Source organism: Sciurus vulgaris (assembly GCF_902686455.1).
Source record: "Sciurus vulgaris genome assembly, chromosome: 7".
In the NCBI taxonomy this organism is placed as follows: Eukaryota; Metazoa; Chordata; class Mammalia; order Rodentia; family Sciuridae; genus Sciurus; species Sciurus vulgaris.
Window position 1 is genome coordinate 157,235,712 of NC_136467.1, and position 72,089 is coordinate 157,307,800.

The 72,089-nt window shown below is 43.3% G+C and overlaps 2 protein-coding genes across 2 annotated transcripts; both read left to right on the forward strand.

Moving 5' to 3' along the window:
• Positions 1-14,131: 14,131 nt before the first annotated feature.
• Positions 14,132-15,420, forward strand: LOC306665817 (putative olfactory receptor 2W6; the record flags this gene model as incomplete). The annotated part of the gene is made up of 1 exon (XM_079147416.1): positions 14,132-15,420. One exon carries the CDS (start codon positions 14,132-14,134, stop codon positions 15,254-15,256), a length of 1,125 nt encoding a protein of 374 aa, XP_079003542.1. The 3' UTR covers positions 15,257-15,420.
• A 19,355-nt stretch (positions 15,421-34,775) lies between these two features.
• LOC306665818 (putative olfactory receptor 2W6) lies at positions 34,776-53,546 on the forward strand (the record flags this gene model as incomplete). The annotated part of the gene is made up of 3 exons (XM_079147417.1): positions 34,776-34,957; positions 35,047-35,186; positions 52,579-53,546. The coding sequence occupies 3 exons, from the start codon at positions 34,776-34,778 to the stop codon at positions 53,544-53,546; spliced, it is 1,290 nt and encodes a 429-aa protein (XP_079003543.1).
• Between the last annotated feature and the right edge of the window lie 18,543 nt (positions 53,547-72,089).

Genomic DNA, 72,089 nt, shown 5'->3' on the forward strand with positions numbered 1-72,089 from the left:
CAGACTCCAGTGGCATTCACCACCTGACTCCCGTTGCTTTGGGCTCTATGGGCAAATGGAGCTGAGAAGCATTCATGTGTGTAGTTACCCCTGGGGTTCGCTGTGCCATCCCTCAGAGGTCGTGAGTTGGAGCCTGGTCCCAGTGTGGTGGTCCAAACCCACCACAGCACCATGCAGCCTCAAGGCTCTGACTTGGAAGATGCCAGTGCAGATCCCGTGGGCCCCAGGTGGTTCTGCAGAAGGGTGCTGTGGGTAGGCCTTTCTGCATCTCTCTGACTTCCTGTCTGGCCTCCACTTCCAACATGGTGCATGAGATGCGCCCAGAGCCTCACTAGTCTCAGTACTGTGCCCTTGGGACTTTCAGCTGCCCAAACTGGAGCTAACTGCTTTTCCTTTATGTCCATCTGAAGGCACTTTGTTAGAGCATGAGAGTGAATACTCTCATGAACACACACCCGTACATTTTTATTCTCACATCTGTGTGTGGGAGTATGTAAGTGTGTATCCACAGTTCATACCGACACCTGCTGTAGGGATTTCAGGTCAGTCAATGTACAGAGGAGCAAAGATCCTTTGAGTCAGGCACGCTCCTCAGGATGAGAGACACTCTGTTTGAGTAGCTTAGAGATGCTCTGCAACTCCTCTGTCCTCGAGGCCTGGAGACATGATCTTGTTATAATAACCTTGGTAGTTGTGGACTTTGAGAAGCAAAGTTATGTGATCTGCACACATGCAAAGCTCTGTACTGTGTAACCTAGGTAACGTTTTATGACCCTGGAATAGATAATAAACTGGAATGGCTTTCCCACGGGAGCCGCTTCTTGCTTTTTGCCATCCTGTGTGCTTGCCTCTTTATTAACTCTCCCCTTAACCCTTATAGCTGGACCCCAATTAACCTTAACAGCTGGCACCCTGAGCAGGGACCCTTCTGGACATGTTGAGGGGAGAAGGGGATAGCTTATTGCCCCGGACAGGCTTTGACATGCATCACTCATTGGCTGGTACTGATCCCACTGGTAAGCTATGGGAAATTCCCTGTCTGATGCTCAACATCAACATTGAGCTGAACTTTCTTATTTACTTCCTAAGGTTAAACATACTGTAAGTGATGCTGATCTCGCTGCTTTGCAGTCTGAAATAGATTCTTGCTGTCCATGGTACCCAAAGAGTGGGTCCTTAAGACCCAAAGATTGTGAAGACATATGTCAAAAATTGCATGAGGAGCCGAGGACTCCTATACCTGTGTTACATGCTTGGTATTTGTGTCATTTGTGTGGAGACACTATCTCAAAAATAGCCTTGACAGAGCCACACACTTCTCCAGTAGTCTCTGAGACTGAAGTGTCTTCTCAGCCCTCTCTGCAGTCCTACTCCTTCCCCTCCTTTTCTCCACCCCCACCCCAGCCCAGTCTCCTTTATTTGAATGTCCCAGGCCAGCAGCTGCAGAGGGAGAAATAGACCTCAGCTGTCCGCCCCATTAGATTAAGCAATGCTAATCAGCCAGAATATGAATGGTTGCCTTTTGTTGTGTTAAAAAGTTAAGAAGGACAGTGTTGGAGAGTGGAATTAATAGTAATTTTATTCTTAGTATGATAGAGGGGCTGGGGATGGGTTATGCCTTGGTTCCTAGAGATTGGAAAGCATTGGTGAAAACAGTTACTTCTCCTGCTCAAAATACAGCGTTTTTACACGAATACTCTGATTTAGCCCCTGTTCAAGCCAAGGACAGTGCTCAAAGAATGTCAATATTAGTTATGATGACCTGTTTGGCGTGGGGCAAAGAGGGACATTACAACAACAAGGTAAGTTGCCCACGACCACCATTGCCCAGATTAGAACTTTAATTTGTAAAGCATGGAGGAGGATCCCAGACACTTGGGATCCTTCCAAGTACTTTGCTGTAATTTGAAAAAGCTAAGGGCAGTCTTTCATTTATTTTTTTAACCAATTGACTAAAGCTATTGAAAGACAAGTGGGCTTTTGAAAGTAGCTATTGAAAGACAATTTGGAGGCTGACCAAACAACTGGCTTATGAAAATGCCAACCAAGATTGTAAGGAAGTAATGAGATCTATTTACCATAGAGCTTTCTGATTTAATAAAGGCACATCAAAATGTTGATACTGTGACTTATAAAACTGCTTTACTGGCTGCTGCTCTAAAGCTCCCTGCTAAACTCTGTTACAATTGTAAAAAAACCTGGCCATCTTCAAAAGGACTGTAAGATTAAAAAAAAAAAGAAAAAGGGCCACAAAAATGGCCCAATCAGAAATGTTCAATCTATCATAAAGGATTTCGTGGGGCTGATCAATGCAGATTTAAAACAGACTTGTCGGGAAACCCAATTACGGGTCACCTCCCGACCCAGGGCCAAAGGAGGAGGAACCCTTTTCACCTGCAGACGCAGATGTCTCCTTTACTGATGTTTCCGGGTCAAACAGAAGCTCCTGCCACAAATCTCTTCTTGCCACTAGAGGGAGCGCGGGAATAGATTTGATTACTTCCGAGGGTGCTCACATACGTCTCCCCGGGGAAGTGTGTAAAATTGCTACCCAAATTCAAGGACCTCTACCTAAAGGTACCTTTGGTTTAATTTTGCCCCTCTCTCACAGTGCTAAAGAAGGAAAATTTATAACTCTGGAGTGATTGATTCTGATTATACTGTTGTAATATACAGTCGAGTTTGGTCTCATATGTCCTTAAATCTCCCCACAGGATCCTCCATAGCTCAATTAACGGTCATTCCTTATGTTACTGCCCATCAACCCCTGAATGAAAGAGGAAATGCAGGATTCGGTTCCACTATTATAGGAGCACGTTTACCTATTACTGAAAATAGACCAAAATTAACCCTTTGATTAAATGAACAGCCAACCACAGGGTTATTGGACACTGTGCTGATGTTACGGTTATACCTGTCTCAATGTGGCCTCGCACATGGCCCTTACAGAGGCCACCCCTGTGTGGGGCATGGGACGCAATAATGAGCAGGTGTCTAAAAACTCTCTATGGTTGCAATGCTCCACCCCTTCCAACCCACAACAAGTTATTATTCATATTCAACCATATATTATGGCAATTCCCTTTCCTGGATGGGGCAGAGACATCTTGCACAAATTACAAATGTCTATGGAGTCACCCTTTTATATAGGAGTCTCTGTAGAATTGACCACCTTACCATTAAAGTGGAAGGCCACCACTCCTGTCTGGGTAGAACAATGGCCATTGTCTAAGGAGAATGTGGCAGCCACAGAGGCCCTCATTCAAGAACAGTTATAATTGGGACATATTGAACCTTTTAACTGCTCATGGAATACACCCATTTTTATCATAAAAAAGAAATCAGGGAAATGGAGATTATTACAAGATTTGAGAGAAATTAATAACTGTATACAACCTATGGGTCCATTTCAATGTAGATTGCCTAATTTAATCCCTCAAGATTTTTCCTTATATGTAATGGACTTAACAGACTGTTTTTTTTTTTTTTTTTTTTTTTTTTTTTTTTACCATTTCTCTCTTTCCTGAAGACTGAGAAAAATTTGCCTTCACAGTTCCTGTTTTCAATCATCATAAGCCTGCTGATAGATATCAGTGGAAAGTTCTTCCTCAAGGTGTGCTAAATAGCCCCACATTATGTCAACATTTTGTGAAGAAGGCTCTTCAGCCTTTCGGACAGTTATTCCCACATACACTTGTTTATCATTACGTGGATGATCTTTTCATTGCTGGGCCAAACTTACAGAAGATGCTTTAACTAAATTACAACACATTCTCTTACAATCTGGCCTCCATGTGGCCACAGAAAAAATTCAACAACAACTCCATATTAACTAATTAGGACATAAGACACTCCAATGTTCTTCCATTCCTCATAATCCTAAATTGACTCTTCCTTCCAAATTTCCCTTAGTTCATTTGCAGCAATTTTTAGGACATTTAAATTGGGCCCAACCATGCATTTCTTTAACTACTGATATGTTATCACCTTTGTTTCAGCTGTTAAAAAAGCAACCTAGTCCCGCCAGTTTTTTCCAGTTAACTCCTGCACGGACTGCAGCTCTTCAGCGTGTTAATGAAGTGTTATCTACAGTTCTTATAGACAGACTCCCAATGCTCAATGTTCCTTTATCCCCAATAATCTTTACGGGAAAGCCTTATGCCTTTGCTGCAGTTGTTGCCATTCATAATCAAGATCATATAAAATAGAGTGGTTACATTCTCCTCACTTTTCAGGAAGAAATATTCTCCCTTATGCTGATATGTATGCTCAACTGATCTCAGAGGGTCGCAATCATATTTTATCTCTTACAGGAATGGACATTCATTTACTTTGTCTTACTTATAGAAAGACTTTACATTTACAGTATTTACAATTTTCTTGGTATTATCAAGCTGTCCTGACTGATATTTTAGCTCCTATTGCTTTGCATGCACCTTTGGATGAATGCCTCTCCTTGTTGTGTCAAGTATCTCATGCTCCTTCTCCTATAATCTCCTCCATTCCACTTTCCAGTGGAATTACTGTTTATACTGACAGAGGCAAACAACAGGGTGTGCTATCTATATTCACTTATAAAAAAATGGACTGATTATTACACATTGACTCAAGCTTCTCCTCAGCAGCAGAATTAGCTGCAATTATTTTGGCTCCTTGTATGTTTCCACTGCCTTAAACGTCATTACGAATTCTAAGTATATAGCCAAACTGATGCCTCATGTTTCCTCTGCGATTTTGTCACCTCATTTGGACTCTAATCTGCTATCCCTGTTTATCATTCTCCAATCTCTTTTACAGGGTCCTACAGCTCCAGCATTTCTTGCTCACATAGGCAGCCACACTAAGATTCCTGGACCGCTCACTGCAGGAAATCATGCTGATGCTGCTATAAAATTGCTTTATCCTCTCCTTCCAGATGGCATGGAATCACACAATTTTTTTCATCAAAATGCTCATTTCTTAATTAAAACCTTTTCTATTTCCTCTCAACAGACCTGTTTCATTGTTAATAATTGTTCTTATTTCACACCCTTTTGTTCCCCTACTTGGGAAACTGTAAACCCTGGAGGTTTACACTCTAGTGCCCTCTGGCAGATGGATGTAACTCTTTCCCTCCTTTTCATCCCTATTCCTTTTTACTTGTTACCATAGATATGTGCTCAGGCCTTACATGGGCCAGTGCACACCGTTCAAAGGAGGGCTCAGCCTGTGTCTCTTGTGTGCTCCTTTGCATTGCCACCATGAGTAAACCTCATCGTTTAAAAACTATGCCCCTGCTTATACTTCTAGTGCCTTCACTCAGTTTTGTAACCCATGGAATTTCTCACAATCCTACTGGACAGACCTTAGTTGAACGTGCACATCATACGCTTAAGACGTACCTTTTAAAACAAAAACAGAAAAGGGGACCTAGCCTTGTTCATGTTAATAATGCTCTCAATATTGCCTTGTTCACAGTAAACACTCTTAATGTACAGTATGAAGATAATACACATTGCTGGTCCTCTGCCTTGGACAGGCACTTTACCCTAAGGAACCACTACCAAAGATTTATGTAAAATATGGAGATCCAATTTGGCAGAACCCTGTACCTTTGATTATGTGGGGGAGGGGATATGCTGCTGTTCTTACTCCTACAGGTCCTGTATGGATTCCCGCCAGCTGTGTGAGACCCATCAATCATCATGAGTTGGCATTGAGGACTTCACAATCTGATTCTCAAATTCCATTGGACCCTGGATGAAGAGGACCCTGATTCAAAAAAGGAACCTCCAACAAAAACAAGAGGCCAAAGAAACCTTCTATCTTCTAATCATCTAGTGACTTTGGGGTAAATAAAGAGTTTAACAACATCTGCTCAACAATTGCTATCCCAGATGTGTTTAGAATGTACCCTCCAAAACTTGATTACAGCTCTGTTTGCCAGACTTACCCAAAGTTCTATAACTATGCTGACTATTATTGTGTTATTTCTCTGTTATTGTATCCCTGTTGGTGGTGCCTCCATACTTAGCAGAACTTGTTAATTCCTCTGAAATTTGTATCGTCAAGCTATTCTTGATAATAGGGCTTCTATTGATTATTTGCTGTTGTTACATCATAAGGGATGCCAAGAATTTAATAATATGTGTTGTTTCAATTTAACTGATAATAGTAACCCCATTCAAAGGGAATCGAATCATCTTAAGGACATTGTAAAAAAGGTACAACAAGATGATGCAGGTTGGGATTTATTAGATTGGTTAACCTCATGGTTACCAAATTCTACATGGATCAAATAGCTGTAAATTGGAGGATATTTACTGATACTTGCCTTATTGTGCTGTGCTTGTTTTTGCCAATGTTTGCCTTGCTTTCTCCCTCCAACTCCCTTGAACAGGAGACAAGTCGTGTCTATTGAAAAGGCCATACAAAACACAAAAGGGGAGTTGTAGGGATTTCAGGTCAGTCAATGTACAGAGGAGCGAAAATCCTTTGAATTGAGCACACTCCTTGGGATGAAAGGCGCTTTGTTTGAATGGCTCAGAGATGCTCTGCAACTCCGCTGTCCTCGAGGCCTGAAGACATTTTCTTGTTATCATAACCTTTGGTAGTAGTGGACTCTGAGAAGCAAGCAAGTTATGTGATCTGCACATGCACAAAACTAACTGAACTGTGTAACCTAGATAACTTTTTATGACCCTGGAATAAGGTGATAAACTGGACTGGCTTTCCCATGGGAGCCGCTTCTTGCTCTTTGCCATACTGTGTGCTTGTCTCTTATTAGCTCTCCCCTTAACCCTCATAACTGGACCCCAGTTAACATTTACTGCCTCCAAATCCATCTCTAGCATCATAGAGCTGGTTCTTACCTCCTTCCTGTGCTTACTGTTTCTTTCTCCAAGTAGGTGCATGTGTGTGCATGTGTGTGCATGTGTACATGTGTGTGTATGTGTGCATGCATGTGCATGCATGTCTTTAGCTCTATGCAGCTTTGTGCAGTGTGGATTTGTTACTCACTGCCACCATCCATGCATGACTGCTCCATCCCCACGCGTCTCGCTGGGGGTGCCTCTGCAGGTGTCTCCTTCCTTCTCAGCACCACCCCAATCTGGCAGCTGCTGACCTGCTCACTTGCTCTGGTTAGTCATTGTGAGTGTGTTCACAGGACACCGTGCAGAACACAAGCTCTCAAGGTTGATGCTTCCACGCAGCTGCATCCTTCAGCATCCACCCAAGCCTCTGACTTGTCCATCATTTGTTCCTTGATGTGATCCACTTGTGTCTCATGATATGGGCACAGCATCCCCACTGAAGGGCTTTGGGCAGTGCTGTGTCTGGAGTGGTAAACAAGACTTCCAGGCTGGTCTGTGAGCGTATGTCCTCACTCTTCTGGGTAAAGGCTTGGAGATGTGGTTATTTGGCAGGTGTGCTTACAATTCCATCAACAGATGTGAGATATCATTTCCCATTCTTTTTAGTAATTGGTATTATCAGTACTCTTAATTTAACCCTTCTCTTCATGGCATAGTGGTATTTCAATGTGATTGTGTGTGTGTGTGTGTGTGTGGTGCTGGGATGAACCCGCAACCTCCCACATGCTGGGCAGGCACTCTTCCACGCTCTGCACCCGTGGCTTCTTGTTGTACTTTTAATTTGCAGTTCCTAATGGTAATAATGGTGAACATATGTTCATGAACTTATTGCTGTCAATATGTTCTCTGTGATAAATATCAGTTCATGTTTTTGCCCATTTTCTAACTGAATTAATTGTATTTTTGCTGTTGAATTTTGAGAGCTCTTTATATATACAAGTTACAAGTCTTTTGCCAGATATATGGTTTGCAAATATTTTCTCCCAGTCCACAGCTGGTTTTTATGCTTTTAACTGAGCAACTACTATTTATTTATTTGTTTGTTTGTTTATTGGTACTAGGGATTGAACCTAAGGGCACTGTACACTACCTAAATCTCAGCCCTTTTTATTTTGAGACAGGGTCTTTTTGAGTTGCCCAGGCTGACCTAGAACTTGCTATCCTCCCACCTCACTCTCCCAGGCTACTGGGATTATAGGCTGCACCACCATGTTAGTCTTTGATTTTAAGTAAGGTCAATTTGTTGATTTTCTTTCCTTTTATGGACCATATTTTTAGTGTCATTTATCTTTCACAACCAGTGATTTTTTTCCTTCAAAGTGATTTTTCTCCCCAGGGATAGTAATGAGGATTTATAACCTTTATTTGTTTGTTTTTGTGTGTCTTGTTTCATTTTTGCTTTGAGGCAGGGTCTCATCATGTTGCCCAGGCTGGCCTGGAACTTGCCTTCCTCCTGCTTCAGCCTCCGGAGTAAGAGATGTTCTAATTCTTCTGCCTGAAGTGATTGTTTCTGGGCTGGTGTTGAAACCATTCTAATTATTTTCCAGAGATGATCAATGTTTCATTGTTAATAGAAACAGTTAGTAGTTTAAAGCATTGGGAGCATAAAATAATAAAAAATAAATAAATAAATAAGAGCTCTTTAGGTAGAGTTGGAAAATGTGCTGGTCCTGAACCAGAATCAGTATAAAAATGTCTGTGTGCTTCTCTGGGCAAAAGGGGCTTCCGCCTTGGGACTTTCTGAGTGGGCAAGATAGGACTTGCATTTTAGAAAGGATCCTTTTGCAGCAAGGTGAAAGATGATTAGGAGTAGTGAGACACAGTCATTTAATGGGCCTATAAAACCAGTGGGCAAGCTTTAATGGGGGAGCGGGCCAGGAGGAGAGAAAGGGAGATGGACCAAGTCAGAAAGCCAGAGACAGGAGGCAGACATGTTAGCCATTCACAAACTTAATGAGCACAAGTGTTCAGGGAGAGGTGACTCAAGAAAACTGGTGTTTTAAGACTTGGCGGCTGCACAAGTCACACAGATGAAAATCATGAAGAACAGGGTTAGGAAATAAAGTTAAAAGAAGTGGTGTATCTTTGACATAAAATATTATGAATATGAATACATAAAATATTATAAATCATTTCTTAATTTCTGCAAAAGCTGCAGTGATAGTAACTATCTCACATCGAAGTAGAAGCACATTCATTTAGATGTGATTGCAGTGGATGTGAAAGATGACCAAGGTGGACCCTCTTCTGCTGTCTGCCTGTGATGTCCTGTGGCACGTGAAGTCGGGGTGATGTGCAGGGAAGCCAGCCTGCCATCATCTGTAACCCTGGGCTGTGTTGTTTTGTCTCACAGAGAACGCTGTCTGCAGCTGTGACATTCCCATGAGCTACAGCTTTAAGCCTTTCTGATGAGTGGTGGGTGGGTGGGCCAAGCGTGAGCACAGGGGCAGAAGGAGAGGAAGTAAACTGAAGCCTGCCTCTGAGTGGCCTTCTTTGGCCAACAGGATCACGTCCTCATGGATTCAACCTCCTTGTGAGACTCACAACCTCAGGCAGGAAGCTGGAGAGAGCACCAAATTCTCCAGCGATTTCTACCAAGTTTCCATGTGAAAATGGTGGTCTAAGAAATGACAGGCAGGCCAATGCCTGAGGACAAGGGCCAGAGTCAGCTCTCCAGGAACCTGCACCCCACGGCGTCTAAAAGGAAGCCGAGAAACACAGTGCGTGCTGGTTGGTCTCAACGCTGGTCTTCTGTCTCATCACTGAGTCATCGTTATTTCTAGCGGATACAACCCATCCCGTATGACTCCCGGTGTCCGGGTTGTGTGAAAGGACTTTCAAGATGTTTAGAGGCAAACAGGTTTGACTGGTAATGGCCAGATATTTTGTTTTTACTTGACAAAATCACCCAGAAATGGTCACTGACTTTACCACAGAATATCATTAACAGCAATTGCTATGATTATAACTTAAGTGATATTTAAAATATACAAAGCACATTTATATGGTTTCTCATGTGTATCAATCAAGATCTCTAGCTGCAGAGATGAAATGTGCAATTTATCTCCCTTAGAAATCCTTGTCAGCTAAATTTAGAATATTTGCTTTTGATACATAGTTGTTTAGATACTGTTTGCCTTGTATTGAAGAACAGGTAGTAAAACGAACTGAAATAGCAATGCATATTGATGTATTTTTTAAATCCAAACTTGTTAATTTTTTCTAATGCTTAGCTAAAGTCATTCACCAGTCATATGGACTTTCTTAAGAAAATTTTAAAGATTTTACACCAAATTAGTCAAATTGATATGAAGTTATTTTAATATTTTGACCAATTTTTTGTATTAATTTAAAATACCAAAATCAATCTTTATCTTTTTAAATGCACCCTCCTTCTCTCTATATCTGTCTTAAATATTCAGTGTTCCAGCTAAGATTTATTGTAGATCTGCACAGGAAGCAATTTCAAGTGGCAAAGGTCAAGGAACATCAGCCCAGGTTGCCACTCAACAAGGCCACATTGGCTTCTTTCCATGACTTTGCCACTACGTGCCTTGGGACTTGCCCCTCACAGCCAAGGCTGAAGCCACTCTGTGAGGAAGACCTTGCCCTGTCCTCTCTGGAGTGAACCTGGAGAAGCTTGCTAGGAACAGACGTCTCCCCTGAGACTGCACCCTCTCCCAGTCCTTGTTAGCGATAATTAGTTAAGGGAATTTTTGAAAAGAAAAGAAAGTTTCTACTCCCTAGAGTGAGGCAGGGAAGGAAGCAGCCAGCCTAATCAGCTCTGGGCCACAGCAAGTTCTTCCTGTCAGCCTGAGTCCTCTGATCTGCCAGTGCCCCTGTGCTGCACAGATACAGGCATCCCTCTCTGGCTCCTGTACTGGGGCCGGGAGGGGGGCTCCTGCAGGCGCCCCAAGGCAGACCAGGTGGCTCAAGTGCCCTGTGCTGGTCCTGCACAGCCTGGTCTTTCCCCTCCTCCTAGATTTCCTAAATAACATCTTTCTCCTATCCTTTCCTGTACGCTGGTCATTCCACTTGGACTCTCAAGTGATTTCCTGAGAAAGAGAAGGAGCTGTGGACATGGTATTTCTGAAGGTGCAATCAAATGTGGTAAGTTAACTATGCTGGGAAGGGAGAAATGTGACCCAGGCCTCTCAACTTCCAGGTGATCTGACTTTTAAAACCTTGGACTTCAGTCTAGTCAATAATAAAATTGATTATGCCAATACTTTACACTCGAGATGTCTGAGCACTTTATTTCCATAGGTTTGATGGAATCTTAGAGATTGTGGTATAAGTTCTGTGAGGAAGATGGAGAGAGATTTTGAGCTCATTAATGGAGTTCTTCCCCCCAAAAATGAATTTAGAAATTAATGGAATCTACTGAACTGGAAAATCTTAACAATTAAAAATACTAATTATAATCCCATCAGAGCATATTAAATAATGAACTCTTAGTGATCATGAATGCTGAGTATTGTTGCGGTGATGCTAAAGTCCATTCGCAGAGAATCTGGGGCTCCTGGGCCTTCCAGTTGCATTATGTCCCCTGAGCAGATCTGAAGTGCCCACACCTGCCTTAATCTTGGGACTTGAGCAATAAATCCCCTGTATAGTTCCTTGCAAGCTAATAGATAATAGTCAATATTGGAGTATTACTTGATTCAGTTTTTAAAAAATCTTGTGAGATTTAAATTACCTGGTCAAGGATCCATAAGTCACAGAGCATGAACCAGTTCATCTTGTTTTTCATAACAATGGAGATCATTTAAATTCCAGAAGTGGTAAACAGCCTCACTACCATCTAATAGGTCACATGGTGGCCCTTGTGAAGAACTTGTCACGCCACTGTGTTTAGAAGTCACTCCTTTAGGCTCAAACAAGGATAGACACTTTCCCATACCATTTAAAATAATAATATTCTTGGCCCACAGAGAAATTGGCCACGGGTTTCTTAAAGCCTAGAAAGACAGAATGCAGATCTTGCAGAGGGAATCTTGGTAAAGGACCACAGAGGAGCAAGGTGGCAGAGTGGGTAGTCTACCTGCCAGAAAAACTGAGTCAGAATGAAAAACTCATGTCAACTAATTAGAACAAATTAAAACATTAAAAAAAAAAAAAAAAAAAAAAACCTCATGAGGACAATCCTAGTCAAATATTCTCAGTTGATTTGTGAACGGAGAAAGAAAAGAACTCAACTTCATTCTGCAGTGTTCCTGATGGTCGTTACTATACATATACACGTCACAGGAACACTCCAGAACAAGGTGGTCACTGTCAGTCAGTCCCCCTGCACCACCTCCTGTGAGTGATGTTCTGACAGACAGCACCCAGTGCACTCTGTATTAACACCATCCGGCAGGCAAATTTTGACCGCATTCCTCATTCTTGTGAGGAAGTGTGGTTTCCTGTCTGCCTCTGTGCCATGCCAGTTACCCTCCTACCTCATGCAACTTACAAGCAGTAAGACTCTTATTATATCTTGGGAACAAACCAAAAGACCGAGTTGCAGTCCCCAACCTGCTAGTTTCCTTCGTGCAGGTCTGGTATAACCCTCTGCTGCCCACCTTGACTTGGAGTGAGGTCACAGGCTGCAGCAGGCTCTGCCTGCCAGGTCTGCATCCTGGCAGCCTGGTTCAGCAGCACGATCAGCACAGCTGAAGGGTGAAACCGCCAGCCTCCTGTTGCGAGTGAGGGAAAAGCCAGGGGGACCATGACTGTACATAATTCATGAGAGGGACACAGTACTAGCCATGCTAACATTTACGTGGCTTGAAATTCACAGTTCTATTTTTCTTTCATATTTTCAAAACATATAGAAACGCACAAAGACTAATAGAAAAAAATGCATATACTCTGCCATTCAGAATCAACATGCTTCCTTCCAGCTACTTTTTAATTTTTTTATTTTTATTTTTATTTGTTTCCTTCAAGCTATTTTTTTAAAGCAAAGCAGTGTAAGTCCCAGGTTTTGATCCAGTTTCCTCTCCAGAGGCATGGCTGCTGTCAATTTGGCATCTGCCCTCGGGTTCCTTCGCACATACCCGTATGTTCCTTCTAAATTATCACATAATGCCATTCTTCTGGATTTCCTATTTACAGGAGTTGAAGGGAAAGCCCTTACTGACACACTGGCCAGACAATGTGTGTTAATTGTCAAATCAAAGGATTCTCTACCCACCTAGATATTGTGAAGCTGCCAATTCACCTGTCACCCCTGTAGAAGCTTGTTGCAGCCTCTGCAGGGATGACCTTGACAATCTTTCAATTTCCAGTAAGTGTCAAAGTTTCAATGAACAAGATCTTACAGCCATCGTGGGAAACACATGCCACATGATTTAATCATGGCAAAGTGTTCTTGGAGCAGTGGATTTGAACCCCATTTTGTGCCCCAATGTACCCAAGAGATACAAAACATTCCTTCTTAATAAAAGTTACAATAAAAGTAACCTAATCACTTTTTACTAACCACTTTGGAAAATACTAAAAAATATTAGTAGTTGGGGCTCTGCCTTTGGTTGACGGAGGTTACACTGTTCACTCACCTAAGACATGAAACTGCTGCCAAGTACCTGAAAGCATAAAGTGTCAGAGAAGCTACAAACCCTTTTTGTTCTCTGGGATCAGGGAAGATACACGAATGGTCAAGGCAGGACTCCTGGGAGTGGAGAATAAAGCATGATAAAGAGGGGCTGTCAGAAGATGGGAGCATCAGTTCCACTAGGTTGGCCCTGGAAATTGCTTTCTTTCCTCCCTGCAGGGAAGCAACCCCAGCTTCAGCAAACACCTCCATGTACGAAGCACAACTGACCACAGAGCTCTGGGGTAGGCTGGGGAGGGGGCCGTGGAGTCTGGTGTGAGCTGTGGGTTACCAGCTTGTCTGATGTAGGCACCAGGGTCCTGCTGCAGCAAGCGGGGTGGGTGGGATAAAATAACAATGAGGCAATACTCTTCTTCCCAAAATTGAATTTGGATCTGATGCCAGTCTTCCCAGGATGACACAGTATTTAGAATGAGATTCCACCCGATGGCAAATCTGGTTCTCTGATCCAGTGACACAAGCCAGTGTTCCTACCCAGGATTACAGATGACTAGGAGAATTTGATGCTTTATAACTAAAAAAAAAAAAAAAAAAAAAAAAAAAGTAGAAAAAATTGGGTGTTTAATTGTAAGATAATCACCTTCTTAAGGTAACTCTTTGCGACCTGACAAATTGAACAGAATGATGCAAAATGTTGGTTTGTGATCATAGAGAGGGGACCCCAAAACTCCCTGCAATGTGCCTTCAGACCAGGACGCGGTGCAGTTTGCGGAGCTCCTGGCCAAGCACCCAGCCCGCTGAGGGCGGTCCCGCGCCGCCCCAGGCCTTGCGTGGTGCGGAGGTCTTTCTCCCAGAAAGTCCGCAGCTCGGTCTTTCTCCCGACAGGCGGCGTGTGGTCGCGGGGGATGGGAGGCAGAACGCAAGTGCTCCTGAGGGCTTCATCCTGGAGGGCTTCATCCTGGTGGGCTTCTCCGACCGCCCGCAGCTGGAGCTGGCGCTCTTCGTGGTGGCGCTGGCCTTCTATCTGCTCACGCTCCTGGGCAACGTGGCCATCGTCCTGCTCTCCGCCCTGGACTCCCGGCTGCACACGCCCATGTACTTCTTCTTGGCTAACCTCTCCTTCCTGGACGTGTGCTTCACCACGGGCTCCGTCCCGCAGATGCTCCACAACCTCCGGGGCCCCGACAAGACCATCAGCTACGTGGGCTGCGCCGTCCAGCTCTTCTTCGTCCTGGCCCTGGGAGGGGTGGAGTGCGTGCTCCTGGCGGTCATGGCCTACGACCGCTACGCCGCGGTCTGCAGGCCTCTGCACTACACGCTCATCATGCACCCGCGCCTCTGCGGGCAGCTGGCCTCCGCGGCCTGGCTGAGCGGCTTCGGCAACTCCCTCATAATGGCACCCCAGACCTTGCTGCTGCCGCGCTGTGGGCACAGGAGGGTGGATCACTTTCTCTGTGAGATGCCGGCGCTCATTGGCATGGCCTGCGTGGACACCACGACCCTGGAGGCGCTGGCCTTTGCCCTGGCCATCTTCATCATCCTGGCCCCGCTCGGGCTCATCCTCACCTCCTACAGCCACATTGCTAGGGCCGTGCTGCGCATCCGGTCGGCGGCCGGGCGGAGGAAGGCCCTCAACACCTGCAGCGCACACCTGGCCGTGGTCTCGCTCTTCTATGGCACCATCATCTACATGTACCTCCAGCCCGCGAACGCCTACTCCCAGGACCAGGGCAAGTTCCTCACTCTGTTCTACACGATCGTCACGCCCAGTGTGAACCCCCTGATCTACACCCTGAGGAACAAGGACGTGAGAGAGGCCGTGAAGAAGGTACTGGGGAAGGGGCGCGCTCCCGTGCAATAGCCCAGACGGGGCGCGGGGTTGTCCTGGACCCCTCCACAGGCCCCTGCGCCTCGCCAGCCGAGGGGTCTGGCGGTATATACGCGGGAGGCACGGAGGGGACTGGAAATGGCCTGGCCAGGTCGAGAGAATGCAGCTTCTCCGGAGTGGACCAACCTCCGTGCCCTCTCGAGTTCTCTAAGTCAAGCGTTCTTCCAGCCGCTGGACTCAGGGTGAGACAGGAACCCCTGTGTGGGAAACACCAGCTGTGCATGTGGTGGCATCACAGTGACTTACCCAAAAGACCCTCAATAAAGACAGAAAGAGCTACAAGTAGTTCAAAAGAAGTACTTGTGCTTTTTCTAGAAAATTATTTAATACTTTGTAGTGCCTTTATAGTGCCAAATGCCTGAATGAGAGTCAAAATAAGTTGGTCAATCATCAAACTTTAGCACCTCCAACATCAGGGATTCGTGGGTCCTGCACTTTGAGTTCCTTATAACTGAGCTCAGTGACATGTATGTTCAACTTTATGAAGCAACAGAACATGAAGAAGAAAATACACACGGCAAGATTGCGACATTCTGCTGTACGCAGGGGGAGAATTTCCCACTACTACCTGTCAACAATGAGAGAAGGTGAAGGGGTCTCTTGCTTGAAACGCTTGAAGATCATTTAGCTTCTACCTTCCCCACAGGCTATCGGGATAGTCTCAATAAAGGCAGGAGGAAGGGAAGTTTGGGGAACCACAGGAATCCTTACCATTGCCTGATCTCTTCATTACAGCTCTGCAATAGCAGATCTCCCAGTGAGAACAAAACTGACTTAAATGGTTCATGTCAGGTGAATAAATGTCCATCCAAGGGACACTCAGACCTGACCTACCATTTGGATGAATCCCATCCCACAACTTGGAAAAACATGTTAAAATTTCTGCAGGTGAATGAGGATGACAGGTTGGAAGTGTGGTCATGGCACCATTGGGAGCTGGACACAGGAGTTAGCTATTTCTCAGGCCCACTTCCTCGAAATTCTAAGAAAGCTCAGTTTAGAGGTCCCAGAAAATGTGCCACAGGCCTTGGAAATTTTCCTCGAAACATCATTGTCAGACACAATGTGCATATTTTCTTGTTTTTGAACATCAACTCTTGTATTTTGTCTAGATAGATTAGATTTTATGTGGATCAGCTAGGATTTGTGGTGAGAATGGGCTTTTGATTTGTCTTGATTATGGAGGGCATTCTGCTGTTTTCCTAAGAGCAGAAACATGAGAATATATTTGACTCTTCCCTGTTTTTCTAATTAGGACAGTATGGTAGGCCATGATGCTTATTAAGGGTCCTTAAGTGCAGCCAGGCTTCAGCATTTGTAGACCCCTGGCTTAGCATTTCCATCGCTCTACCAAAAAGAACTTCACAGTGTGTATCCTACTGGCATACAAATAAAATAGACTATTCCTTTGTAAATAAACCCTTTGAGAACCATTCTCTGGAGACTAATGGTGACCATAATTTTCACTACGTGTGGATACTGTTGAGACACGCATCACTTTCAGGCTGATATCAGGAGTGAGGCAGGTACTCAGGAGGCAGGGTGTGATCTCTGTAGATGCACAATGTTGGGATTCTGAATTCTCTTAAAAACCTTACTTTTCCTCCACAAAGCCCATGTCTCCCCACATTCTTCCTTACACTCTTCAGAACTATTACCAGAGGCTCATGTTACCAGATGTCAGAGCTCACAAGGAGAAGGTCACTGGGTCCTCAAGGACATTTTCACAACCAGCACCACCTTTTACTCGGAGAAGAGTAGTTTACAAAGTTTATCGAGGATGCATTAAGTATATTCTATAAATTGTTATGTCTTCTCTTGGGAATTGCATAGAAGAAATAGTTTGCTTTTATTCTTTATAGATTCGTTCTTTCAATAATCCACAACATCCTTACAGACAATTGTTTGCATAAAGTGATGGAGGTTTGGAAATGATGCACACAGTTGTGGAACTCTTAGCCATGATGTTTAAACTTTCTCCCAGAAAATAACTATCACCCATGTCTCTGTGCAGTGGGGTTTGTACTCACTTTTCTTCTAAATGAGGAGCTGTGAGAGGGTAGCCTCATAACTGCTGCTTGTCAGAGCGTCAGATTGTTATCCATCTTGTCTCAATAGGTGGTGCAAGGAGCCCGAAGACAGCATTCACCTATTTCATATTGTATGGTCAACTTCTTCCTCCTCAGTCAACCCATCAGCAAATGTGTGTTTGCTGGCCACTGCTGGGTGACAGCCGTTATTCTAGGTGCTGGAGCAGAATATACAAATACACACTCACAAGACAAATCATCACTGCTTTGAGCTTGTGTTCCCATGAAGAGGAAGAAAATTGACTTTACAGCAATATCCACGCAGGTGTTCTGAGCATGACAGAAGGGTCATGGGGCGGGAGGCATCTGGGAAGGCCCCAGGAAGTGGGTCCAACAGAGACCCGAGGGAGACAGGGACCCAGCAGTGCAGAAGCTCCAGCCCAGGGAGGACCAACCACATGTTCAGGTTGGGGTGCGGTCGTGGGGGGAAACAGGAGGAATGGAAGGTGGGCCTGAGCAACTAGGGGGTGTTCAGGGGCGGGGGTCATCCTGGAGGAAAGAGAAGACAGTGTTTCTGGGAAGGGAAGAGTGGTCACCTGTACAAAACACGGCTAACAGGCCAAGTGGTCATAGGGTCTGTGGTGTGGGCCACGTCCATCCTACAGGAAGAGCACTGGCTGAGTTCTCCTCGCAGTGAGCGTGAGAGGGGCTTCTGCAGTGATCCATGACTGGACAGACATTTGGGGGCAAGTATGTCTACTTCTCATGTGGAAATACTGTTAACTGTGAGAGATTGATTACAATACCACACTCTTCTCTGTGTTCATGCCATTTGCAATGTGACTTCGAAGCTTCTGCCATCAACATGTGAAGTCTATTTCCCAAGGATGCTTTGGTGCTGTGATTTGCTTTGACCACAGAATATGGTGGAGGCTCTGCGCCCCCTGATTTTGCCTTGGGAATATGCTCAGGGTAGCTAGCTGGAGGTCAGATGCTGGGTGGAGCCAGGGGTCCCAGTCTTCTCTACTGAGGCTCTAGCTAAGGTCAGTAAAATTACTGTGTCAAATGCACTGTCCATGGACACAGGAAGGAGACCTGAGGAGTGGAGTCACCCACTAACCCTGGACTTAAAAGCAAAAATGATTGCCTTCTCAAGCTCCAGGAATTTTGTGATTATTTCTTGTATACTATTACTCTGGAAATAAATAACTAATTCAACTTCATGGACCCTTTTACAGGGTCATCATATTTTGGATGCCAGATCTCATAAGGACATTACAACAAAGTAAAACTAGAGATCAATCTCTCACAAGCATTCATATAAATATCCCAGACACTTATCAACAATGTAGTGTATGGAAAATGTAGCATATTACATATTACATGTAACATATTACAACTACCAGAGATTTGTCATAGGAGTGGTATAGCATTTGGAAAATTCATCAGTGTAAATTTTTTTTTTTAATTTTAGAGACAAATCTATATAGGTTTAGGCAAAAAATTTAATAAGTTCAACCTCCATTCATTTTGTTTTTAATCGTAGCAAACTGGGGATAGAATAGAACTCCCTTAAGCTAGTAGAGTACCTATAGGAAGCCTGCAGCAAACATCATACACAGTGGAAACGTAATGAGATGAAGAGGCTCACTGTCACCACTTTCTTTCAGCAGTACACTGATGTTACTGGCTCATGTGATAAGACAAGAAAAATAAAATACAGAATAAAGTACATAGGAGATGGAAAGAAGCACAGTTGTCATTTTTTGTTAATGACATGATTCTGTAGGTTGAAAATGCTAAAGATCTTTTAGATAAACTGTTTGAATATTAAAGGAGTTTTTTAAGGTCACCGGAAGAAAGATATTCCTGAATCTTAAAGAATCAATTGCATTTATACCACCAACAGACATAGCAAAATGAATCATTAAGATAATTTTACCACGACTTCGTGACCATAAAAATGGCAGATTTTTCTACTGGAGGTTTTTTTGAAAGGCAGCCTCAAAAGAACACTTTCATCTTTGTAACAAAATAATTCCTTTTTGTTAATTGCAGCATCAGGAAATTAAGTGAATCACTCCTAACTTTGATTTTTGCAAGGAAATTCCATTGTTACCTTTGATTGTTTAAGGTGCTTCTCACATCAAGTTATCTTACTATTTATTGCTCTAAAATTTTCAGTCTATGGAAAACTCTGTGATTTTAGTAGAATTCGGTTCTCCCCACAGCGCCCTTATTCCTCTGAACGTGAGCCATCATCCCCAGTCTTTTTGGCTATGTTAGAATTTCTCTTTCAGCCACATAACTAGATCCTCATCAACAGAATGAAATAAAAGTGCAGCTACTTTATGCAGTATTGGTGAAGACGATGAGCACAAACACAAAATCATCATCATAATCATTATGGCTGTTGTTGTCACTATTATTATTATCAAACTCTGCAGATTCTTTTTCCAGACACTTACTAGCTTTACTACTTCCGAAACTTTTACAATAAGTTTCATTTAAGTTTCCTGTCTGACACATGAATTCTTTTCATTTAAATCATGGTTAAGGAAGGCCACATTTGGAGCGTCTTCTTCCTGTGACTGACCCCACCATTGTGCCTACTCTCAATTTCAGAGGCAAGCCCTGTTATTAGTTGGGAGTCTTAAAATATTACACATTACTCTCGCTGGGCTGAGTCAATTACTTTTCCTATTTTACCTGGTGCCCTTCCATTTTTTTCCATAGGGATCAGCCTTTGCCCCCTGGAGATTACCCAGTTGAAGCACCTAATAAACATCCCTTATTTTTTTTCACTCTGTAATCCCACATAGGTATAAAATATGTAAAATTGTGTTTAGAGAATTTTAGTTCTTATTCTGTAATTAAGATCCTGCTATTTATTTTTTCTTCTGTTTCTTACTCAACTATATCACAGGCCAGTAGTTAGTTAATTATAAATTTGTCAGTTTCCTATTGAGAAAGTAAGTTTTCCTCCATCTTCAGCTGCTGCAAACATTGCTACAATAAAGATTCCTGTTTTTCTTTTTGTGCCTGTTTTTTGTTTCACAGGATGGGGTTCTGTTAAGGCATTGCTAGGTTGATGGACCTGAGGGTTTCCTGTTTATTCCTGGACAGCTGTGATCCCTGGTGCCCTCCCAGACTGGGGTGTAGTCTTTCTCTCAGCAGCAGCAGGACAGGAGTGATGTCACCTGTAAGCAAAAATAACCAAAACGGGAGCGGACACTCAAGGGATCAGCAAGTTTCTTTACTAAGTGTCAGAATCGCACATTTTCAGGGAAGAAAATGGCAACTGGTTACAAGAGGGGTCTGTGTTTTATAGGTCTTAATGAGAGTTAATCATAGCAGAGTGTTTAGTGTGACTTAACCTTTGGAGATAGAGGATCCACCAGTTGGGCAGTCAGGAAGCTAGTTGTGCAGGTTAAAAATCTAACCCAGGACTGCCTTCCCACCCATGAGGAACCTCCGCGCTGCGGCTCACCATCTACCAAGTGTGGTAGCCTCCATCTTGGGTCACTGCAGCTGCCTCCACATCCCCCTCCACAGTGTAGCCTCCATCTTGGGCCACTGGACAGGGCCTGGAGACAGCCACCCATCACAGCACTTCCCACAGAGTGCCATGTCTCCAAATAGCCTGCCCACCACCACTGCACAGCCCACCCTTGCTGCCCCATCTCTGAAAACAGTCACCTCCCATCTTGGGACAGCCCCACTGCCATCTTGGGTTACCTCCACTGCACCACCACCATCTTTTTTGGGGGAGGCCTCCCTCTTAGGACACCGGATGGAGACTAGAAGCCCACTATCAAGATACCATGTCCAACTATGGGCATGGCCGCTTCCATCTAAGGATAACACCCAGGACCTGAAAGAACATCACTAAGGTCCCTGCAGGCTTGGTTGCATCATAGTTATCCCTGGTAGGTGTGCTAATATCCACCATCTTGCTGCAGAGGCAGGAGAGATTCTTGCAAGGGGTTGGTAGGTTAGAAGAGGGTATGTGGGCATCTTGATCCCAGCTTGTCTGGCCAACAAGCCTGGCACCCACCAGGATCCCAGAGACAACTAGGGCAGCACTTGCTGGTACTCGACATCAGCCTAGTTGATGACTCCCACTCCAATACAGCATTCACCCATCACCTGGTCCCGCCTGTTTGTCAATCAGCAGGGCCCTCTGGCTGCTCAATCCTCAGTCCCCCAATCACCCCCTAGCCACAACCTGACCCAGCACTTGCAGCTATGTGGCTGGTCCACAGCTCTCAATGTCTGGTCCTGATCTGCACAATACAGAAGAGATTCCATGACAAGCACACAGGTGCCAGTGCTCAGTCCTCAGGACCTCTGGGAAGAGAGGTTCCTGACTGGGAATTCAGAAGGGTGAGGCAAGATAAATGCAATTGAGAGACTAAATTAGAGAGACCAGGAATTGTGGGGTCCACAAGTGAGGTTAGTGGCTAAGGCCAGGCTACTGCATCACATGAGTGAACCCAAAGGAGAGTCCTGGGGTGCAGCCTTCCAGTGGGACTGGCAACTACTATACCCTGCCTCCAGAGTCCCGCCTCCAAGTCTATCCTCCCACCCTAGTAACTGTCACTACCTTGAGAGTGGAGCTGCCAGCGAACTCCAGACAACCCCCCCATCAGATGAGAGGGAAGGCAGAGAAGATGTTGAACTCCAGCAGAAGCAATTGTCCGATTTCCCTTCAAGACTCTTTTTAGTCCCCTGATTTTTTTTTCCTTTTTTTGTTTCCACTCGCACATCCACAACAACTTTGAAAACAAGTCCTTTTCATGCATCAGGTTACTGAGGACTGGGAGGTTTGAATACTATTCAGTTTTATTGTATATTCATTTATTCTTTACATGCTTTTATCTTTTTCTTTTCTTTCCTTTTTCTACTCACTCTTTTTCCTTTTATTGATCTGTTTCCTTAGAGTCTTTTTCTCTCTTTTGTCCTGCTAACACCAACTTCTTTTGATTCCTCTTTCACTCTTTCTTTGAAATAGATCTGTATTCTCACCTCCAACTTCATTAACATCACATCCTACACCCCTCCCCCATTCTCTTTGTCCACCATTATAAATTGTGGATCTTATTACAGACCTACTGTTTATGTTGTAGATAATGATCAAACTCATCATCTCTGTTTATTGAGACAAAACCTGTAAATGTCTTAATAGGAGCTATTTGGTTTAAGGTCACTTTTGGTTGCACTGGATGCTCTTAATATTGATCTCCTTAAAGGTGAGGAATTGGAAACCATCAGGGACACTATAAATCTACAGGACAAAACTGTAATGCCTCAGATCTGCACTGTTAGAGGGGAAGACACATAAATAACATGAAGGAAAAAAAAAGGGAAGAAAGCACCCTAAAGAAACTAAGATGTCATATTAATAGAATCCATTAATAGCACCATAGAAGAAATGTCAGAAAAGGAGTTCAGAATATACATAATTAAAATGATCTGTGAAGCAAAGGATGAGATAAAAGAGCAAATGTAGGCAATGAATGATCACTCCAATAAACAGTTAAAAGAGCAACTGCAGGAAGCAAAAGACTAGGTAAACAGAGCTTCTGAAAAAAACAAAAACAAAAACAGAAATCCTTGAAATGAAGGAAACAATAAACCAAATAAAAAACTCAGTAGGAAACATCACCAACAGACTAGATCACTTGAAAGACAGAACCTCAGATAATGAAGATAAAATATTTAATCTTGAAAATAAAGTTGACCACACAGAAAAGATGGTAAGAAATCATGAACAGAACTTCTAAGAACTATGGGATATCATGAAAAGACCAAATTTAAGAATTATTGGAATTGAGGAAGGCACAGAGATACAAACCAAAGGAGTGAACAATCTATTCAGTGAAATAATATCAGAAAATTTCCCAAACCTGAAGAATGAAATGGAAAATTAAGAGGCTTATAGGACGCCAAATGTACAAAATTACAACAGATCATTATAATGTACAAGGAACATTATAATGAAAGTCCCCAGCATACAATATAAAGAGAAACTTAAAGGACATGAGAGAAAAGCATCAGATTACAGATAGGGGGAAACCAATATGGATATCAGCAGATTTCTCAGCCCAGACCCTAAAAGGTCTGGAACAATATACACCATGCTCGGAAAGAATATGGATGCCAACCAAGAATCTTGTATCTAGCAAAACTAAGCTTCAGATTTGATGATGAAATAAAATCCTTCTATGATAAATGAGATAAAAAAATTTACAAATAGAAAGCCTATACTTCATAACATTCTCAGCAAAACATTCCATGAGGAGGAAAAGAAAAACAGCAATGAAAATCAGCAAAGGGAGGAACTGCACTAAAGGAGAAGCCAGTTGAAGGAGAAACCAAGTCAAGTTAAAAACCAAAAATAAGCCAGAATGACCTGGAATACCAATCACATCTCAATAACAACCCTGAATGTTAATGTCCTAAACTCATCAATCAAAAGACCTAGACTGGCAGATTGGATTTTAAAAAAGGACTCAACAATATGCTGCCTTCTAGAGACTCACCTCATAGAAAAAGACACCCACAGACTGAAGGTGAAAGGATGGGAAAAAACCTACCACACACACAGACTCGGTAAAAAAGTGGTGGTTTAAATCCTCATATCAGATAAATTGGACTTCAAGTCAAAGTTAGTCAGAAGGGATAAAGAAGGACCTTTAATACTGCTTAAGGGAAGCATAAAGCAACAAAACATAACAATCAAAAAATGGAGTATCTATATTTATCAAACAAATCCTTCTTAATTTCAGGAATCAGATAGACCACAATAATACTGGGTGACTTTAACACACCTATGTCACCACTGGATCTTCCAAACAAAAACTGAACAAAGAAACAATAGAACTCAATAATGCAGCCAATAATTTAGACTTAACAGACATATAGAGAATATTCCATCCTTCAACAAGCCAATACACTTTTTTCTCAGCAGCACATGGATCTTTCTCTAAAACAGACCATAGGTTGTGCCACAAAGTTACTCTTAGCAAATACCAAAAAATAGGGATACAACCTTACATTCTATCAGATCAAAATGGAATAAAATTAGAAATCAATACTAAAATTTAAAAAAAGAAGCTCCTCCAACACCTGGAGACTAAATAATATGCTACTGAATGATGCATGGATAGCATCAGACATCAGAGAGGAAGTAAAAGATTCTTAGAGATAAATGAGAACACCAATACAGCATATCAAAATCTCTGGGACACTATGAAAGTAGTACTTAGGGGAAACTTCATTGCATTGAGCTCATTCAGTAAAAGAATAAAAAAGTCAACAAATAAATGACCTAACATTACATCTCAAAGTCCTAGAAAGAGAACAGATCAACACCAAAAGTAGGAAAAGACAGGAAATAATTAAAATCAGAACTGAAATCAATGAAATTCTAACAAAGGAAATAATTAAAAAATTGGACAAAACATAAAGTTGATTTTTTGAAAAAATAAACAAAATTGATAAATCCTTAGCCACACTAATGAAGAGGAGAGAAAAAACTCAAATTACCAAAATTTGTGATGAAAAAGGAAATATCAGGATGGACACTATTGAAACACAAAACATAATTAGAAACTGTTTTGAAAATCTATACTCCAACAAAATAGAAAATCTCAAACACACCAACAAGTTTCTAGAGACATATGATCCTCCCAAACTGCATCAGAAGGACATACACAATTTAAACATATCAATTTTAAGCAGTGGAATAGAAGAAGCCATCAAAAACCTACTAACCAAGAAAAGCCTGGTGTAAAGGTTAATAGGGGTCCAGCTATAAGGGTTAAGGGGAGAGCTAATAAAGAGGCAAGCACACAGGATGGCAAAAAGCAAGCAGTGGGCCTTGTGGGAAAGCCAGTCCAGTTTATCACCCATTCCAGAGTCACATCAAGTTACCTAGGTCACACAGTACAGTTGGCTTTGTGCATGTGCAGATCACAAAACTTGCTTGCTTCTCAGAGTCCACAACTACCAAAGGTTATTATAACAAGATCATGTCTCCAGGCCTCGAGGACAGAGGAGCTGCAGAGCATCTCTAAGCCATTCAAACAGCGGGTCTTCTATGTCCTGAGGAGTTTGCTCGACTGGAAGGACTTCCACACCTCTGTACATTGACTGGCCTGAAATCCCTACAGCCTGGGACCAGGCAGATTCTCAGTCAAGTTCTGCAAGACCTTCAAAGAAGAACCAATACTAATACTTCTCAAAGTATTCCATGAAATAGAAAAGGAGGGAGCCCTTCCAAACTCATTCTATGAAGCTAGTATCACCCTAGCTTCCCAGACAAAGACACATCAAGCAAAGAAAACTTTGGACCAATATCCCTGATGAATATAGATGCAAAAGAATTTAACAGATTTCTGGCAAATCACATATGAAGACATATTAAAAAGATAGTGCACCATGATCAAGTGGGGTTCATTCCAGGGATTCAAGGTTGGTTCAACATACAGAAATCAATAAATGTGGTTCATCACATCAATAGACTTAGAGTTAAGAATCATATGATCATTTCAATAGATGCAGAAAAACCATTTGATAAAATTCAGCACCCCTTCATGCTCAAAACACTAGAAGAAATAGGGATAGTGGGAACATACCTCAACATTGCAAATGCTATCTATGCTAACCCACAGTCAACATCGTTCTTACTGGAGAAGAATTGAAAGCATTCCCTCTAAAAACTGAAACAAGACAGGGATGCCCTCTCTCACCACTTCTATTCAATACAGTCCTTGAAACTCTAGCCAGAGCAATCTGAGAGATCAAAGAAACTAAAGGGGTAGGAATAGGAGAAGAAGAACTCAAATTATTGCTATTTTATAATGACACGATTCTATATTTAGAGGATCCAAAAAAATTCCACCAGAAAACTTCTAGAACTAATAAATGAATTCAGCAAATCAGGAGGATATAAAATCAACACTCATAACTCTAATGCATTTCCATACATAAGTAATGAGTCCTCTGGAAAAAAAATTAGGAAAACTACCCCATTCACAATAGCCTCAAAAAAAAAAAAAAATACTTGGGAATCAAACAAAAGAGGTTATAAAAAACCTCTACATTGAAAACTATAGGACACTTAAGAAAGAAATTGAAGAAGACCTTAGAAGATGGAAAGATCTCCCATGTTCTTGGATAGGCAGAATTAACACTGTCAAAACGGCCATACTACCAAAAGCATTATACAGATTTAATGCAATTCCTATTAAAATCCCAATGATGTTCCTCATAGAAATAGAGAAAACAATCATGAAATTAATTTAGAAAAATAAGAGACCCAGAATAGCCAAAGCAATCCTGAGCAGGAAGAGTGAAGCAGGAGGTATCACAATATCAGGTCTTAAACTATACTACAGAGCAATAGTAACAAAAACAGCATGGTATTGGCACCAAAATAGATAGGTAGACCAATGGTACAGGATAGAAGACACAGACAAACCCACATAAATAGTTTTCTCATACTAGACAAAGGTGCTAAAAATATACAATGAAGAAAATATAACCTCTTCAACAAATGGTGCTGGGAAAACTAGAAATTCATATGCAGCAAAAGGAAATTTCCTTTTCCCTGCACAAAACTCAATTCCAAATGGATCAAGAACCTAGGAATCAGACCAGAGACCCTGCACCAAACAGAAGACTCGAATCGTCATCGTGTTGGCTCAGGATGTGACTTCTTTAACAAGACTCTGAAAGGGCAAGAAATAAAATCAAGAATCAATAAATGGGATGGATTCAAATTAAAAAGCTGTTTCTAAGCATAGGAATGAATCAGTAATGTGAAGTGAGAGCCTATGGAGTGGGAGAAAATCTTTACCACACCCATTTCAGATAGAGCATGAATCTCCAGAATTTATAAAGAACTCAAAAAACTTGATACCAAATGTACAAATAACCCAATCAATAAATGGGCTAAGGAACTGAACAGATGCTTCACAGAAGAGATATAATTGATCAATAAGCATATGAAAAAATGTTCATCATCTCTCCTAATTAGAGAAATGCAAATCAAAACTACCCTAAGATTTCATCTCACTCTAATTAGAATGGTAATTATCAAGAATACAAGAAACAATAGGCGTTGAAGAGGATGTGGGACAAAAGACACACTCATACATTGCTGGTGGGGCTGCAAATTGGTGCAACCACTCTCAAAAGCAGTATGGAGATTCCTCAGAAAACTTGGAATGGAACCACCCAGATATCCCATTCCTTGGTTTATACCCAAAGGATTTAAAATCAGCATACTACAGTGACGCAGTCACATCAATGTTTATAGCAGCTTGATTCACAGTAGCTAGATTGTGACACCAACCCATGTTATATATATACAATGGAATATTACTCAGCCTTAAAAAAGAATGAAATTATGGCATTTGCAGTAAATGGATGAGATTGGAGAATATTATGCTATGTGAGAATAGCCGATTCCAAAAAACCAAAGGCCAATTGTTTTCTCTGATATGTGGATGCTGTTCCATAATGGCAGTGGTGGGAGCAAGACAAGCATGGAGGAACCTTGGACTGGTCAAAGAGGAGTGAGGGGAGGGGAGGTGGCAGTGGGGAGAGAAAGATGGTGGAATGAGACAGACGTCATTCCCTGTGTACATGTAGGAGTACACCAGTGGAGTGACTCTACATGGTGTACAACCATAGAAATAAAAGTCACATCCATTTGTGTACAATGAATGGAAATGCATCCTGTCGTCACGTATAAAATATTCACTAAATAGAACACATTTTTAAAAAGTTAAAAGTATCTAATTCAGATGAACAGTCGTAAAGCCTGAAGCCCACTGTTCCGGGAGAAAAGCCAGAGCCCAGGGCCTGTGGTTTGCCTAGCCCTCCTCCCTCCCGGTCACCTGTCCTCCTCTGTACCTGGGCTGTCGTTCCCCTTTTCTTTGGGGATGTTATTTTCTATACCCTTCATCACCTTCCTTTTATCTTACACTGAGAATCGACTTCTCATCATTGCTTCGGTAGATTTCCCTGAATATTTGGAAATTTAAAATCTTCTTGTGTAGATTAGCTATTCGGAGTTGTATATTCACAGTATTTGATAGTTTTCTATCCCGTGATTTACAGTTTATTCTGGGGCTTTGTGAAAATTCCCTTGGAATAGTACATACAGACCCTTTTCATAATATATCTCTCTCACATCTACTCATCTAAAATGTTGATAGGAAACTGCATGTTAGAAAATATAAAAATAGATCCTGAGTAGAAAACACTACACAAAACAAAAATCAAGTTTTAACTTACAAAGACATCTAGGAAACGGCATTGAAGGCAGTGAGAGCTCCACTAAGCTCAGAAAGAGAAATACGTGAAAAAAAACTGATTGGCTATTTGGTAAGTAAATCTGCTTTATGTAAGCCAAGGTAATAAAGTATTTCTGAGCCTGGTGATGTGGAGCATGCCTTTAATCCCAGTGGCGTGGGAGGCTGAGGTAGGAGGATCTCAAGTTCAAAGCCAGCCTCAGCAAGGACGAGGCGCTAAGCAACTCAGTGTGACCCTGTCTCTAAGTAAAATACAAAACAGGGCAGGGGATGTGACTCAGAGGTCGAGTGCCCCGAGTTCAATCCCTGGTACCCCCTCCCCCAAGAAAGCAAAACCAAAATATTTCTATCTAAATTCAGTGGATGTCTACTTTATATAAATATTTACATAAATATTGATCTCAGAATTTCAGAAAACAGGCAATTTTCTTTTATTACAAAAGGAAATGAACTCCACCTTGGCACAAAATTCACATTTTAATGAAGCATTTCAGCCTTTTTGCCATTCCCTTTTGACCTGGAAAAAGTGGAGGAGGCAGGTGGTCTCCAGAGGACAGAGGCAAAGTGGGAGGGGGCCGTCCCTCCCAGTGGACCTCAGGGTCAGTTGCGGGGTGCCCGGCCCTGCTCCTCCGGAGCCCAGCCACCCAGCCAGCAGCTCGCTCCCTTCCTTCCCTCAGTTTGCAGAGCTGGTGGGAGAGGCCGGGAGATCCCTGAGTCCCTGAGTGGTCCAGAGGCGCTCTGGGGGCCTGTCCTGCTCCCCTCTGTGGCTCCTCTGCGGAGATTCCTCCTGAGCCACAGCTCAGTTTGCCATTGAAGAGGAAGGAGGGGAAATCCAAGAAACGTCGTCCTTTGGTTTCACCATCTATCAGCTTGTGAAGAGCTGGTTGAATCTGCAAGATTCTAATTGGACCTATTTGATTTCAAAGCTTTTGGACAAACAGACACAAACCACCCCATCTCTAAGGCCTTATGTGGAGGAATGTTGAGCACTTCCCTGAAAAATATTACATAAAACACACCAAGTGGGGGAGAAAAAGTATGAATATTTGGGTTTATTGAAAAAATTTCTTTCCCTATTTGGGATTGAACTGGGGGTGCTCTTCCATGGAGTTACACCCCCAGACCTTTTGTTTTGTTTCATTTTATTTTACTTATTTTTTATTAGAGCATTATAGTTACACATAGTAGTTGGGTTCATTTTGACAGAAGCATATATGCATGGGGTCTGATTTCAATCCCGTCCCACTCTCCTCCCTCCCACACCCTCTTTCCTCCCTCTGCTGATCTTCCTCCTGCTCTTTGTGTTTGATTAGCTCTTTCTACTCATGCAAACAGGTGCACTCCCCATGGTACATTCAGGTATGCACAGGGCGTGACTTCATGAATCCATTCTGCCTCTCTCCCCTTCCCTGGCCCGCCTTCCCCCTCCATCTCCTGCTCCTCTGTCTTGATGGTATTGATCCTTCCCTCTTTCTTCTCTTGTTTCTCTCTACCTTGCACATAGGAGAGAAAACATTTGGCCCTTTACTTTCTGAGTCTGACGAATTTCACTCACCACGATGCTTTCCATTTCCACTGATTTACCAGTAAATGCCATAATTTCATTCTTCTTTATGCCCCTGTTGGGGGCTGTGCCATGCGGCCAGCGTTAGAACGGCGCCTGATCACATCAGCAGTGAGGAGATTAATTGACATAAGCACACTCAGGTGATTTATCGTCCACGCACACAATGCATGTGCATGTGTTCTCCGAGCACTCCTAATTGTGCCTGCTCGACATCTAGCTTCTTGCCTAACTTTGCATAAGAGGCGTGGCCCTACTCTCCGCCTCCTGGAGGTAATATAAGCGGGCAGAAGGTGGGGCGGGACAGTAAGGAGCAGCAGCAAGCAGAGAAAAGTGGCAAGAAGAAAGAGAAGCAGCGAGTAGGGGCAGCGGCAAGCAGAGAGAAGCAGTGCACCTTTAGCACATACTCCTAGCACGCACCTTTAGTTCACAGGATGCACCTTTAAGAAGAAGCTACAAAAGCCTAAGAAGGAATAGATCTCTGATAAGCGTAGAAGCCTTTCTTTCTCTATCTTTCTCTCAGTCTCTCTCCCCTCAAAGATTCTTTCTTATGCAAAGTCTCTGTCTCTCTGTCTCTCTGTCTCTCTGTCTCTCTCTCTCTCTCTCTCTCTCCCCCTAAGCCTTTCTTCCTCTATAGCCCAGGGAATAAGTGAATAAGCAAGAAAGCAGCCCACTAAAGAGAAAGATAATAGAAGTAGCTCAGTTTCCAGTCCACCACCCATAAAGATCTGCGCAAATTGTTGCTACAGGCGGTGACAAATATCCGCAGATTTGGTACCGCAAAGAGCCAGCGACATGCCCCCAGTCCTTTTTATTTTATTTTGAGACATGCGTGAGTGCTGAGTTGCCCAGGCTGGTCCCAAGTGTGCAATCCTTGAGCCTCAGCCTCCCTGGTTGCTTGAATCACAGGTGAGGCCACCACAGGGCCTGAGCACTTACCTCATGCTGAGGGAAGCTCTGGCTCTCAGCCTCTCAGCCTGCCCATCGACCTGCCGCTTGGCATACATCTGCTGTCTCCAGGAGAAACCAGCACTAGGAGCAGCACAGTCTTGGGTTCTGACCTTCTGCCTGCTCTGATAGCAGCTGGCAAAAAGAATCTCTCTGAACCTCTAAATTCAGACTTCTGCCTGCAATTTCTACAAATAATAAAAATGTTGACAGACTTTCCTGTAAATTGAAGCCAAATTGCAATGTTGTATGAAAAAATCACTCCTATTTTTATCCTTATACTCCAGTAGGAAAATAGAAGTTCAATGTAGCATTTAAAAACTTTGCACACATTCATAGGAGTGATAATTTGAGAAAATTTAACAAGAAGTTTTATGTTGAAGGGTAATGAAAACCTCCAGGCACAGAATTTGACTGGCATCACCCCTGGGTAATTAGCCCCTGTGTGGGGACTCAGTGGCAGGTCCTGTGTGTGACCACAGCCAGTGCCGCATCCCAGGGCCCTGACCACAGTGACAGCTTAGAATGAGGCCTCTGATAAACCTGTTGAGACTCATCATTCTGAATCCTCGAACCTCAGCCAGGAATGAGAGTCCTGCTGGGTCGATGGCTGGACTGCCTCCCAGGGCCCAGGCAAGCACAGTGCTGGCTCCGCTGACCCAGGCAGCATAAGCTGAGTGAGGTCTGTGGCCAGGTTCTGAAGCCCAGCAGCCCTCCAGCTTCTCAGGGGGCCTCACCTGCCGTGGGACCCAGTTGCTGTGCTTCTTCTCTGAGCCTCCCTTTCAGCTCTTGGTAAATGTGTGTGTGGTGCTGGCCCAGGGAAGGCTCATCACCCAACAGGAGGATGACGTTCTCTGGAGGTGTTTCAAATGCAATTCTGCTTAGCAGCAAAGGAATAGGTGGTCTGTCCTTTTAAGGCCTCAGCCCCAACCTGGAACTCGGCACAGGCAGAACCAGGTCAGTGGCCTCTGACCAGCCTGTGTGCCAGCGTCTCAGACACGGGTGACCTAGTGTGTGCCAGTTTTAAGTCGTAAGAATAACAATTCAAATTACTTGAGCTTTTTCAATCCAGAAAGACAGTACAACTTTTTACTCAAAAGACCTGCTTGTCAGAGTGGATATATGTTGAAATTAAAGATGTGGAAAAGTCGCCCCACAGTGAGCAACGCAGGACACAAGAATCAAGGATGCTGGGACTGCAGGCATTTGTCCTGCTCTGTCCCTCTGTCCGCCGCAGGGCCAGAAGTTCCCCACCCGTGTCCTCCCTGCCCCAGGTCACAGAGGGCCTCACTGGGACAGTCCACACAGCCAGGCCTTGCGTCAGTAGCAGCATACACAGACTCACACTTTTGCAATTCCTGAAACTCTGTGACAGGGGACGAGAAGTCAGTTGACTCCTTGTCATCAGAGCTCTTGGAGAGTCCATCCTGTGGCTGGATTCTAGGGAGAAATGGAAGATCTGGAGTTGCGCAGGAAGGGCGTCTGGCTAGGTCTGAGACGAGAGCCAGGCAGGCCTCAGCAATGGCCACCCCCTGACCGCCACTCAGAGTGCTTCATGCTGCAGTGGGGACACCTATCACCTTACCAGACAAGCACACTTCCCAGGATGGAAGTGTTCAGGCAGAATTCCATCAGAACAGCCAGAGGCCTTGGTAAAGTGAATCACGTGGTCATGCTGCTCAGGTGACTCCGCACGTTCCGGAAGAATGAGGTGTGTGAAGCTGCCACATCTCCCTACCTGTCCACGTGCAGCACTCCTCCCTCACTCTCTCCACTGCCTTCCCCCTCTTTTCTCTCTTTCCCCCTCTTTCCACATCTTTTATTAGTTTATTAGCATTTTAGTTGCACATAGCTATGGGGTTTGCTGTTACATATTCGTGCGTGCACACAATAGAACAGCATAATTTGGCCAAGACAACTCCTTTCCTCTACTGACCCCCCTTTGATTTTCACGAAATATGAAAACACACCTTTCTTTTCCTTTTCCCCTTTGACTTCTCATATGAGAGAAAACATATGACTCTTGACCTTCTGGTTTGGCTTATTCATGTGACATTACACATCTCCAGTTCCATCCATTTTCCTGAAAATTGCTTTCTCTCTTTATTTCCTTTATTAGAATTTGCTTGATGTTCTCATACTCCAACCTTTAAAAATGTTCCTATAGATTAATTCAATTTGATCTTAAGAATCCATTAAGAGATAAAAGGCTAGTGTCAATAAAGTTTGTATAGCATTAAATGCAAAGAAATGCTGATCTTTTGTAGTAAAATGCAATCTAAGAGTGAGTGGACACCTAAAGCTTTTATATAATGTGTAATATTTTTTGTAATAGAAAGTGCTATAATATGTGTTTATTAAAAATTGGAAAGAACAGGGGTAAAGCAACAACATTAGGCCAGGATTTATTTTCTCATGCCTTCAGTTTCCACTCCCTAGTGAAACAGCCTTAAACACTTGTTGCATGCTTCAGAAAGTACATTTCTATCATTCAATTCCCACGTTCACACCAACAGAATGATGATAGAGGCAAAGAGTGCGGCAGACGACTTCGGAAGGGGTAGGTTTTCACCTGGTGGCTCTGTGCTTAGCATCTCCAGCCAATTTAGGGACCCAAGCCATGTCTGCCTCGAAGGTCGAAGGTCAAAGAGTGCTGCGTCCCTGATGCCGGAGTTCATGCTGCTGGGGCGTGCTACCTCCTACTCTGGCAAAGACTCGCACTGGTACTCTGCATCTCTGATGTTGGAGGAGGTGATCCTGGGAGACTAATGTGCACTGGCAGCCCAGCACACCGTGTGTTCTGAGAACCGCAAACGTTCCTCTGGAGCACTGGAGGTCGTGCATGGCAGTCCGCCCCACAGGCTAAGGGATCGTTGCTGCCCTTGTTTTACAGAGGAGGAGCGGTGGCTGATGCAGAGTAGAAGGCAGTCCTGGATAAAATCGGTGACTTCCGTAGTTGAGCCCGCCCTGGCTCCAAATCCCATGTTACTTTTATTCTGATTGTGTGTCAAAGGTGTTTCCTTGTGAGGATCAAAGAGCAGATCACACAAAATGGCTCGAATCTGGGATTTTACTTTTTAATTTTGGCTCTCACTGTTGATGAAAGAGTACATTTTAGAAACATTTAGGTAATCATGAACTTTTCAACTTGTTTTCCACGTTATGAGCACTACCAGTTCTGTAGATCTTCACACAGTCAACGCGCCCTAAGTGACTGGAACAGTCCCCACATGTGCGTTCCCGGAGACCGGAGGCTGCAGCCTGGCGGTGGCCTGGGCGGAGGCCAGCGCGGCGGAGGGCTTCCCTCTGCGCGGCTTCGGGACCGGCCGAGACTGGAGCTCCCTCTGCTGGTTCTCTTCTCCATTTCACGTCCTGACGGCCTGTGGTCCTCCGCAGCCTGCGGTTATTCTGGTGCCGCGCCTGGGCGCCAGATGCCGCACGCCCATGTATTTCTTACTGGGCACCTGTCCCTCCCGGAATTTGCCACACCACCTGCGCGGTGCCGCAGATGCTGGTGAACCTCAGAGGAGGCAGGAAGGTGATCAGCTTCCCTGGCCTGGCCGTGTGGCCCGCTTTTCACGTTTCTGGCCTTGGGGGCAACGGAGTGCGTCCTGCTGGCCGTCATGTCCTTGGACAGGTTCGTGGCCATCTGCCACCCGCTCCGTTACCCCGCTGTCCTGCGCGCTGGGCTCTGCCTGCGGCTGGCAGCCGCCTCCGGGGCGGTGGGCTTTGGGCACTCGGTGTGGCTGTCCACACTCACCCTCCGCTGCCGCTCTGCGGCCCCGTGTGACCCACCGCTGTCTCTGTGAGGTCCCCGCACTTCTCAGGCCGTCCTCTGTGGACCCCACGGCGAGCGAGGCATGGCTGTTCTTTGCGAGCGTGGTGTCCCCCCAGTCCCCCGACGCTCGTCCTCCGGTCCTACGCCTGCATCGCCCCGCCGTCCTCAGAAGCCGTCTGCAAAGGTCGGCGGAAAGCACTGGGACGGGAGGCGCCCATCTCTAGTGGTGACGCTCTTATGGCCCGGCTACTTCCAGGTACCTGCAGCCCCCTTGCCCAGCTCCCGGGACTGGGGGAAGATGGAGCCTTCGCTCCCATGCTGAACCCCCTCTTCTACACGCTCAGGAACCGAGCGGTGAAGGACGCCTTCAGGAGACGGACGGCAAGAGTCTGCCCATCACGAAGGAGTGGGCGACCATGAGCTCGAGCGTCCCACCAGCTCTTCCTCTTGTCCTGACGTCTGTGACCTGTCAGTGGCACGGCCTTCCCTGCAGGCTCAGCTCAAACCAGGCTGTGGACTTCCCAGCACTGGCAAAGGCGTGCAGGTTGTTGCTCAAAACAGAAAGGACCCGGCCCAACTCCAGCTGCGGGTGGGGCAGCAAGGAACCGGCTTCGCTGGAGTGTGACGTCTACTCAGCTCACAGCTGTACGTTTTCACTCAGAGTCGCTCCCACTTCCCTCCATGAACTTTGTGGACAAAGGGCTGCATTTTTTTTTTTTTTTTTTCTGATGCCTGAACATATTCCTTGAGCAAGTGCTCAGAAATGGGTTTCCAGTTCACCAGAAGCTGCAATCACAGAATCTTCCAGATCCATCAAACTTTACAGGAATGTTTGTGCAATTCAGTGACTTACAGCTGCCTGAGACCAGGCAGAAACTCTTTCCCCAGAATCTCACACATACACAGACACACACCACACACAATGGACATACACACTACATACACCTCCACACACCACATACTGCACATAATTACACACCATACACATCAAGCGCCCCACACATACCATATCCATACCAAACACCTCCACACACCACACACATTGCACACACAGAGACACACACGTATATACACTTTTTTCCCACATGGAAGTTTGCTGAAACTTTGGAAACCAAGCACTATAAGTTTGGATCTGAGGTTGACAATATCAGTGTTAAATTTTCTACTCCCACATCAGCATAATAAATTCACAGTAATTTTTATTCTAGAGTTAAACAGATTTTCTATTCTCTTGAAATATTTTTACACTCATTTTCTTCCTAAGTGGAAGCTTTCCTTTTTATTTTATAGATCAAACCCTAGGTATTTACAAGGCCTAGAAAATTTTCAATTGCTTGAAATTTTTTCATCATTCTCCCAACAATCAATATTGTCCCTATTTTCTTAAACCCTGAAGCTCTCAGAGCCTCGGTTTTGAAATAGCACGCCATGTAATGATTTCCACTGATTTGCTGGGTGCCTGCCTCTCCCGCAAGCTCCCTGACCACCTAGTCTCTCGTGAGCAGTGAACCGTGCCTGCACTTGCCCGCCACCTGGAGAAGTCATGGTGTTCTGAGGAGCCGCGGCTTGCCATCCTTAGCTGACCTTGGTGGTGAGCGGGTCAGTTCTGCTGTGATGACACAGCTGTGCGGTCATCCTCCTCATTGTCTGCTTCTACGGAAAGGTTGTCCAGCGGCCGAAACACGTTGTCTTGTTTCCCTTGAAACATAGGGTCAGGCCACGAACTGCCGCGATACCAACAGAGAGAGAGACATCAATTGGCCACGTCCGACTTTGCTTCTCTTCCCGGTGGGAGTAGTTGTCCAGGCTGTGAACAGACGCACAACGTTGATAGAGTCCTCCACAGTTAAGATACCCTCCTCACTGAAAATCAGCTTGCCACCTATGGTCCAAGTAAAAGACCACTCGGATCACTGAAGACACATGGCAAAGCCAGTGTCCACGCAGTTCTCAGGGTGCTGAGGACGCTGAAGAGGAAACTTCCAGAATAGAAATAGTTTTTAAATGAGGGATCAATTGATTCAATTGATTTTAATGTTAATGTGATAGATTCAGCTTTATGTTGATATTTGCGCTGGCACATAATTGTGTATTGGGAAGAGATTTTCAAAAATATATTAAAGGATTCTTTTGTGTCATTTTTTGAAATTCTGCAAAATTTATCTTTCTAATCCCAGTCATTTAAGAAGAATGTATTTTATTTTACTTTTTAAATCATGGCACAGTATATGCAGCATGGAATTAACCAGTTTAAGCAGCTTTAACCACAGTTTCAGGGTTGACAAGTGCACCCTTAGTTGTGAACAATCGTGGCTCCCTCTCCAGGTGTCTTACCTGCAACCGCTCATTCCTCCCTCCTCCCTCCCCTCCACAGCACACCTTCTGCCCTCCCCACCAGCCCCCCACTCTGACCACTCTGTACTCTGGTCAACCTGCCTAAGTCCAGTCATGCAGCATTTGCTCCATAACTGGGTCTTGAGATCCACCCACACCACAGTGGGTGTTGGGATTTCCCTGGGCCACTGCTGGACACTTGAGTCCCTTACCCCTTTTGGCTATTTTGTAAAACTGTTATGAACATGTTATGCAAATATCTGGGCAAATTCCTTCCTTGGGTTTTTGATATGTTTCCAGAAATGAAATTGCTGGATTTTTAATTTCCTTAGAACTGCCACACTACTTTCCATGGTGGTATCACCATTTTCTATTTTCATCAGTGGCTCACAAAATTGTAATTTCTCCACAAATCTCATTTTTATCAAGGCATTAGATACAGTAGAGCCATATTATAAATATATATTATTTTCAGTCTGAAATTTAAGGAGGCTTTTCATGATGTATTTTTATGATACAGAAATAGCAACCAGAAAATAGTAGTTCTGTTTGTCCTAGTAGTTGGATATCTTCACTCCAAAGTTGATTAATAGAACATAATTAATAAAAGCTTACTGCACTACAGCATAAGCATTTATCCCCCTTAACACCCAATAATCAATAGCTGAGATTAAGTTAAAGAAGGCAGATTTAGACTCACAGAAAGTCATAGAGGAATTGCTAATACTGGAGGAAATGGAAACGGTTCAAACCTAAGAGCAATCAGAACACTGGATTAAAACTATAGGATGAAATTCAGCATCAGTACAAAGACTTTACTGCACGGTATATCCCAGAGGTCAGGCAAGTCACAGGACCAGCAGCGGTTCTCAGAGCTGGGGACACATGTTCATTGCACCACATACGGATGATTGCATTCAACTCATCCTCATTAGCAGCTCTGTGAGTGCACCTATATCCTGACACTTCTGTCCAGAGAGTTTGGTGATGAAACTCTATATATGTATATAGAAACTATATATATATATAGAGAGAGAGAGAGAGAGAGAGAGAGAGGAGAGAGAGAAGAGGAGGAGGAGGAGGAAGAAGAAGAAGGAGAAGAAGAAGAGGAGTAGTAGTGAAGCTGCGGAGATCACACTGGCTCTCAGCATGGAAGGACTGAGTAGTCAGTGCAGGACAGCAATGGTGTCACTCCAAAAATTCCTCATAAAATTACTTGCATGTGATCACTTAGTGGAAGAATTGCACCCCAATGATAGATTTGAAGAGTGGTGGAATTGCATGACTTGCAGGATCATTCCTTACAAGAGATTCTGTGGTTTAGTAGCACAAATGTAGAGGAATTATTTTATTTTATTTTATTTTAGACTGCATTTTGATTCATTGTACACAAACTTTTCATTTCTATCATTCTACATGATGTAGATTCACACCATTTGTGTAACCACACATGTTCATAGGGTAATGATGTCTGTCTCATTCCACCATCCTTCATGCCCCTTGCCCCTCCCCTCTCTCATTTCCTTCTAAGTAATCTAAAGTTCCTCCATTCTTCTCTTAACCCCACCCCCCACCCCCATTATGTATCATCATCCACTTATCAGGGAAAACATTTAGTTTTTTGGGATTGACTTATTTCATGTAGCATGGCATTCTCCAATTCCATCTATTTATCTGCAAATGCCATAATATTATTCTTTTTGGTGTAAAGTTTTGTAAGTTCTTTATAAATTTTGGAGATTAGTGTTCTATATGAAGTCCATGTGGAAAAGATTTTCTCCCACTCAGTAGGCTCTCTTTTCACATTATTAATTGTATTCTTTGCTGAGAAAAAGCTTTTTAGTTTGAATCCATTCCATTTATTGATTCTTGCTTTTATTTTTTGTTCTATGTGGGTCTTGTTAAAGAAGTCAAGTCCTAAGTCAACATGGTGAAGATTCGGGCCTACTTTTTCTTCTATTTGGTGCAGGGTCTCTGGTTCTTGATTCATTTTGAGTTGAGTTTTGTGCAGAGTGAGTGATAGGGGTTTAATTTCATTTTGCTGCATATGGATTTCCAGTTTTCCAAGCACCATTTGTTGAACAGGCTATCTTTTCTCCATTGTGGTTTTGGCACCTTCGTCTAGTATGAGGTAACTGTATTTATGTGGGTTTGTCTCTGTGTCTTCTATTCCGTACAATTGGTCTGCCTGTCTATTTTGGTGCCAATACCATGCCATTTTTTTACTATTGCTCTGTAGTATAGTTGAAGGTCTGGTATTGTGATACCACTTGCTCTGCTCTTCCTGCTAAGGATTGCTTTAGCTATTCTTGGTTTCTTATTCTTCCAGATGAATTTCATGATTGCTTGCTCTATTTCTATGAGGAACATCATTGGGATTTTAATTGGAATTGCATTGAATCTGTATAGCACTTTTAGTAGTATGACCATTTTGACAATATTAATTCTGCCTATCCAAGAACATGGGAGATCTTTCCATCTTCTAAGGTTATCATTTCTTTCTTTAGTGTTCTGTAGTTTTCATTGTAGAGGTCTTTCACCCCTTTTGTTAGATTGATTTTCAAGTATTTTATTTTTTTTTGAGGTTATTGTGAATGGAGTTGTTTTCCTAATTTCTCTTTCAGAGGATTCATCACTTATGAATAGAAATGCATTAGATTTATGTGTATTGAGTTCATATCCTCCTACTTTGCTGAATTCATTTATTAGTTCTAAAAGTTTTCTAGTGGAGTTTTTTGTATCATCCTATCATCTAGAACCATGTCATCTGCAAATAGTGATAGCTTGAGTTCTTCTTTTCCTATTCATATCCCTTTAAATACTCTGGCTAGTGTTTCAAAGACAATGTTGAATAGAAGTGGTTAAATGAAAGAGGGCATCCCTGCCTTGTTCCAGTTTTTAGAGGGAAAGGTTTTGGTTTTTCTCCATTAAGAATGATGTTGGCTCCCCCTAAAAACTGGAACAAGGCAGGGATGCCCTCTTTCACCACTCCTATTCAATATCGTTCTTGAGACTCTAGCCAGAGCAATTAGACAGACCAAGGAAATTAAAGGAATATGAATAGGAAAAGAAGAACTCAAACTATCCCTATTTGCGGATGATATGATTATATACTTAGAGGAACCAGGAAATTCCACCAGAAAACTGTTAGAACTCATAAGTGAATTCAGTAAAGTGGCAAGTTACAAGATCAATGCTCATAAATCCAATGCATTTTTATACATAAGTGATGAATCCTCAGAAAGAGAAATTATGAAAACTACCCCATTCACGATAGCATGGAAAAAAATAAAATACTTGGGAATCAATCTCACAAAAGAGGTGAAAGACCTCTACAATGAGAACTACAGAACACTAAAGAAAGATATTAAAGAAAACCTTAGAAGATGGAAAGATCTCCCATGTTCTTGGATAGGCCGAATTAATATTGTCAAAATGGCCATACTACCTAAAGTGCTATACAGATTCAATGCAATCCCAATTAAAATTCCAATGATGTACCTTACAGAAATAGAGCAAGCAATCATGAAATTCATCTGGAAGAATAAGAAACCCAGAATAGCTAAAGCAATCCTTCGCAGGAAGAGCGAAGCAGGGGGTATCGCAATACCCGAACTTCAACTTTATTACAAAGCAATAGTAACAAAGACCGCATGGTACTGGTACCAAAATAGACAGGTAGATCAATGGTACAGAATAGAGGACACAGACACAAACCCAAATAAATACAACTTTCTAATACTAGACAAAGGCGCCAAAAATATGCAATGGAGAAAAGATAGCCTCTTCAACAAATGGTGCTGGGAGAATTGGAAATCCATATGCAACAGAATGAAACTAAACCCATATCTCTCACCATGCACGAAACTCAACTCAAAATGGATTAAGGACCTTGGAATCAGACCAGAGACTCTGCAGATTATAGAAGAAAAAGTAGGTCCTGATCTTCAACATGTCAGCCTAGGACCAGACTTCCTCAACAGGACTCCCATAGCACAAGAAATAAAAGCAAGAATCAATAACTGGGATAGATTCAAACTAAAAAGCTTTCTCTCAGCAAAGGAAACTATCAGTAATGTGAAGAAAGAGCCTACAGAGTGGGAGAATATCTTTGCCAATCATACTTCAGATAGAGCACTAATCTCCAGAATCTATAAAGAACTCAAAAAACTCTACACCAACAATACAAATAATCCAATCGACAAATGGGCTAAGGAAATGAATAGACACTTCACAGAAGAAGATGTACAAGCAATCAATAAACATATGAAAAAATGTTCAACATCTCTAGTAATAAGAATAATGCAAATCAAAACCACCCTAAGATTCCATCTCACCCCAATTAGAATGGCGATTATCAAGAATACGAGCAACAACAGGTGTTGGCGAGGATGTGGGGAGAAAGGTACACTCATACACTGCTGGTGGGGCTGCAAATTAGTGCAGCCACTCTGGAAAGCAGTGTGGAGATTCCTTAGAAAACTTGGAATGGACCCTCCATTTGACCCAGCTATCCCACTCCTTGGCCTATACCCAAAGGACTTAAAATCAGCATACTACAGAGATACAGCCACATCAATGTTCATAGCTGCTCAATTCACAATAGCCAGACTATGGAACCAACCTAGATGCCCTTCAATTCATGAGTGGATAAAGAAACTGTGGTATATATATACAATGGAATATTACTCAGCCATAAAGAATGACAAAATTATGGCATTTGCAGGCAAATGGATGAAATTGGAGAATATCATGCTAAGTGAGATAAGCCAATCTCAAAAAGCCAAAGGACGAATGATATCGCTAATAAGTGGAGGATGACACATAATGGGGGGGAGGGAAGGGTTAATGTTAGGGTTAGAGTTAGGGTTAGGGAGGGGGGCAAGTATGGAGGAAGAAAGTACTGTATAGAGGGTAAAGAGGGGTGGGAGGGGTGGGGGGAAGGGAAAAAATAACAGAATGAATCAAGCAACATTACTGTATGTAAATTTATGATTACACAAATGGTATGTCTTTACGCCATGCACAAGCAGAGAAACAACATGTATCCCATTTGTTTACAATAAAAAAAAAAAAGAATTATGTTGGCCATGGGCTTAGCATAGACAGCCTTTACAACACTGAGGTATGTTCCTACTAACCCTATCTTTTCTAGTGATTTGAGCATGAAGAGGTGCTGTATTTTATCAAACACTTTCTCAGCACCTATGGAAATAATCATATGGTTCTTAACTTTAAGTCTATTGATGTGATGAATCGCGTTTATTGACTTCTGTATATTGAACCAACCTTGCATCCCTGGGATGAACCCCACTTGACCATGGTGCACTATCTTTTTAATATGCTTTTGTATGCGATTTGCCAGAATTTTGCTAAGGATTTTTGCATCTATGCTCATCAGGAATATTGGTCTAAAGTTTTCTTTCCTTGATGTGTGTTTGTCTGGTTTTGGTATCAGAGTGATAGTGGCTTCATAGAATGAGTTTGGAAGGGGTCCCTCCTTTTCTATTTCCTGGAATACTTTGAGGAGTATTGGTATTAGTTCTTTAAAGGTCTTCTAGAACTCAAGTGAGAATCTGTCTGGTCCTGGGCTTTTCTTGGTTGGTAGACTTTTGATGGCTTCTTCTATTTTGGTGCTTGAAATTGATCTGTTTAAATTGTGTATGTCCCCTTGATTCAGTGTGGTTGGAGCATATGTCTCTAAAAATTTGTCAATGTCTTTGATATTTCCTATTTTGTTGGAGTATAGATTTTCAATGTAGCTTCCAATTATGTATGTCAGTGGTGTCTGCTGTGATCTTTCCTTTTTCATCATGAATGCTAGTAATTTGAATTTTCTCTCTCCTTCTCTTTATTAGTGTGGCTCAGGGTTTATCAATTTTGTTTACTTTTTCAAAGAACAAACTTTTTGTTTTGTCAATTTTTTGAATTGTTTCTCTTGTTTCAATTTCATTGATTTCAGCTCTGATTTTAATTATTTCCTGTCTTCTACTACTTTTGAGGTTGATCTGTCTTCTTTCTCTAGGACTTTTAGATATAATGTTAGGTCATTTAGTTGTTGACTTTTTATTCTTTTAATGAATGAGCTCAATGAAATGAACTTTCCTCATAACACTGCTTTCAGAGTGTCCCAAGGATTTTGATATATTGTATCATTGTTCTCATTTACCTCTAAAATTTCTTCTTTGCTCCCTAATGTCTTCTGTTATCATCGCATCATTCAATAGCATATTATTTAGTCTCCAGGTGCTGGAGTAGTTTTTGTTTTTTTATTTTATCATTGATTTTTAATTGCATTCCATTATGGTCTGACAGAATACAAGGTAGTATCTCTATTTTTTTGTATTTACTAATGGCTGCTTTGTGGCATAGCATATGGTCTATTTTGGAGAAGGATCCATGAGCTGCTGAGAAGAAACTGTATTCACTCACTGATGGATGAAATATTCTATAATCAGGAACAAAAATAATTACTTGAAATCAAAATTCTGATGTATTGGGATTTCTAACTTAATGTTGGAGCGAACCAGCCATCTATTGACATTTAAGGCAATGTAACTGTCATCCTCTGATCAAGGTGCATAGCATTAGTTTGTTTTCAGTGCTTAATTATTTTAAGTACACTTTTACGACTGTTTGCCAGTTGGTATACCATATGTTTTTTTTTTTTTTTTCCCAGTTTTGGTTATTCTTACTAACGGTCATCAGAAAAATCATGTACAAGTTTTTGTGTAGTTTTATATTTTCATTTTTCATAAGCAAATGCCCAGGAACAAAAAATGCTAACTTTATGGCAAGTAAACAGGTGAACATAGATGAGTAATTTTATAAGGGGAGATTTTGGAGCAAACCATTTCATTGCTGTTCCACACCAACCAAGTACAGTCCTTCCACACCGTGAGCCAGTGTGTGTGCTGGGATTTTTAACAAGCTACCTGTCTTCCAGAGTGGATGTACCACTTTACATTTCCTTCAGCAATATATGCGGGTCTAATTTCTCCACATCCTCAATGACAAATAAAATTTTCAGTCTTTTCCATTGAAGGCATTCTAGAATATGTGTGGTAATAGTTCTTTGTGACTTTAATTTTAATTTTTCAAATGATCAATGGTATTGAGTTCATTTTTTGCAATTATTAGCTATTAATAAATCTCTTGTGGTAAAACATGTATTAGATATTTTGCCCATTCTTCAATTGGCTTGCTTGTCTTATTACCTAGTTAAAAGAGTTTCTTATATTTCATAGATACTAGTCCTTTACCAGATACCTGTTTAGTGACTACTTTCTCCTAATATATGACATTTTGTTTCATTTTCCTTTGCAATGCTTTTACTGAAATATAATTCACACACAATAAAATGCATGTTTTAAAATTGTAACTTCCAGTGGTTTTTAGTATATTCAAGGAATTGAGTAAGCACAGCAATCTAATTTTAGAATACTTCATCATCCCAGAGAAAGTGTGTACACATGAATTGTAAGTCATTTTCTATGGTACCTCCTGATTCCCAACCCAAGCTCCCGGCAACTTACTAAAAAAGGTATCAACTGTGAATCAGGAAATAGGCTCTCACTGGACACTAAGTCTGCCAGCAACTTAATCTTGGACTTCCAAACACCCAGATGTGTGAGAAACAAGTTTCTGTTGTACATAAACCACTTGGTTTATGGCATTTTGTTATAGCAGCCTGGTCTGAATAAGACACTTGGTAATGTTCTTTGGGTACTTGAAAAGGGTGTGTGGATTTGTGTTGCTGGTGGAGACTTCCATGAATATCAGTTGTCTCTGCTGGTTGGTTGTAGTGTTGGGATGTCCCATGCTCATGGTTTGGAAGATTCAGTATTAATAAGATAACAAGTCTTCTTAATTTCACCTATAGATTCACTGCAATTCTAATCAAATCCCAGTAAGATATTTCACAGATATCAACTGTATGATTTTAAGGATTAAATAGAAAGATGAATGATCTTGAATATCAAGCACAATACTGAAGGAGAAGAAAGTTGAAGAACTCATACTACCCAATTTCAAGACTTACTATCAAGTTACAGAAACAAAGACAGGCTGGTATTGGCAAAGTGATAAAATACAGGCTATATATTTTCACAAAAATTAGCTCAACATAGACCATTAACCTAAATGTGAAATGCAAAACTGTAAAATTTCTAGAAGAAAACATAAAACAAAAAAACTATCTAAAGAGCTTTGATGATGAGTTCTTAAACACATCATCAAAATCGTAAATGCATAAAAAAACCAAGATTAAGTTGGAATTGACGAAAATCAAGAACTTAGGCTTTGCACAAAGACAAGTTAGAGACTGGTAAAAATATTTGCAAAATATATCTCATAAAGGCCCTCTAGCGAAAAGATGCAAAGAAACCTTAAGACTCTAGAGTAAGAAAATAAATAAAACAATTTAAAGAAAGACTATTTAGATATTTTAAAATATCTCACCAGATAACAAATGAGCATGTAAAAAAGGTGCTCCATATCATTTTTTTGGTCAGGAAAATGCAAATTAAAGCAAGGGAGCAGCACCAGGAACGCACACTGTAGTGGGCTGCAGTTCTGGAGTGAGCTGGTGGAGACGGCACACAGTGCCCTGGACACACCCAGGGACATGGAAACGTCACAATGCAAACCACCTTGCATGTTCAGTCACAATGAGACAGTGATGAGCTAACAGAGAGGGAGGGCAGGGGAGGATTCCAGGAAGCGGCCACAGGGGCAGTGTGGGAAACTTGTGGAACCTGCACAGCCAGGGGTGCCTGAAGTGGAAGTCACACTGTGAGGACATCTGGGGACACACACGGCCCCTGCTGGTGTCAGGTCTGCTAAGCTCCTGGATTGCTCCAGGGCCAGTTTCTGGTCTGACACTGTCAGCGTGTGGAACTGTGGGAGACAGGCACGCTGAACTCTGCATACATCTGCCTTTTCTCATGTATCTACGATTATTTTTGTTTTCAGAACAGAAACACGTATCAGTAATACCCTGGACCAACATCATTCAGAACTGAAAATGATTCACTTGGACATTCACAAACATGGTCTTCAGAATCACAGCGTGACATACAAATGATGTTAGCTAACTTCCACCAAAATCACCCACCAAGACCAGACTCCAGATTGCCAAAGGAATAGAATGGCCCAGCTGGGTGGCCGTGGCCGGTTTCAAATTCCCGCCACACTGGGACTGGCCCAAGGAGCTCAGTGCCGTGACTTAGAGGCCACACTGAGTGCTCCCACAGCCACTGAGTGCTGTCCGTCAGCAGCTGGCACCGAGCTCTCCCTAGAGTGCTGTTCCTTGAGGTCAGCAACCCCAGCATTTGGTAGTAAGTCAACTGTGGGATCCTTTGCATTCTGAAGGGGCCTCAGTGCATCCTCACAAGGGCAGACATCTCAGAGGAGGATTCGCCTCTCCTGCCCAAGAAGCCTCAGCTGGCAGAGGGTCTTGGGCAGGACCCATCTGCCCGCGTGGAGCCCCATGAAGCTTTGCCTCTGACAGCTGCTCACTTCACAGCAAGGCAGGTAAAAGCACAGGCTCACGACTCAGGTTCTCCTGGCCACCTTAGGTGCTGCTCCACCCAGAAGCGGCTGGCCCGTGGAGTACGCGGCTGGACTGCCGAAGGCCTGAGAGACACAAGCCCAGAGGCAGCACTAGGAAGGCTCCTTCTTCAGGGTGCAGCATGTGCCTTAGAAACAGGAAGCTCCGCGGCTGTACCTGGCCTGAGCGTGTCCCTAAAAGTCCACATGCTGGAAGCTTGAGCCCCGGTATGGTGGTGCCGAGGTGGCAGAAGCTCTAAGAGGTGGGATGGAGTGGAAGGAAGAAGGCGTCCACCCTCTGAAGAGATGAATGTGGTGTCCATGGGACCCCAATTCTCACAAGAAGGAGTTGCTATAAAAATGGCAAGCCTGAGCAGCAATCCCTCTGGTCTCCTGTCTTACCATGTGATCTCTTGCATGTGCTCCTGCCATGATGCCACCCCCGCTGGTGGCAGCCAAGGGAGCCCTGGCTAGAGGCCAAACAGATGGGGCTGCTGATCATGGACTTTGAGTTTCCAAAACTCTTATCTAAATAAACCTCTTTATCAAGTATCTAGCCTCAGTTATTTTGTTATAGCAATAGAAAGCAGACTGATGCACCACCCAAATGAAGACAGGTGGGACTACTTTACTCAGAACTTGTGATGGCAATGGAGTCAGCTACCATCACCTGCTTTTGACAGATTCTTAGGAACAGGACAGGGATGGGGGTGGTTTGTAGTAGGACAGCTGCTGGTGTGCTTGGGTTGGAGGTCATTGGCCTGGAGAAAATGGAGAGCTAACTTAAAGGCAAGACCTACATTTTTTTTTTTTTTTTTTGGCTTTTAGCATATATTTGTTCTTCCCTGTTGATTCTATTTGTAAATCAGATGTTTTTCACAGTGCCTGAAAATCTGTTTGATAAATCAGAGTATTGCATTCTCAGAGTAATGCTGCATTAGAAACTTTTAAGGGAATAATCACTGAAGCATGAGCACAGAACAGAAGAAGTCACTGGTGGAGAACAGCTCTCTTAGGTACTCAATAGAAATCCCCGCTCAACAAAGGTGAGGGATGATTATTTGAGTTATGTTGGGAAAGTTTGAGGAATCATGGTGTAGATGATAATGTCAGGCAAGTCCCCAGGGCTGACACGGGGCTCTGAGAGGTGACTGTGAAGCAGATGAAGCCGCCGGTGACAGCAGCAGGCTCACTGTAGCCCTCTTAGGTAATCAGTCCTGAGGTGGCTGCTTCTCCTCGAAGACAGGTGCCCCTGGAGATCGCTCCACTATGCGGTTATGACTCATTTGAAACTTTTTAATAGCTGCATGCAGTGTGAGAGAGCATGTCAGCAAGTTCTATTCCCTGGAGCTGAATCTCTGTGAGAAAACAGGATCATGCTCACAGTGGCTCTGCCTGATAATCACTGTAATGAGCTCTCTGGGGTCCTGCTGTCCCAGCTTCTGCGAGGAACTGCAGACGTTGAAAACCGCTCTCCTGCTTATTACACCCATGACCTCCTCATCCAGAGTACCCCACAGGAATGCCCCAGTTGATCAGAGGCAATCACATGAGCAAGTGCAGTCACATTTCACTTTAGTCAGAAAATAAAAATGACCCAAGGGGAAAAAACAAACAAACAAACAAACTGCTTTCATCAATAAATCCAAACATTTCTCATTCTTCTTCAGTGTTCCCAGTTTCTAATTCTGCCTTTGCCTTCTCACCCACTCAGAAGATGACTGTCAGGACACGCGAGTAACTCCCCCTTCAGCGAGTTAGCAGGCTGCCTGTGTTTCCTGTCCCCCTAGAAGACAGGTTCAGGAAGGCACCCACCACCCAGGTACTGATCCACCCAGCTCAGGCTCACGTGAAGCCCTGCAAATACTCACAGGGGAAGCAAGGTGCTGCCACACCTGGCCTTCTTCCAAACACAGTGCAACCATTATCTTGAAAACTGGCAAGAAGAAAAATAAACTATTTTGTTAATGAATTGGTTGTTTGTTTAACCATGCGTTGAGGAGTGCTGTGTTTACAGGTGGTATCCGAACCCACAGGATCAAAGTGAAGTTTAATTTAGAGGAAACGTGCAAATACACCGTGGATACACTGATTTTATCAATAGAACCGTGACCAGGTCTTAGTGTTACAGGTAGTTTTTCTGCTTTGAAACACATTTGTTTTCTCCACCTGTCAGTCTATGAAAGAAGCAGCACCATTCATTTCCTACCAAATTCCCAGTGTTCTGAGGAAATAAGGAGGAAATGATGAATTAAGTTGTGTGGCTGCAGGAGACGACGTGAGCAGGCTCACATCGCCTGCTGTACAACGCATGTGCAAACCTGACCGGCCACTTGGCTTCGGGATCAAATGCAGACGCATGTTCTTTGAGAGGCTGAGGTTGTTCTGGGGAAAAACTGAATATTGAACGCAAGCTAAATTGCTTTAATTTTCTTCCAAACTTCTAAATATTGCAGTAACATACTGTCATAGTTATATATTGCACGTTTATAAGGTTATGGGGTAACATTCTTAAAAAAAATCTTGAAAAAATAAGAAGCAGAAATTGAAAGTCCATTTCTTTCAAACCTCAGTTATGTTTGCGCATTTATATAAAGCATAGCATTTTGGTAATAGGGTTGCAACATATCTGAAATTCTAAAACATTTTTCAAAAATAGTTGATATAATTATATATTTAATATATAATAGTTTAATTTTATTAATTTTAAAAGTATTTGTTGGAAAGACTCTTTGATTATTAAAAATATTTGATGTCTGTTCCACATATATGGTGCACAATTTCAATTATTTTTAAAATCTATTAGCAGGATTTATCTGGAACTTGTTGAGTCATTGCTATTTGTTCACTGGCTGTAATACATGATTCTCGTATTCATTTTTTTACTTCATTCTTAGTTTTATAATAACTATAGAATGATATAATTTAAAATCCTGATATATATATATATATATATATATATATATATATATCACACACACATACACACAAATTCTGCTTCTGAAATGAGCGTTGGGGTCCATCATGAGTCTCAGGGACATCAGCTGGAAGAAAACATGTCAGCTTTAATGTCACACTGGCAAGCTTAGATATGTGACACCCATAAAATAATGTCTTTCATCCTTAATTTTACTGGCGGAGTCACCACTATCATTGTAGAGAATCTAGGGGGCAATTTTACTTTCTCAAGAAGGTCTGAGAATAGTTCCGTTTTCCATTTGAATATTATTTAAGGTCAATCAAATTCCATGTATATATTGTATATACTACATTCCAGGGGTTTTATTACCGCAGACTGAAAATAAAATCTACAGGTCAAGTGACAACAACAAAGAAAACGTACTCTTTTGGAGTATCCTTTTGAAAATTATATGAAATTATAAAGAAATTAAAATGTACAATTCTTCAGAAAACTGACAAATCTCAAAAATTCCGATTCAAGAAGTGTTCAAAGCTCTTCATGTGTGCGCTGTGCTGCCAAACAGCCTGTTCGCTGCAACCAGCGTTCAAACCTTGAGGAGATGAACACCTATCACCCCAGGGAAAAAGAAAAGAAAAGAAAAGAGAAGAGACCCTCAGGGTTTTGACCCGACCATCTGATGTGCTGCAGATTCCCTAAGAGCGCGCTCTCCCTCTGCAGCTCCAGCTGATTACCCTCCAGTCCCCGTGGTGCCAAGGGGCGTCACCTCTGCTGCGAGAATCTGGCCCAACGCTCGTCCGTCGGGCTATAAGAGCCCCCGCAGGTGCTGGTGGTTTTCTCGGTCGGCGGCAGCCCTCATCTGGGTTTGGCGGGCAGCTCCTGGAGGCCTGCTGAGGGTCGGGAGCTGGCCCAGATGGCAGGTAGACGGAGGAGGGGCTGAGGGTGCTGGGCCGCCTCTGGGATTCACTGCGCTGTACCTTTTCCCTGTAGTGGTGCTATTCCACTTGCCCCTTAAGTCGACTTCTAAGAAAAACGAAGCAAGTGGCTTTTACTCTTTTCAGAAAGAAAACAGAACGAGCCCACAGAAGAGAGTTCAGGGCCTGGGCGGCTGGGTATTGCCAAGTGGGGTCTCTGCAGTCACCGTGTTCTACACAGTTTCTGGCGGCTCCCGACCTTAATTTCTGCCTATGTCACTGCACGAGTGTCCAGAAAATTCTCCGTAGCAAACCAGACTGCAGGCAAAACGTTAGCAGTGTTCCTCCTGTAACCCTCAGGAAAGCTGAAACCAGTAAGACTAAATGACTAGAGAGTGCCAAGTTTTTCTTTTATTTTGGTATGCTATGTTTGACTGTGGAAAATAAATTTACTCTAAGAACTTCAACGTTGAGAAGTTTTCCCCAAATATTTTTTTTAATTTTAAAATCAAAAGATCTGTGACAAAAGTTGTTTTCTTCTGTCCCCTTTCCCCAGTTTACCAATTGAATGTATTATTTTTGGAAGCAGCCTTTAAGTCCCTAATCACACAGCAGTCTAGGTGTTTTGTAACATCCACTTAATAATTTAATCCTGCTGGGTACCAAGGTGCATGCCTGTAATCCCAGTGGTTTGGGAGGCTGAGGCAGGAGGATGGAAAGTTCAAAGCAGCCTCAACAACTTAGTAAGACCCTGTCTCAAAAACAACAAACAAGCAAACAAACAAAACAAAAAACAGTCCAGGGATATGGCTCAGTGGTTAGATGACCCTGAGTTTAATCCCCATAGTGTGTGTTTTATGAATCTAGCTCTCTTTATTCTTCTTAGCCATATATATTAGGGTCTTTTTTTCAGTCTTTTAAATTACTATTTGTAAAATTACCATCATTTACCACATTCTCTTTCCCTTTCTATCCACTCATTTGTGGCCATGAACCTCTCTCATGCAAGCAAATCACATTGTTTTCATGTTTCTAAAAGGCTAAGAGAGGACAAGACATATCTAAAGTTGCTATTTTGTTTCTGGGCAGAATACCCTCCCCAACCCTGGCATCTGATTACAGGGTTCTGTAACTTAAGTAGGAATGAGTGGCCAAGACCTGCACTGACCACGTTTCCTGGGAAGGAGAACTGGGGTGCTTAAGGGGGCACTGACACTGCAGAGGATCCGCCCATATGCTCTGGAAAGACCCCACCCCAGCTCAGGAGAGGCAGCAGCTTCCCTGCACCCTGTACTCCGCATGCCAGGCCTGAGTACAGCCTGGTTGTCACACTGAGGAGACCACTGTGCACACTCAGAGCCCGGGTGGTGATAGACCTGATGCCCTAGTTACATGAAGAAGAGCGGGAGGGAGCAAAGGTATGCTCAAAGAAACCAAGTGGGGCTGGGCGCACACACTGATCCCAGCCACTCTGGAGTCTGCTGTAGGAGGCCTACAATTCCCGGCTGGCCTGGGAACTTGGCAATATCCTGTCTCACAAAAAAGAATTTAAAAAGTACTGGGGCTTTAACTCAGTGGGGAACACCCCTTGGTTCAATCCCCAGTTCCAGGAAAACAAAACAAAAACCCAGTTGAGATGAGATAACCACCTGTAAATATGCAACCGAAGAGAGATTAAATTTGAGGTGCACCTACATTAAAGCTAAAATATTTTGCTTTCTGAATCATAAGGAGAAAATTTCTATTTAATAAAAATGATCATGTCAGAATTTCCCCAGCAGAAGAATTTGCCGGTGTTTGAGCGCAGGGCCAACACCACGTTATGGGAAGGACCGACAGACTCCGCCGCCACGTGTCCCCCACACCTGATATTTATGGCTTCTAGAAGTGTGGGTTCATTGCTCTCCATTTCGTTCCCACCCGCGCCACAGACGAGGTGACAGGGAGCCTGGAAGAGTCCAACGGCAGCGCGGAGGACGGCTTCTTCTTGGTGGGCTTCTCTGACCGGCCCCAGCTGGAGACCGTGCTCTTCGCGGTGAATCTGCCCCTGTATGTGGTGGCCGTGCTGGGAAACTCCACCATAATCCTCGTGTGCGTGCTGGACCCTGGGCTGCACACCCCGATGTACTTCTTCCTGGCCAATCTTTCCTTCCTGGACCTCTGCTTCAGCACCAGCTGCATCCCGCAGATGCTGGTCCACCTGCGAGGCCCCGCGAAGACCATCAGCTTCGCGGGCTGCGCGGTGCAGCTGAGCTCCTTCCTGACCGTCGGGGGCGTGGAGTGCATCCTCCTGGCGGTGATGGCCTACGACCGCTACGCCGCGGTCTGCAGGCCGCTGCGCTACGCGGTGCTGCTGCGCCCCTCGCTGTGCTTCCGGCTGGTGGCCGTGGCCTGGGGCAGCGGCCTGCTCAACGCCGGCGTCATGTCGCCGCTCACCATGGCGCTCCCGCGCTGCGGCCGCCGCAGGGTCCCGCACTTCCTCTGCGAGATGCCGGCGCTGATCAAGATGGCCTGCGCCGACGCGCGGGCCGTGGAGCTGCTGGCCTTCGCCTTCGCGGTGCTGATCGTCCTGCTGCCGCTGGCGCTCATCCTGGCCTCCTACGGCCACATCGCGGCCGCCGTGCTGAGGATGCGCTCCGCCGCGGGGCGGTGGAAGGCCCTCAACACCTGCAGCTCGCACCTGGCCGTGGTCTCCCTGTTCTACGGCAGCATCATCTACATGTACATGCAGCCCGGGAACAGCTCCTCGCAGGACCGGGGCAAGTTCCTCACGCTCTTCTACAACCTGGGCGCGCCGGTGCTGAACCCGCTCATCTACACGCTGCGGAACCAGGAGGTGAAGGCCGCGCTGCGGAGGGCTTTGGGGCGGCAGCAGAAAAGGTTCCCTCTGAGCTCATAGGAAACCCAGCCAGTGCATCACAGCACCGGGGACTGAACTCCGGGGCGCTTAACCACAATCCACGTCACCCGCCCTTTCTGTTTTGAGACAGGGCCTCACCAAGTTGCTGAGGCTGGCTTTGAACTTGCCATCCTCCTGTCTCAGACCTCCTGATTCTCTGAAATTACAGGCGTGTGCCACTGAGTCCAGCTTAAAACTTTTTTTTAGTGTGGATGAACACACTGAAGTGTATTCGTAGTCATTATGAATCAACCATCACTACACGTGATATGGATAGTTCTCCACAGAATCATACAGAGTAAAAAGTGAGCTCCAGAAGAAAAGTGAGATGACTCTGATACAAATACAAAATAAACATGTATTAAAGACTTATTCCACTCAATGAGGGAACCAGGCAGATGTAATAATCAGTTAAAAATAAAGTAAAACAAACAGATTTATAAGGAGTGAAGAAATAGTGAAATCAGTGTGCAACTGGACATAAAAGCTTCCTCCACCATGGAGAGGTGGTCACTTCAGACTCTTTCGGGACTGAATTTGCACATTGTAGGTAAGAATCATTTTACATTGCTATCGGTTATCAATAGCTTACAAAGTTGTAAGACACCGTCACAGAATCATTCTGGGGAGGTGTTCTTGGGGGCCTAGACAGTTGGATGCCCTCAGAAGCTCGCTGGGTACCTTAAGCGTGTTTTAGCAGTAGTTGAACAGTGCTCATTAGAAGAACGTGAGAACCTAAACAGCCCAGGTCACCGACATGAAGGAGGGGTGTGGGAACAGTGTGCAGGCCTGGGCCACTGAGGTTCTGACCCTGCAGTGTCCTCTTCCCTGGAGAGCCAGTGCACTCTCACCTGTTGACCAGACCCAGCCCTGCCAGGGCCTCCCCGCTTAGTTCACTACTACCTGAGCTAGATTCAGTGGTATTACCAACCCACATGGCCCACAGAAATCCCTTGACTGAATCTTCCCCATGCTTCAGCCCCTCACTTAGTAAAGCATTCTTGTAAAACTGTCTAGGACTCCGGTATAAAAATGTTGGCACTCCTTTTAACCTACTGCAATTTTCTATGTTGAAATGACAGTTTTTCTAGTTAATATTGCTGTATACATTTTGTGTCTCTCCTATTAGATTCTATGTTCTTTGTTAGTAGGGCCACTTATGTTTTTACTTCTTAGCCTCATTCTGGGTAATAAATTGCTGTTAAAGTGCTTTGTAGATAGTATGTGATTCGTAATAGCTTGTGATAATTATTAATTTTAGCTGATTAATCATATCCAGAAATTATTCTTTCATTTTCAATTAATGTCACAATTGTACTTGTTCTTCGACATTATAGGTAAATTCATCACAATATGCTGTCTCAGTTTAAATCTGTCAAACATTTGAAACTGTTCTTTCTCAGTTCGGTGTACAATGGTGAGAGAGAAAAAGCAATCATTGAGGAATCTCTGCCCCTGGGTATCAAAAGTCATCCCCAGAATTTTGGAACAGAACATTATTTTTTGTCTGAGATGTGCATCATGAAGCCAGAGGCAGCTATGAATTTTGGTATGGTCTAGAGCTGTCTCCCTGGAGGAGTCTGGACTACTTGGTTTGGTGCAGTAAGCCTTCGCAGGCTGGCCTGAGAGAGATTTCTGCCCACCTCATTAGAATGATTTTCCCTCAGAACTCCTAATTCATGATTCCATTTCCCATTACCATGTGATCAGATTTCAGAGAGGGCTTCTGGTAAACAAGAGTGGAATGGTATGTTTGCGAACTGCAGATGTTCTGCAAAGATGGAGGGTGGGGTGTTGAGGGGCACTGTGTCCATGTAATACCCTGTTCACAGGCAGGGCTGAAATCACCCAACAGATGTGTTGTAACGGACGGTTACAGAAGATGCTTTGAACAAACTTTACCTTTGTCTCTGGTACAGAACTGCAAGTAACACTTTTCAAGGCACTGGAGATTGAAGTTAGGTGACCCCTAGACTTCTAGTCCTGTTAGGGAAACTACCATAAGAGGCGTAGATTTGGTGATTTCCAAAATAGCTTCGACTTCTGTTTTTTTTCCTAATTTATGAAAATGCCAATAGTAACTTAATACCTTAAAAAAGCACATTCATTTTGCCTGTTCTATATTTTATAAAATAGTTATCTTGAAATAGTATATTAAGAGAATTTTAAGACTGAGAATCAGAAACAAGTGTTTGTCTTGCTATTAGAGGCCTAGCGTACTAAAATGATTTATAAAGGTCTAACAGAAGGAATAGCAATGTGAGTGAGTGTCCCATCCACTCCTAAGTTGACCCTTCATGGTCTCCTTTCTGTCCTGATGTTCCAGGTAGACATGCTCAGGGACTTTCACAATGGAACGCTTTTCTCTGTTCTACTGCAGAGCCAGAATTTCCTCTGATGGAACTCAGAAGTTTTAAATACGTTTGATAGTATTAAAAAGGAGTGAATTAATTCAGTCTCTGGAGTAGTTTATTGTCTGAGGTGTCATTCTTTACACACTGTCACTAAGGGGAATGGATCCATAATGTGAGACTATCAGTTGTGATCATGAGGCTCACAAGTCATCTATTCAGTCTGGGGAGATGGGGGTTCGTGCTCTACTCCTGTGGTTCATAGGCCCCCTTCAATGGAATGAGGAATCCTGCTGTCCTGCACATCCTCCCTGCTCCCTGCCCTCCCCCATCTCCTTCCTCTACTCTGCTGATGCTCCTTTCACTCATTATTTATTTATTTTTCATTGATACTATCTACATATACTGACAGGTAGACTCCACAATAGGATATTTATAGATACTGTAAGCATGGGGGCAGGGCTAGTGACCAAATAAAATCAGACAGAAAGTGAGGCTTTCAGACAGAAGGAAACTTTATTGGAATTTGGCTCTCAGGTGAAATTCCCAGCCCCTGGAGTACAGGTCAGTGTAGGGAGCCGAAGAAAATCACGGATGGCTCTGGCTGCTCAGGGTCTTTATAGGCCGGAATGGGCTGGGGGTCCTGCCGGGGGATAGGTGGAGGTAAGGGTCAGTGGAGTTTTCCTGCCCCTGTTTGGTTGGTCGCCATGGGGTGTGCTGTCCTCTGCCTTAGTTACTCCACTCTCCCTCACATAGTCACCCAAATTCCAATCTAACATCCCGACCTTTTTGGTGACATAGGGCGCCAGAGTCTATCTGGCTATTTCCTGCCTGTTGGGGGGTGTCGTGGGGAAAAAAAGTTCGGTTCTAGGTCGGTGGGGAGGCAGCTGTAAGAGTGCAGGAGCATCTGGTTGTATGTCACCCTGGCAGCCTCACTCATGCGGTTCCGGGCAAACCTGAGAAGACAGGGAGCAATCGTTAGCAGAAATTCTATCACAAGTAGGGGAGTCAGGGTAAGGGTCAGCCAGGGACAAGAGTGGAGTTAAGCCATCCTGGCCAGGGGTCATTTGATTCTTTTTGCTTCAGTCTTTCACTCAAATGTCTGAGAGTTTTGACATTTTTTCCATTAGACTGGTTTCACTGATGCAGCAACAACATTCTTCTCTTAGGAAGAGGCGTGTTCCCCCTTTGTCTGCTGTCAGATCTAGTGCTTGATGGTTCTGCATGGAAACTTGAGCAATAAATATTATTCATCTTTGCAGGCATGTTGGGGAGGGCAGCAGATGCCTCTACTACCTTCTGGAGTTGCTGTTCTAGCTTTTGGGTGGCAGTGACTACATAACCAAGTCCTCCTGTTGGTATAACCTGTGTTTAGTAGAGATATTTCTGTGACTTAGGGCTAGATAATCACACTAACAAGCATAGATTAAGCCTACCTACATAGCTTAGGAGGAATTGTAGACCTTAAACTGACTAAAAACTCCTGATTCTGGCAGTTTCTCCCGATAGTTGGCAGGTACATCTGCCTAAGAATCTCTCTCTTGTAGCTTCCAGTCTTTATTTGTTCTTGGCGGGTTAACACAAGTGTACATCTTAGGTTGCATTTAACTATCATTTCTTTTAAATGCTCAAGAATGACTATATTTCTATTTTAACTATTTTAATAAGTGTTTAAGGCCAAACTGGTCAAATTGACCTGTTTCTGTCTGTTAAGAGTTGGCTGAGTTCCCACAGGAGTCACTAGTGGAGAACTTAAGAGCAGCTTCTTAGCTCTGTTAGTGCTGTTTGTTAGGCAGGGTCTTCTCGATGAGGTGGCTTCCCTTGGAAGCATCAGGGATGTATCCCTTTTCCAATGACACTCCTCTGCAGCAGGTGCACTGATTGGCTTTTCATCCTCCGGTGGTCTCATGAATCTCCCTAATCAGGAGGTTGTGTGGCCCAGAGTTTCAAAGCTCCTTAGAGAAGTTCTCTTGTTCCCTGAATTCAAGTTGACTCTGAGGTCAAGAACCAAATACTGGCTTTTCTTGGCCTCTGTATTTAATCTCCATCTCTAAGTCTGATCTTAAACATTCAGCAAATTAGTCTCACCAGTCATAAAGTAAGAGTATTGGGCTTTAATTTCAATGTCTATGACTTTACAGATATTCACCCCCTTTTATTTAATTGGGGTCTACATTTTCTGTTCTATTGGTGATGCCTTACTATTTCAAGTTAATTTACGGAGTTTGCTCTTGAAGCAGTACTTCTGCAAACAATTCATCAGGCAACAGTTATAGAGTATACAAAGAAAATACATAATGGAATCACTAACAGTAAAACAGTTAAAACAGTTGTTTGTGTGATAGCTTTCTTGAATTTTGACTGAGTTATTCATTATATCCCATTGGAGATCACAGTAATCTTTACAACAAACATCAAACTTTTGAACACAACTTTAAATGAGTTGAAGTCTGGCTTACTTTGGAGTCATTTGAACATGTAGCAGGGTGTGAGGCAGAGCCTTATTGTTATTGTCAGGTAAGGCAGGGCTCTTCACAAATCTTAGGTAAAATGTTCTAATTCTGAAGCTGATTTTTGCTTCTTTTGCTATGACCAGCATGACCAACTTCTCAAGTTCAGTGAGGGGCAAAGGAGAATTAGAAAATAAAGATTTATAAACACAGATTTTGAATATTAAGCTGGGATCAGATTGAGCTCTGTTCTCTGATGGAAATGCAGATCTAAAGAGTTATGTCAGCAATCTTTATATATGTATGTAAGCATTATTCTTTGTTTTCAGGAAAGTTACAGAGACGAGGACATCTATGTAACTTTTTCACAGCTGCAAAGTGCAATGTTAGGAGCTCTGTGTAGCTCTCAAGGAAGTCCACTGTTCAAAGTTACTGTAAGGTGAGCAGGAACCAGAGAAGGGAGCGGATGAAACACTGGTTATCTAGCCAAAAAATTCCTTCCTGCCCAAGAGCTGTGTGCCTGAGATCAATGTCAGAGCTGATACGACTGCACAGAGCCTCCCCAGGGAGGGTACTACCACAGCAGCCAGGCATCTTGTGCCCCTGCATGGGAGCACTCCCAGGCACCAGGCATGCCACAGCCATGAGGTCATCAGAGACCCCAGTCTCAGTCACTGTTGTTCCATCATTTGCTATTGCGCATCACACTCTTTCTTAAATGTAATTTTAAAAAGTTTCTAAAGAATAAAACTTAACAGACATAATGTCAAGAGTAAATTAGTGTTTCTAAAGGAATCCTTGTCATTTTAACATAGATTAAACTTTGGTTTATATTAGTACATTAGTATTTGACCTTAGGAAAAGCTTAAATAGTTTTAACTGATTGTCTCATGTACCTACAACCAACTTAGTTACATGCAACCTTGTTGAAATTTGCCCTTTACTTACACACAGACTTTCTTAGTGCTTATTTAAACTCTCATGTATTTTATCACACAAAGACTTTCTTACCAAGAAACATTTTATTTTCTCTTCTACTGAATACATTCCCATACTTAGAACTTTCCTATCTGGTGACCCTTTGGGGTGAAAAATTCATGCTCCTTCCAAATGGTTGAATGTGAGTGAACATCAAGAAAGCATATTTGGAATCTGTGTAGATATTAACCTGTTTATTTTTGGATAGAATTAGAGCCCTAATCAGAGCAGACAGTTCAGCTTTTTGGGAAGTGGTCACTTCTGGAAGGCAATGGGCTTCCAGAAATGAAGCGGTGGTGACTACTGCATAAGTGGCTCTACGGCGTCCATCAGGACCCAGAACAGAACTGCATCTACAAAAATGGTTAGGTCAGGTGAGGGGCGTGGGTAATTGAAGAGGTCTTCATGAGGCGAACATAGGGCCTCCAGCACCTGTGGGAGCGGAAGGAATTTGTGGTTTAAGAGGTTCTGTAGTCAATGGGTGGAAAACACAGTTATTGGTTGGAGTAGGGTGAGTTTTAGAGCTTCCTTAGTTAATTCAGCTCCTGCAGTCAGTGCTTGGAGACATGGTAGCTACCCAAGAGTGGTAGAATCAAGCGGCCTGGAGAGATATGCCACCAGCCTGTAGGAAGGTCCAGTTGGTTGTGCAAGGAGGCCAGTGGCAGCACCCTGTAAATTAATTTGATGTTTCCAAGAAACACATTTGAGTAATCCCACACAGGTCAAATCCTTATTTTACTGTAAAAACCAAGATATCAGATAGGTATATTGAACAGTATTTGTGGTTCTTTTCTGTTGGATACAAGTTCTAGAAACAAATGATTACTATCAATTAACATTTTTAAACTTGACTAGAGACTTGTGAGGTAAGTCATGATAACACATACACAGTTTTTGGACACACAATAGACAATACAATACACACATAACACAAAACAAAGGCCCTGTAGTTTTTATATGTGAAATTTCCATTGCTATGTAACAGATACTCAAAAACCTGAGTTCAATAAAAATAGGACTGATCAAAATATCAATGTTATGAGCTCAAAAAATACAGAATTTATGAAAAAAAAAAAAAAAAAACAAGAGTCCTGGGCCATTAATTATTATTTTGTAGGCATTCTAGTGAAAGTTTTTTTTTTTTTTTTTTGCACCTGTGGGGAGAGTCATGTCTGTTAGGTGGACTTGGTCGGCAAGATCTTGTGGTGCCTGTTGGATGCAGGGTCGTTAATCTGGGATGAGAGTGGAAGAAAGACATGCTAAGTGAGATCATAAGTCTGGGAAAGATACCTAAATTCCTTAATGTAAGTAGAGGAGTCAACAGAAAAAGATCCTAAATGTTTCTCAATTTGGGAAAGATCCTGGAGTGAGAATGGAACCTGAATTCGCACAATGCCCTCTGTACCAGTCACCTCTGGAGGAGACAGAAACTCTGGGTTAGGCGGTGGGAAGGTCTGATGAGATTGTGTGTGAGCGCTAACAGGGGAGGAGGGAACAGACTGGGTGGAGGGATGTTCTGGAGGTGGAGAAGGAGGGGAGGTGGGAGAGCTTTGAGGAGGAAGAGGAGGAAGAGCTGCATCTGCAGGAGGAGGGGGCAGGTTTGCCAGAGGAGGACAGGAAGAGGAGGGGAAATTCTGGCCAGAGCGTGGAGGGAGTGGGGTTCGGGACCAGCCCCAGCAAGGAGAACTTGGGTGGTGGAACACGGAGAAGAAAGGGCGGGGTGAGTGCCAAATTCCAAAAAGAAAAGCTTTCAAATGGTCCTGAGTGCCCTTTCGTGGCCATCTTGAGCCATTATCTAGAATATACTGATGCCAGATCATGGTCGAATAAAAAACTAGCCATTTATGGCTTGAGTCTTGGGGGAGTCCCAGTTTAGTAAAATTACAGTAGAGACAGCCCAAAGGAGTTTTGGGGTCCAATGAGTTACTGGTATTTTCCATTTGCTGTCCAACTTTACCCAGATAGATCAGAATCAGAAAAAGTCATCCCAATTTTAGCTTGTGTACACCTTAAAAATGGCAGACTGGCCAAAAGCCAAAATGTCTTTTGACTTTTGGGGGTCCAGAAAAGAATAAGCAGGGAACTAACTGGAGTCTAGGACATCTCCTCATCTACCAGAGCCCAAACAGAATGGGCAGGAAGGGTCTTTGCCACACACAATGAACAGACCCCATGCTCATCAGATGGTAAAGATGGGAAAGGCACCCAGTGCTGTCTACCACACAGGGGACTCATGTCACTCCTACTGCTCTCTACCATAGAGGGAAATCATTGCACACCTATTGCTTCATAGCTCAGAGGGTAATCATGGCATAAACACTGCTCTCTACCAGTAGTGGGGACTCATGGAACACCCATTGCTGCCTACTACAGAGGGGATTTAGGCACAACTACTATTGTCTACAACAGAGAGGACTCAGGGAATACATACTGCTGTCTAACCACAGAGGGTTCTCATGGCACATCCAATCTTGTCTACCACAGTGGGGACTCCTGGCACACCCACAGCTGTCCACTGCAGTGGGGAAACATGGCACACCCACTGCTGTCTACCCACTGATGGGACTCTGGAAGCACACACTGCTGTCTAGCACAGAGAGGATTCATGGGTCACTTACTGCTGACTACCACAGGAAGAATCATGGCACAACCATTCTGTCTACTGACAGAGCAAAATCATGTCACACCCACTGCTCTCTACTCACTTAGGGAACTCAGGGCTAACCCAATTTTGTCTACACACAGGGGACTCATGCAACACCCATTGCTGCCAATCACGGAGAAGACTCATGGCATACCCACTGCTGTCTACCACAGAGGGGACTGATGGCACACCCACTGCTGTGTACCCACAGAGGGGACGCATCTCACACTTACTGTTGTCTACAAAAGAGGTGACTCATATCTCACCCACTGCTGTCTACTACAGAGGAGAGTCATCAAACACCCGCTTTTCTCTAACACAGAGGGGGACTCATGGCACACACACTGTTTTCAACCAAAAGACTCTCATGGCAAACCCACTGTGTCTACCTCAGGGGAGACTCATGGCACACCCACTGCTGTCTTCCAAGAGGGGACTCAGGGCACACCCAATGATGTCTACCAGAGAGGGTACTCATGGCCTACCCAGTGTTTTCTAGCACAGAGGTAACTCCTGGCACACCTGCTGTCTACCACAGAGGGGAATCATGGCACACCCACCACTGTCCATCACAGTGGACTTATGCCACATGCACTGCTGTTTACCACAAAGGGGACCTATGATACTCCCAATGCTGTCTACTACAGAGGGAACTCATGTCAAACCCACTGCTGTCTACCACAGTGGTGACTGACAGCACACCTACTGCTGTCTACCACCGAGGGACTCATGACATATCCACTGCTGTCTACCCACAGGGGGACCTCTGGCACACCCACTACAGTGTGCCACAGAGGGGACTCTAGGCACACACACTACTGTCTATTACAGAGAAGACTCATGGCACAACCACTGCTGTCTACCACATAGGGTACTCATGGCACACCCAATCTTTCTACCAAAGATGAAACTCATGGCACACCCAATACTCTCTATCATGGAAGGAACTCCTTGCAAACCCACTGCTATATACCACAGAGTGGACTCATGGCACAACCACTGCTGTCCACCCACAGAGTGGACTCATGACACAACCACTGCTGTCTACCCACAGCAGGGACACGTCTAACACCTACTGCTCTCTACCACACTGGGAACTCATGAAACACACAACGCTCTCAAAAACAGGTGAAACTCATGGCACACCCACTGCTGTCTAGCCCAGAGGGAACTCATGTCACAGCCACTTCTCTCAACCACAGAGTGGACTCATGTCAGACCCACTGGTGTCTAACCACCAAGAGGACTCATGGCACACCCACTGATGATTTCCACACAAGGGATTCATGGCACAACCACTGATGTGTCAGAGCTGATTCGGGACACACCCACTGCTTTTTTTTTTTCTCATTTTCTCCATCTTTTACTGCTCTACTGTGCTTAACTTATTAGTATTTATCATATAGGTGATGAGTTATATATTTATTTTTGTTAAATTTGCTTTTTAAGACATTGTTTTTCTTTTTTTATTGTAAACAAATGGGATACATGTTGTTTCTGTTTGTACATGGAGTAACAGCATACCATTTGTGTAATCATAAATTTACATAGGGTAATGTTGTTTGATTCATTCTGTTATTTTTTCCCTTCTCCCCCACCCCTCCCATCCCTCTTTTCCCTCTACAGTCCTTCCTTCCTCCATTCTTCCCACCCTTCTTAACCCTTACCCTAACGTTAACCCCTCCCACTCCCCATTATATGTCATCATGCACTTATCAGCAAGATCATTCATCCTTTGGTTTTTTTGAGATTGGCTTATCTCACTTAGCATGATATTCTCCAGTTTCATCCACCTGCCTGCAAATGCCATAATTTTATTATTCTTTATGGCTGAGTAATATTCCATTGTATATATATATATATATGCCACAGTTTCTTTATCCATTCATCAATTGAAGGACATCTAGGTTGGTTCCACAATCTGGCTATGTTGAATTGAGCAGCAATGAACATTGATGTGGCTGTATCCCTGTAGTATGCTGATTTTAAGTCCTTTGGGTACAGCCCAAGGAGTGGGATAGCTGGGTCAAATGGTGGTTCCATTCCAAGCTTTCTGAGGAATCTCCATACTGTTTTCCAGAGTGGCTGCACTAATTTGCAACCCCACCAGCAATGTATGAGTGTACCTTTTTCCCCACATCCTCACCAACACCTATTGTTGCTTTGTTCTTGATAATCGCCATTCTAATTGGGGTGAAATGAAATCTTAGATAGTTTTGATTTGCATTTCTCTTATTACTAGAGATGTTGAACATTTTTTTTCATATATCTGTTGATTGCTTGTAGATATTCTTCTGTGAAGTGTCTGTTCATTTCCTTAGCCCATTTGTTGATTGGGTTATTTGTATTCTTGGTGTAGAGTTTTTTGAGTTCTTTATATATTCTGGAAATTAGAGCTCTTTCTGAAGTATGAGTGGCAAAGATATTCTCCCACTCTGTAGGCTCTCTCTTCACATTACTGATAGTTTCCTTTGCTGAGAGAAAGCTTTTTAGTTTGAATCTATCCCAGTTGTTGATTCTTGCTTTTATTTCTTGTGCTATGGGAGTACTGTTAAGGAAGTCTGATCCTAAGCCAACGTGTTGAAGAATTTGACCTACTTTTTGTTCTATAAGATGCAGGGTCTCTGGTCTGATTCCAAAGTCCCTGATCCATTTTGAGTTGAGTTTTGTGCAGGGTGAGAGATAGGGGTTTAATTTCATTCTGTTGCATATGGTTTTCCAGTTTTCCCAGCACCATTTGTTGAAGAGGCTATCTTTTCTCCATTGCATATTTTTGGCCCCTTTGTCTACTATGAGAAAATTGTATTTATTTGGGTTTGTGTCCATGTCCTCAATTCTGTACCATTGATCTACCTGTCTATTTTAGTACCAATACCATGCCATTTTTGTTACTATTGCTTTGTAGTAGAGTTGAAGATCTGGTATTGCGATACCCCCTGCTTCGCTCTTCCTGCTAAGGATTACTTTAGCTATTCTGGGTTTCTTATTCTTCCAGATGAATTTCATGATTGCTTGCTCTATTTCTGTAAGGTATGTCATTGAGATTTTAATTGGAATCGCATTGAATCTGTATAGCACTTTTGGTAGTATGGCCATTTTGACAATATTAATTCTGCCTATCAAAGAACATGGGAAATCTTTCCATCTTCTAAGGTTTTCTTTAATTTCTTTCTTTAGTGTTCTGTAGTTCTCATTGTAGAGGCCTTTCACCTCTTTTGTGAGATTGATTCCAAATATTCTATTTTTTTTTTTGAGGCTATAGTTCTCCTAACTTCTCTTTCTGAAGATTCATCACTTATGTATAAAAATGCATTGCATTTATGAGCATTGATCTTGTAAACTGCTACTTTACTGAATTCACTTATGAGTTCTAAAATTTTTCTGGTGGAATTTCCGGGTCCCTCTAAATTTATAATTTTGTCATCAGCGAACAGGGATAGTTTGAGTTCTTCTTTTCCTATTCGTATCCCTTTAATTTCTTTGGTTTGTCTAATTGCTCTGGCTAGAGTTTCAAGAAAGAATGTTGAATAGAAATGGTTAAAGAGGGCATCTCTGCCTTGTTCCAGTTTTTAGGGGGAATGCTTTCAGTTTTTCACCATTTAGAATGATATTGGCCATGGGCTTAGTGTAGATGGCCTTTACAATGTTAAGGAATATTCCCACTATCCCTATTTTTTCTAGTGTTTTGAGCATGAAGGGGTGCTGTATTTTATTGAATGCTTTTTCTGCATCTATCAAAATAATCATGTGATTCTTAACTTTAAGTCTGTTAATATACACCCACTGCTTTCTAAACTATGAGTGGACTCATCTCACACCTAATGCTATATACAACAGAGCAAACCACTGGCACACCCACTACTGTCTATCACATGTGGGACTCATGGCACACCCAGTGCTGTCTAAACACAGAGGGGACTCATTGCACACCTACTGCTCTCTACCACAGAGGGACCTCATGGCACAACAAATGCTGTCTACCACAAAGTGGATCATGGCACACCCACTGCTTTCTAAACAGAGGGGCCCCATGGCACACCCCCTGCTGTCTACCACAGAGGAAACTAAATGCATACCCACTGCTGTCTACCCACAGGCGTGTCTCATTGCACACCCACTGCTGTCAACAAAAGAGGGGATTTATGGCACAGACAAAGATGTCCACCCAGAGAGGGGATTGATGGTACACCCACTCTTGTCGACCATAGAGTGGAGTTTTGCAACATTCACTGCTCTCTACAGAGAGGGAACCCATGGCACACCCCCGGCTATCTACCACTGAGTTCTCACATGGCAAACCAATGACTGTTTACCACATAGGGGATTCATGGCACAACCACAGCTGTATACCCTGAGGGGACTCATAGGATACCCTCTGCTGTCTACCAAAGTGGGGACTCAGAACACCCACTTCTTTCTATTGCAGAAGGGAATCATGGAATACCTAATACTGTGTACCAGAGAGGGGACTCATGGCACACCCACTGCTATCTACAACTGAGGGGACACATTGCACACCCACTGCTGTCTACCTACAGTGAAGACTCATGACACCCCTAATGCCATCTACCACAGACGGGCTCATCACACATACACACTGCTATCTACCCAGAGAGGGGACCCAGGGCACAGCCACTGCTGTTACCACAGAGGGCACTATTGGCACAACCACTGATATCTACCACAGAGGGACTCATGGCACAACCAATACTGTCTACCAGAGTGGGCTTTCATGGCACACTCACTGCTGTCTACCAATGTCTGGTCCTTGGCATAACCACTGCTGTCTACCCACAGAGGTTAATCATGGCACACATACTGCTGTTTACCACAGAGGGTATTCATGTCATACCCACTGATTTCTACCCATGGAGGGGTCTCTTGACACACCCACTGCTGTCTACCACAGAGGGGACTCAGGCACACCCACTGCTGTCAAACCACAGAAGAGAATCATTGCACAACCACTATTGTCTACCTCAGTGGGGACTGATGAAACACGCACAGTTGTTTAACACAGAGGGGGCATATTTCATACCAACTGCTGTTTAAATCTAAGGGACCCATGGCACACTCACTAATGTCTACCACATAGGGGAATCAGGGTACATCCACTGCTATCTATCCATAGACGGAGCTCATGGTACACCCACTCCTGTCTACTACAGAGGAGACTCATGGCACACCCACTGCTCTCTATCCACTGAGGGAACTTATTTCACACACACTACTGTCTACCACGGAGGGAACTCATGTCACACCCACTGCTATCTACAACCAAGGGAACTCATGGCACACCCACTGCTGTCTACCACAGAGGGAACTAATTTCACACCCAGTGCTGTCTACCACAGAGAGATTCATGGCATAACATTTGTTGTCTACAAACAGTGGGAAATTATAGCTCACCCACTGCTGTCTACCACAGTAGGAACTCATGTCACATCCACTGTTGTCTACCAGTTTGGTTACTTATGGCACCCCTAATGCTATTTACCACTGAGGGACTCATGCCACACCCACTCCTGTCTACCCAGAGAGTGGACACATGGCACATAGATTGCTGTCTACTCACAGAGGGGAATCTTTGCACACTCACTGCTTTGAATCAGAGAGGGTTTGCATGCACACCCATGGCTGTCTAACAGAAATTGTTCTCATGGCACACCCACTGCTTTCTACCCATAGAGGGGACTCATATCAAACCTACTGCTCTCTACCACAGCAAGAACACATGGCACATCCTCTGCTGTCTTCCACAGAGGCATTTATGGCATACATACTGCCGTCTACCCAAAGAAGTGACTCATGCACACCCAATGTTATCTACTCACAGAGGGGACTCATGGTGCACCCACTTTTGTCTACCACAGAGGGGGCTCATGTAAAACCCACTGCTCTCTACCACAGAGGTGGGTCGCCACACGCAGTGCTTTCTACCACAGTGCATAATCATGGCACACCCACTGCTCTCTACCCACAGATCTGACTCATGGCACACCCAGTGCTGTCTACCACAGTGGGATCTCATGGCACACAAACAGCTGTCTATCACAGAAGGGACTCATGGCACACCCACTGCTGTCTACCAACATATGGATCTCATGGCACACACTCTTCTTTCTACCACAGAGTGAACTCATTGTACACCCCCTGCTGTACATCACAGAGACTCATGGCACACCCTAATGCTATCTACCACAGAGGAACTCATGACACATGAAGAGGAGCTGATGGCACACTGACTGCTGTCTACCACAGCAGGGACCAATGGCTCACACACTGCTCTCTACTGACAGAAGGAAATCATGGCTCACACACTGCTGTCTATGAACAGAGTTAAACCATGACAAACACACTGGTGTCTACCCACAGAGGGAACTCTTGACAACCAGCTGCTATCTATCCACTGAGGAAATTCATGGAACACCACTGCTGTCTACCCACAAATGGGACTCTTGGCATACACAGTGCTCTCTGCCACAGAGAGGTTGCATGGACAACCCACTGCTGTCTACCAGAAAAATATCTCTGGGAACACCCAGGACTGAGTAAACAAAGAGGGGCTCATGACACACCCACTGCTCTCTACCATATAGTGGAGTCTTCAATTACATTCTGGTGTGTATTCAGAGTGGAATCATGAGGAATACACTTTTTTTCTACCACAGAGGAAATCTTTGCACTCCCACTGCTGTCTACATCAGTGGGAACTCATTGCATACCCACTACAGTGTACCCCAGAAGTGACTCTTGTGATACCCACTGATGCCTACCACAGAGGGTACCCCATGGCACACCCACTCTTGTCTCTCACAGATGGAAATGATGGCACACCCACTGTTGTCTACAACAGAGAGTACTCATGCCACATCCAAGGATGTCTACAAAAGAGGGTACTCATGGTACACCCACTGTTGTCTACCTACAGAGTGGAATCATGGCACAACTACTGCTGTGTATGAAGAGAGGGGATTCATGGCACATCCAATCCTGTGTACACACAGAGGGGAATCATGTCTAACCCACTACTGTCTACTAGAGAGGGGTCTCCTGGCACACTCACAACAATCTACCACAGAGGAAAATCATGGCATACCTACTGCTGTGTATGAATAGAGGGGGTTCATGGCACACCCACTTCTGTCTATCAACAGAGGGGACTCATGACTAACCCACTGCTGTCTGCTACAGAGGAGTCTCATTGCACACTCACTGCATTCAACCACAGAGGGGATTCATGCCCCCCTCACTGCTGTCTAACTATAGAGTGGACTCATGCAACACCCACTGCTGTCTACCACAGAGGAGTCTCATGGGACACGCACTGCTGTCTACCTCAGAAGGACTCATGACACATCCATTGCTGTGTACAGCAGAGGGAACAAATGGCACACACATTCCTGATTACCACAGAGGGGACACATGGAATTGCAAATGATCTCTACCACAGAAGGTACTCATGGCACACACAATGCTGTCTAACCCAGAGGGTACTCTTGGCACACCTACTGCTGTCTACCTACAGAGGGAACTCATGGCACAGCCATTTCTGTCTACCACAGAGGGGAATCATGGAACACCCATTGCTTTCTTTTTTTTTTTTTTTTATTGTAAACAAATGGGATACATGTTGTTTCTCTGTTTGTACATGGCGTAAAGGCATACCATTTGTGTAATCATAAATTTACATAGAGCACTGTTGTTTGATTCATTCTGTTATTTTTTCCTTCCCCCCACCCCTCCCACCCCTCTTTACCCTCTATACAGTAGTTCCTTCCTCCATACTTGCCCCCCTCCCTAACCCTAACTCTAACCCTTCCCTCCCCCCCATTATGTGTCATCCTCCACTTATCAGCGATATCATTCGTCCTTTGGCTTTTTGAGATCGGCCTATCTCACTTAGCATGATATTCTCCAATTTCATCCATTTGCCTGCAAATGTCATAATTTTATCATTCTTTATGGCTGAGTAATATTCCATTGTATATATATACCACAGTTTCTTTATCCACTCATCAATTGAAGGGCATCTAGGTTGGTTCCACAGTCTGGCTATTGTGAATTGAGCAGCTATGAACATTGATGTGGCTGTATTTCTGTAGTATGCAGATTTTAAGTCCTTTGGGTATAGGCCAAGGAGTGGGATAGCTGGGTCAAATGGTGGTTCCATTCCAAGTTTTCTAAGGAATCTCCACACTGCTTTCCATAGTGGCTGCACTAATTTGCAGCCCCACCAGCAGTGTATGAGTGTACCTTTCTCCCCACATCCTCGCCAACACCTGTTGTTGCTCGTATTCTTGATAATCGCCATTCTAATTGGGGTGAGATGGAACCTTAGGGTGGTTTTGATTTGCATTTCTCTTATTATTAGAGATGTTGAACATTTTTCCATATGTTTGTTGATTGCTTGTAGATCTTCTTCTGTGAAGTGTCTATTCATTTCCTTAGCCCATTTGTTGACTGGACTATTTGAATTCTTGGAGTAGAGTTTTTTGAGTTCTTTATAGATTCTGGAGATTAGTGCTCTATCTGAAGTATGATTGGCAAAGATATTCTCCCACTCTGTAGGCTCTTTCTTCGCATTGCTGATAGTTTCCTTTGCTGAGAGAAAGCTTTTTAGTTTGAATCTATCCCAGTGGTTGATTCTAGCTTTTATTTCTTGTGCTATGGGAGTCCTGTTAAGGAAGTCTAGTCCTAGACCAACAAGGTGAAGATTTGGACCTACTTTTTCTTCTATAATCTGCAGGGTCTCTGGTCTGATTCCGAGGTCCTTAATCCATTTTGAGTTTAGTTTCGTGCATGGTGAGAGATATGGGTTTAGTTTCATTCTGTTGCATATGGATTTCCAATTCTCCCAGCACCATTTGTTGAAGAGGCTATCTTTTCTCCATTGCATATTTTTGGCCCCTTTGTCTAGTATGAGAAAATTGTATTTATTTGGGTTTGTGTCCGTGTCCTCTATTCTGTACCATTGATCTACCTTTCTATTTTGGTACCAATACCATGCCGTTTTTGTTACTATTGCTTTGTAGTAGAGTTGAAGATCTGGTATTGCAATACCCCCTGTTTCACTCTTCCTGCTAAGGATTGCTTTAGCTATTCTGGGTTTCTTATCCTTCCAGATGAATTTCATAATTGCTTGCTCTATTTCTGTAAGGTACACAATTGGGATTTTAATTGGAATTGCATTGAATTTGTATAGCACTTTAGGTAGTATGGCCATTTTGACAATATTAATTCTTCCTATCCAAGAACATGGAAGATCTTTCCATCTTCTAAGGTGTTCTTTAATTTCTTTCTTTAGTGTTGTATAGTTCTCATTGTAGAGGTCTTTCACCTCTTTTGTGAGATTGATTCCCAAGTATTTTATTTTTTTCGAGGCTATTGTGAATGGGGTAGTTTTCCTAATTTCTCTTTCTGAAGATTCATCACTTATGTATAAAAATGCGTTGGATTTATGGGCATTGATCTTGTAACCTGCTACTTTACTGAAATCACTTATGAGTTCTAAGAGTTTTCTGGTGGAATTTCCTGGTTCCTCTAAATATATAATCATGTCATCAGCGAACAGGGATAGTTTGAGTTCTTCTTTTCCAATGTGTATCCCTTTAATTTCTTTTTTTTTTTTTTGTCTAATTGCTCTGGCCAGAGTCTCAAGAACGATGTTGAATAGAAGTGGTGAAAGAGGGCATCCCTGCCTTGTTCCAGTTTTTAGGGGGAATGCTTTCAGTTTTTCACCATTTAGAATGATATTAGCCATGGGCTTAGCATAAATGGTCTTTACAATGTTAAGGAATGTTCCCACTATCCCTATTTTTTCTAGTGTTTTGAGCATGAAGGGGTGCTGTATTTTATCAAATGCTTTTTCTGCATCTATTGAAATAATCATGTGATTCTTGACTTTAAGTCTATTAATATGGTGAATTACGTTTATTGATTTCCTGATGTTGAACCAACCTTGCATCCCTGGGATGAAACCCACTTGATCATGGTGCACTATCTTTTTAATATGTTTTTGTATGCGATTTGCTAAAATTTTGTTGAGAATTTTTGCGTCGATGTTCATTAAGGATATTGGTCTGAAATTTTCTTTCCTTGATGAGTCTCTGTCTGGTTT